General features: G+C 37.0%; 2 protein-coding genes across 11 annotated transcripts; one reads left to right on the forward strand and one right to left on the reverse strand.

Moving 5' to 3' along the window:
- Positions 1-17,752: 17,752 nt before the first annotated feature.
- On the reverse strand, positions 17,753-43,694 carry BRD9 (bromodomain containing 9). Of its 8 annotated transcripts, none has more exons than XM_015619487.3 (18): positions 43,577-43,694; positions 42,450-42,670; positions 40,719-40,851; positions 39,017-39,077; positions 37,941-38,085; positions 35,954-36,064; positions 34,998-35,110; positions 32,848-32,976; positions 31,887-32,019; positions 29,756-29,831; positions 28,352-28,447; positions 27,467-27,599; positions 26,595-26,706; positions 24,947-24,985; positions 24,434-24,505; positions 23,064-23,166; positions 21,138-21,305; positions 17,753-20,381 (listed from the first exon to the last, which is right to left on the reverse strand). In XM_015619487.3, the coding sequence occupies exons 1-18, from the start codon at positions 43,647-43,649 to the stop codon at positions 20,281-20,283; spliced, it is 2,019 nt and encodes a 672-aa protein (XP_015474973.1). In that variant the 5' UTR covers positions 43,650-43,694; the 3' UTR covers positions 17,753-20,280. The 8 variants fall into 8 exon arrangements, with proteins under 8 accessions (XP_015474973.1, XP_015474972.1, XP_015474971.1 ...); XM_015619486.3 differs by having other exon boundaries at positions 34,998-35,113; XM_015619485.3 differs by having other exon boundaries at positions 32,848-32,937; positions 34,998-35,173.
- Positions 43,695-43,738: 44 nt separating this feature from the next.
- Positions 43,739-55,797, forward strand: TRIP13 (thyroid hormone receptor interactor 13). 3 transcript variants are annotated; one of them, XM_015620068.2, is made up of 14 exons: positions 43,739-43,868; positions 44,130-44,232; positions 45,772-45,937; positions 46,265-46,394; positions 47,532-47,587; positions 49,022-49,112; positions 50,366-50,438; positions 51,377-51,440; positions 51,691-51,777; positions 52,546-52,652; positions 53,295-53,448; positions 53,631-53,743; positions 54,887-54,956; positions 55,540-55,797. In XM_015620068.2, exons 2-14 carry the CDS (start codon positions 44,141-44,143, stop codon positions 55,633-55,635), a joined length of 1,299 nt encoding a protein of 432 aa, XP_015475554.1. In that variant the 5' UTR covers positions 43,739-43,868; positions 44,130-44,140; the 3' UTR covers positions 55,636-55,797. The 3 variants fall into 3 exon arrangements, with proteins under 3 accessions (XP_015475554.1, XP_018861370.1, XP_015475555.1); XM_019005825.2 differs by having other exon boundaries at positions 43,757-43,784; XM_015620069.3 differs by lacking the exon at positions 43,739-43,868 and adding an exon at positions 43,922-44,024.
- Positions 55,798-72,089: the final 16,292 nt, after the last annotated feature.

Here is a 72,089-nt window from a genome sequence, read left to right on the forward strand (position 1 = left end):
TGAAAAAAATTACTGAATAAAATTTAATTCTAGATGTTGAAAACAAAGACATTAGTAATTTCTAGAAAAGTAATGAAAAGGGAAAGACATTAGAATATGAAGTTACACAGGTTTGTTCTTTTGTTGTCTTTGTTGTTTATTTTTTAAAAAAAGTTCTTTCCAGCATAAACTGTGTCTTTAATCTTAGCAGATCCTGCATGAAGTGCTACAGTTAACCAATCATCACAGGTGCTTACCACAAATACTTGCATATGTAAACAAACATCGACAGGAATTTTCAGTTCAGTGAATATTCCAGCCACTTAGAGCTTGGCAGAAAGCCCTGTCAAAGCAGATACAAAGGCTACAAAAAGCAGGGCAACACAGAAAGTACAATTTTTGCTTATGCTCTTATGGTTGTTACAAGACATTAGTTGTGTAGTAATGGTGTAAAAATATAAATAGATATCAAAATGGTGACAAAATTAATTAAACTCCAGACCCTTATCCAATCAAAATGGCTTGAACTGAGAATACTCAAAGCAGTCTGTAACCTACTGACAAATTCTGTGCACGTTGCAGCACAAAATGTGCAAGTGACTTCTGCACTGTTTGTTCCTCAAAATAGCATTTAACGGGGCCTAATCAGGACTTGCAGATCTTATAGGGTTTGGAAAGCCATAGAACATCAAGGAATTAAATGTAAAGACCCTGCAAAGCAACCTCTTACTACCTTATTATTAGTTTGATACCTCCAGATTTTTCTCACTGAAATATCCACTCGCTCCACCCCGTTCCACTCAGCCAGCAGTTCTTGTCCATGTATGTGGCAAAAGTGACTGATGACAGGTAAAGTGTTGCAAAACCCACTAAAATTTTTAATGCTACAAGGTAATTTCAGTCAACTGTTGGATTTGTCCAAAGGAGGACAACTGTTAAGGAGACTTCCCTGTCTGACCATCCAGGAACCACTCTGGCATCGCCTAAGCTGGAGCCAAGACCGTTCTGCAATTGCATCCCCCAAATTCCCAGTCAGACCAGGTTTCCCTATGGGCTCAAGCCCAGGTTTCCCTTAGCAGAGTCTCTGATTTCTAGATCCTTAAAATAGTTAAATCTTGATGCAGTAACAAATAACAGTTCAAGATGAGTGCCTCCAAGGAGGAACCCTGAACAAAGGAACCCCTAGGCTTTTATGCCCTCCAACTCTAAGCATGGGAAAGTCAGGAGTCATCCTGAAGTGTCTCTGAGTGTCCAGTCACCTGGCTGGGCCACAGATCTCTGGGCAGGTCATGGCCTCTTGCCTGGATCTTAGGCTTCCACAAAGCTCTAAATGCACTCCTCACTGCTATGAGCACACATGAGCACTAAATGTACTCCTGACTGATAACAACTCCCCATATTTTAGGCATACTCAACAAAGCAAACTCTGCTACCCATTTGGTGGTGTTTTGGCTGCAGAGAGCAGCCTTTAATGTGAGACACAGATGTACAAATCCATTCCTTCATTCCCATAGCAGTTACTTCCCAAGTTAAAGATCCTGGAACAAATCCCACATGGGTCCCCATTAAGAACAAGCAAACACAAATATCTACTTCTGGTCCCACCAATTTTTCATCATGGAAAGAGCATCACTTATTAAGGCAACAAAGCTTATATGGCTATGTGATTATCCCCTCTGTTTTACATGAGGTTTTAATAAGACTCAGGAGAGGCTGAAATATCTCTTCTGGTACTTGAAGTCAAGCAGAGAAACCCAGTATGTATCTTCATAACACAGAAAATTGTTCTCCTTAATTCAATCACCATAAATAGGACCAGTTGCTCCCTGGACATCCTTTCTACTATTCAAGCTGTCAATTAATGAAGTGCTCTAATTTAAAAGTGCATTTGTACCTGCTCAAAGCTCTTACTTATTAGTAATATCAATCATCAAAGCGCACTTTCATTTCAGTGTGGGCTAAAACACGCTTAGTTTAGGTAAGTGTGCACAAACACGCCCACAGTGTATCCCAACACCCTCCAGGCAAAACTGGAGACAGCCAAGACAATTCTTATCTTTTACAGCAACCCAGGTTATAAGAAACAAGTTTGGCCACTTCTTTACACAAACATTTCTGATCTCTTGGGGGAACAATGCCCCACTCCCCACAAGCCACATGGAACTTATATGTGAACAAAACAACACTGAACCAGATTGCAGACTACAAAAGGAACTTTTCCCTCTGAGAATTCTGTTTTCACTACAGAAAAATACCTATGAAAGGACTTGCTGCAACTTCGAAGTTAAAATAGCATGGTTTAGATTGAAAGGACATTTACAAAACTTTATGTGTGGGGTCTCCAGAATGAAGACCATTTCCTGCATTAAGATTTTAATCTTGAACCAAAGATCTGGAAAGAAGAAAGTTTACTTGCTGCTTTGTAGGAAGAATATGCAGAACCTGTTATAGTTGCACTTTAAATATGTATTTTTAAATACTATCAGGAAAGCAGAGAGCTCAGGTACTCATATGCCAGTGTTTTGATACTCTTTACACAAAAAAACTTCTTTGTGGCTGTTTACTTCTCATTTTAAGGCAATTGTTTAATTCTGTATGTCTTGGACTAGGCAAAGCAGGAAAAAATTGATATAAGATACAACTTCTCTATCTGAAAAAAAGTAAAAATTGTGAAACATTCCTTCGATTTAACAAAGGAAATGTCAAACATTTGCCAATAACCAGGAGCAAAATAAAGAACTAACAAATAAAGATGGTCTTCTGAGATTAGAAAGATTTTGTTTTGTTGGAATGCCTTTGTCATGAAACAGTCACAATAGATCTAAGAACAGTGTTTTGGAAAATACTCCTGTAGTTAAATTGCTTGCCAAAGCTTATCAATGCCTTTAATTTTCTGTGGTATAACATGATTTCTTTAGTCTGAGAGGCCCACTGAAATCTCTTGCATAGGCTAAAAAGTGTTTCCAGCCTGTGCTGTACTCAAGGATTGTCTAAATCTTTTCTGCAACACCACAAAATACACCTGTTACTTTCCCTGCAGTGCTGCTACTGTTCTTTCTAGCAAGAATAACACGAAACTGAATCTAAATTTTGAACACACTTTCTGAATTTTATTCCCATCCTCTTTTACCAGGGTGCAAGAATGCTTTCACATTTTGCCCTCTTCCTCCTGCACTGCAGTTACTGGGACAAGCATCTTTCTAAGCACTGCCATCCACAAGGCCAGTGTTTGGCTTCAAGGCAGCCAAGAACAAGATTTACTCCTGTGTCAAATCATCTTGGTACTGTAGGTACAAAGGGAAAAAACAGACTTAAGCCACTTAATTTTGTGACTGATATATTTAGCTTCAAGTTCTTTGAAGATGGATTTAATCCCCTTCTAACACTTCTCTTGATACCCAGGTGATTTTCCATGCTTCTCTTACCCTTTACAGAGGGTATTTAATTGGAGATATGAGTATAATTCATAAAAACTAGTGTATAAAAAACCCAGTTTTTTAACACAGAAAATGACTAGACATTCTGTCTGCAGGTTTCCTTTTTAGCTGTACACTTCTAGAAATTATTTCTCAGACAACACCTAACCTTATGAAAAGTAAATCTGTTCTTTTCACCAAAATATGGGCATGTCTCTCATAAAAATAAAGTAATTCTCAGTTTGCCAGAGAACCAGTAACATAAAAACTGCCTATCCATGATGTCAATTCTATTACTGCATCCTCATTAAATTGCCTCCAAACTGGCTTGAAGTTTCTTAATGGCCCAGGCAAAGCTGAAGGCAGTTGTTCTAAGGATGAGCAGAATGGGTCTAAATTGCTCCCACAAACAGCAAAAGGAGATGGTGTAATATGAGGCAAACATGTGGCTAAGACATGGGGTGCTTGGTTTAGTTTTCCTGCTGCTGTTTGGGGGACAAGGATATGAGGACAGGAGGCAACAATTTGCTTTTTCCTTACCCTTTCCTTGCCATGTTGTATTCCTGTGCCACTCATCTCCGCTGTTCTCTCAGCAGCAGGCAAAAGGACAAAGATCAGGAGAGACAAGGAATGCAAAAAAGGTCAGTAATGTACATTACAAAAAGATATTCAGAGACTGCATTTTTCTTTAAGTTATTGAAGAGGAGTGTAATTGTCTCATGCCTTTTTAACATACAGGAAAAACGGTTGCCCACTAAATCTCTTGCAAAATTAGAAGTTTCAATGGAAGATCTGGACACTTTCCCTCCAAAATACACTTACCTGGTCTCTCCTCACTAGACAAGAAGCTGCAGCATTCTAGGACTAGAACTAGGAAAGTTAATTTACTAAGACATGTATGCTGAGTGATAACAATCCAGGACATCATGTCCAGTCTGTAGGAGGCTTTTGTTCTGATTTTTGGATTGCTTCCATGGCAGGAAGTTGCTTCAGTTGTTGCATTGGAGTTTTGTCAGAATCACTATAGCAACAGAAATAAAATCTTAAAGCAATTAAGGTTTCTGGTTTTATTAAAAATTTTCATTGCATTATTGTTTTGTGCAATGATCACAAAGTTATAATGGGGTCATGCACATATTTCCTACTTGTTTCATTTCAAAATGCTGCATCAGTTTAAGGAAAGAAAATACAGATTGGTTATTTCTCTATGCTACGTACGGTTTTCCTGTAGCACATAGTTGAGAGCAAAAGATAAAGCTAAGCTTCATAACTTTTGTCATAACTTTCATAACTTTTTGTGTTGAAAATAGTTATTTTCTTCTTCAAGCCTAATGTAAACCATATTTACAAAAACAGAATGCTAGACTCTCGAAATTAAAAAAAATTACAACTTTCAAAAAAATTCTACCATCCCTATCAGGAAAAGAAGTATTTTACCCACTCTGCCTTCAGGTTTTAACAAAGTTAAACCTTTGGAAAACTGGAATTTGAAAGGGATGTAAGGGAGTAGATTTAAGAGTGAAATTTCATTAATTCTGTTTAATGGAAAATGGAGTACCAGGTCAATTCATAGAATTGGAATTTTGATCTATATTTACATTTCTATTTAAATATCAACATCAAACCTTGATGTTGTTTATATTAAATAACATAGCAACTTAAACTTACAGTTAATTGAAGATCTTGCTTTTCCCTTTCTTCATAAAAAATAAAAACTAACAAAATAAAATAAAAATAAAAACTCCCTAAACCCCATTCTTTTTCAGTTTGAAATTTCAAAATTTCTCCTTCTTCTAATTAATAAAGATTAATGAAATACTAATAGTTAAAAAGAAAAAAAAATATATTGCCATATATATATAACTTTTCATTAAAATTTTTATTTTAAGACACACATTTATATGCTGTCTTAGACACATATTTGTATGGAATTCTTAGCTTACATCTTGAATTTTCCTATCAAGTTTGAGTGTTGAGTTTTATTGTTTTGCCATATGGCAGCTGAAGATTTTCCTGAAAATTTGTCTTTACCAGCCCCAGATTCAGGTAGCAGGTCAGCAAAGAAGCCTTAAAGAGCCTCTGATGCTGCTGTACTTCAAAATAAACAAAATTAGGATGTGCTGATGATCTCCATCAGCCTTCAAGAGCTCTAAAACTCTGATTTCTAGAAGGAAATGCAAAATGACAGGGTATTTTTAAAATTATTGCTTAATGACAAAAAAAAACCTTGAATTGATGACATGAAAACTTCACAACACAGTAAAAGTCACAACAATTAGGTTTAAAAAGATCATTTAATAGTAATAAGTTAAACTTGGAAAACAAATTCTTATAATTAAAAAAGTAATGCCTTTATGGTTTCATGGTTTATTTTTTTCATGTCCTCAACTGAACATTTTACTGCAAAAAGTTCTTTTTAGTTCTGATTTGGTCTAGAAATGTAAAAAAAAATCTTGCTTTCTGCTGAGTTTTCATGCAGGTGTGTGGGACATATATAAATCTCATGTTAAATAACTTAATTTTTATCTTCTTCTTCTTCCTGTCTTGCCACAGCCTACATCCCACTACCACCCCACTTCCTTTAAAAAATAAGCATTGTCTGAACTGAAACTTCTTTCTTCATGTTCATAGATCAGGAATTGAACAAATACAATTATTTTGATTATGTTTGGTATAAAACAGAAATTGATACCAATTTATGTAATCTAATAGACAGCCAGTGATTCTGTCCATTTGGGGAAAATATTAGCAGTGCTTAGTTTCAAACATCCCCATATCCCATGTCTAAAATACATTTGTTGCATATTTTCATATAGATTATTTTTCCTAATTTTGAGTATACAAGACCGTAAAAATTCAGAGCTCATTAAGACAAATTAGAAGTTCATAAATTAGGATAAAATTTTAAAATAAACTACTGAGGAGAGTAAATTGTTCAGAATCTGGCAAAAGAATCTGGTAGTAAAGCAGCAAAGTGACACAGGAGGTGTGACATTCTGCAGCTGCAGCTTTCAAGATACATATCTGCAGGTTGAAATATTTTACTCCACCTGAATCTTAATGAAAATTAGCTAATCTATCTTCAAGCCCTAACATTTTACTCAGTGCCCAGCTATTCTTCCTTGCTGTTTAGTTTCTCTGATCTTCAACCACTGTAACTGACCCAAACCCTCTGGCAACAGAAGAAAGATCAGAGGAGATGACCAAAAGAATAATTATCTCAGGGAGTATATGAAAAATGTCCACCAATTATTGTAAAAAATAAAAAAGCTTATCTCAACACAAAGGGCACTGAGGGACACTCTTTGTGTGGACACATGAGTGGGTCACTGTGTCGTATGTCTTGAGCTGACTAGTGGAGAGAAAAGCCTTCCGTGGCAGCCAGACCAGCACCAGGGAAGTGAGTACATGGTTCAGTCCAACAGGGAGTATGAAACCTGAGTGAGTGATAAAACATGTCTTAATTTGTGCCCATTTTCTCTGGTCCTGTCAGTAGGGTGAGAAGAATTTGGCTCCCTCTTCTTAACTCCCTCCTGTCAGAGGTTTACACACATTGATGAGACTTCTCCAGGCCAAAAAGCCCCATCTCTCCCAACCTCTGCTTATATGAGAGGTGCTCCTATTCCCTCAGCATCCTTGTCAGCCTGTGCTAGAACTGCTCCTGGAAGCCCATATCTCACTTGTTCTAGGGGAGACCAGAACTGGACATGGTGTTCCAGATGTGTTTCACCAGTGCTGACGAAGATGTTTTATGCAGCCTGGAACACGGATGGCTGCTTTAGACATGAGGATGTATCACTGGCTTGTGGGCAACTTGTAGGCTGCCCAGGATGCCAGTGTCCCTCTCTGCAGAGCAGCTTTCCATCCAGTGGGCTTCCAGCAGGTGCATGGGGTCATTCCTCCCCGGGCTGCAGGACTTCGTTTTTCCCCTTGTTGAGCCTCATTAAGCTCCTCTCTAATCAGTTCTCCTGCCTGCCAAGCTCCCTCTGAACTGCAGCATATCTGTCTAGTACACAACCAGTACAAAACTCCTCAGAGCTTTGCAACACCGCTGAGCTTCTCATTCTGCCCCATCATCCAGACCTCTAATGGAGATATTATACAGGACTGGAGCCAGTATTGATTCCTGGGGTACACCACTAGCAACATGCTTCCAGATGGACTTTGTGCCACTGACCACAAGCCTGTCCAGCCCTTCAGAACCTTGCTGTCCACTTCCTTCCTCCACACCTTGTCAGTTTGTCTACAAGGATATCATGTGATATTAGTTGAAAGAGAAGGTGAGCAAAGGTGAATTATTGCAGAAAACTGGCAATTTTAATTGAAAGCAAAAAATTTACTTGTAGTGCAGGCTTGTTCTTAGCTTAATAAAGCTCGGAGCTGAAGAATGTCAGTTTCATCTCATAAGAAATTTTTAATAAAATACAGCTACTCGGCAAATAAATATTACTTGAGTGAATTTCTTGAGAACTTGGAGAGAAACTGGTAAAGAAAGCAATGACATTTCTGAAGTTTTGGTACAGCTGACACTTGATCTTTAATTTGGAACTGGTTCAATCATTGAACATTAGAAACTTTCAAGAAACATCACATTTCAGCCTCATTTCATACAACGCCCCTAATGGCACATTGGTTTCCCTTAGCTTTCTGCTTAAGGCTATAAGATTGCATTTCTAGATGGAAAATATTTTTACATAGAAAGCACCATAGTAGTATTAGTTTTTAAGTGAGGAGTGGTCCCAGTATAGTAATAAATACACTATTTGCACAGGCAATTCATTTATGGCATGTCACAGCCCAAGAGTGAGTAAACGCCTTTGAAGGACACAACAGCCTTTCTTGATTTTTTAATGATGATCTTAGGGGCTCTGGTCTGCAGGTAGAAGACTGAACATTTATCTGTTTACTTTACTGCAACCACTGTGACCCTGCACTGTAGAGGTCATACTCCTAAGAGACACTAATCAACAAAATTTTTAGGGCCAGAAAACATTAAATATCACAACAAGAGGAAAAAACCCAACTGTTATATTTACCAGAACATTGATAGAGTTCCTAAATTGGAGCTGCAAAACATAAACTGAAATCTAGTTCAGAACCTGCACTAGCCTTGTTAATTTTCAGATACTCAGAGTACCAGCCAAGGGCAGTCACATGAGGCTGCTTGGCAAAGCAAATTTACCATTTGCAAATTGCAATTTGCAAAGCCCAGAGTAGTTGGGCCTCTAGAAATACCTGAAGTAAACAGGCAATAATTACATACTATGAAGTGTAAATAGGTCCAGCACTAGGAAGCTTGTGTTACTATTCCCATCTTTTCCTTTATTTTGTCACTGGATAGAGCAGTCAACTTAATCAGTGCTACGGTCTGACCATAGAAGTTCCAACCCACTTCTGGAGAGGAATAAAGAAAAATGCTTTCCTTCAAGAGCAGTATTAATCAAACTCTACCTCTACCTTTTACTGTTCTGCAAGCACACTGTTGTGCTGGCTTCCTCTGAAAATTATCCTAGGAAATCTTTAGCAGCAAACTACAAACCATCATATTCAGAAAAAAAAGAAGTGTCACAAATTATCCTTCAAAACTGGATATTGCAAATGAAATAAATCCCCAGCTAACCACAATCATGTATTTTTTCACAACTGCTATAATTGTTGTAGGTTTTTCTAGTGCACTAGATATTGCTTGATTGTGTAACAGTGCAAAACTATTTTAAATTAGTGCAGGAGGTGTTTAATTTTTAAGGGAAATTCACAGATAACACTCTATAAAACACAACTCAAGTTTACCAAGATACTGACACCTACCTCCTAGGCATAGGGGGTAAAAAAAATAAATAAATCTTGTGAGCTTTTAATTAGAAAACAGAATGTGTTTCTCTGATTAATCTGTATAAAAGATAAAAAGAAAATATGCTTATATTTTTCCATCAACTAAAAAAGCATTAGTGGGATACACTCCTCTCATGAGACACCATCTTGTGCACTACATCCAGCTCCAGTGTCCCCAGCACAGGAAGGCCGTGGAGCTGTTGGGGTGAATCCAGAGGAGACCACCAAGATGACTAGAAGGATGGAGCACCTCTCCTGTGAGGAAAGGCTGAGTTGGGATTGTCTGAGAGAGAAGGCTCCAGGGACACCTAATTCAGCCTTTCCAGCACCTAAAGGGAGCCTGCAAGAAAGATGGAGAGGAACTTTTTGCAAGGCCAGGTAGTTATGAGAAAGGGGGAATGGCTTCAAAGTGGAAGAAAGTAGGACTGGATTCTTTGCTGTGAGGGAGGTGAAGCATAGATTGCTCAGAGAAACTGTGGATGCCACATCCCTGGCAGTGTTCAAGGCCAGGATGGATGGAGCTCTGAGCAACCTGGTCTAGAGGAAGGTATCTCTGCCCCTGGCAGGGGGTTTGGAACTGGATTATTTTTAAACTCTCTTCCAACCCAAGTCTTTCTAGCAATCAATGATTCTATGAAATTATAGACATATCTAGTTTCTTTTAAAAAAAACAACAAAAAAAACCACAACCAAACAAAACCCCCAATACACAAAACACAAGATCAGCAAAAGAAGCACTTTAAAATGGAGAATCATTTGCATCATTCTTTGCCTGAAGTACCCACATGTACTTACATATACTGACATAAGACACACATGTACATTGCAGGGTTTCATTTAAAGCATGAAGAGCCACTAACTCAGACTGCCAGAAAATTATGTCTGCAGCTTTATGGTTTAGTGCAAAGATCAATGAGCCTTTCTGTGCTCATCACACCCACAGTGTTGTAACTTCATCAATTAGTTTTATTCTTAAGTTACAAGGATATCTGAATCATGACAGGAATACTACTGCACAGCACCACAAGTCACTGCAAGCCAGTTTGTCTAGTAGTAAACTTCAAAAATGTTGTAGTCCCAGTGCACTATTGGCTGCAAGATGATTTTTTCAGAAGCCTTTCATAGCATTTCTGGCAGCAGAATAGCATGGTAAGAACAGAATGCTAGAGATAACCTCCTCTGTTATCTCAGTTGCTAAGCTATTGCTTGAGTCAGTTAACAATTCATAGGCCAGTATAAATATTTATATTTTATTAACATTGGCCAAGCCCTTAGACAAAGGAAGCACCTTAAAACAGAGGACCTAGAGATGCAAATAGTTTGAAACAGAAGCTCCACATTACTGCTTAAGAAAGCTCGTGCACACGTGAACTGTTCATTCATTCATTGTCATCACCCAGAGGATTTTGACTTTGTTTTAAAGGCAGAAGGGAAATGTTAGCCCCCCAAAAGTTATTCAGTAATTTCATCCATCAAGAATGGTGTTACAAGTTTGCTGTATGTCTTATGTCAGAAGCAGTTTAACCCATATTGTGTGAGCTCAGTGGGACAGGTTTCACACTGTAGTTTAATGACCAGGAGATAAGAGAACAAAACCCTCAGAACTTCGGCTCTGAGGCAGCAGTAGAAGAACAAGAAAATGGAAAACAACCCAAAAACCTTCAAAATATTAAAATCTTCATATTGATTGTTCTCAAACCACAAAAGAACCTTTTTTAGGGCTTCATTTAGTATATAATGGTATGGAAAAGTATTTGGAAGATCTACCACTACTTTGAAAATGTAGAACTTCTTTGTGCCTGATAAACAGAGTGGTTTTTGTTCAGAGATTTCAAAATGTAACTGTACATATTCCCATTTGCACCCAATTAAGGGTGCAAATGTTTAACTTTGGGGCTATTTTCCTGGATAAACCAAAGTGACAAACAGGTGACCTGGAACCAGCTTTCTCTACCTTCCGTGGTGCCCACTCAGCTGGGCTAAATGTATATATGCAGCCAAAGGCACACACCCAAAGGGTAGAGGCCCAAACATGTCCAAGGAAGTATACAAATCCACATGCTCTCAAACAAATTTGAAGAGTTATCATTTGACTTCCAGGTGTCACAATGCAAATTCCAATAAAATAAATTTGGCCCTGCCTTTGCAAGGCATGGCAGAAAAGAGTGATTGTTCACTGTTATTTTACCAAAATACTTACTTTTTTTTTCTCTTCTCTCTCCCTCCCTCCTACATTTTTTTATAAGAGCATGAATTGCTTTCCACAGTTTTACTCTTTAATTTTTCAAACATAGATCCTTTAAATAATGGCCAACCTATAGATTTTTAGTATTTTGGCAACTGCTGCTCTACTTAGATGGAGGATGGGCAGCAAGAGAGAAACACCATCTGGTTGTTCACAAGAAAAATGACTCAGACTCTTCTGAAGAGAAGACCAAGCCATATCCTGCCCTGATTTCCATATTGGAGGTTCCTAGTACAGCATCTTTTCCCCCTCTCTCTTGTAAATATTTTCAAATTCTTCTGACCAGTGCCTTCATACTTTTCATAGTTTGGTGATAGGTAGAACAGAAAAGAGCATTCTAGATACCTGCAGCAAATTTTGCCTCCACTTAAGTCAAATCATCTTCACTGTGATCAAGATTTTGGCCACCATGTTGTTACAGAAAAAAGATCAAACAAAGTACAGAATACATAAGATACCATTTTCAACTGTTTTGCTGTTCAAACAAATCTTGCCTGTGGACATTTAACAGAATATTATATTTTTTCTGTATTAGATTAGCATCCTTCAGTTGAGTGGAAAAAAAGACAAACATGGCTCTTCAAAAAATATTGGCATAAGATATGTAACAGATATTTCAATCAAATTAATATTTTAAAGAATGAGTCCTGTAAGCAGAATTTTTTAGATCCAAAAATCATCCATACTATCAGTGTGGAATACAGAAAATTTTCCGGTTTTCTCTATATAAACCAAATAAATGCATGGATTTACAGGCAGTCAGTTTTAGCTTTGTTGCACTACATCCATTCAAAACTCAACAAACCTAACCTTAGAAGTTCAAATGATTCTTCTGCAACTGTGCTAAAGGCAGGATTGAAAGGCATGTAAAAAATTATACTTGAAGATGGCTCAAGGAGTGCTATTGTTACTACTATTATTATTTTAAAAATACTTCCATATGTGTTGAAGAAAATGAGACAGAACAAATACTGTATAGTGCAAGAAAAATGCTGAGAGGGTGATGGAGGTACATCCCAACACGTGCCTAGTCAGTGCATTTCATACCATTGTGATTAAATCACACTGTTCAGAGCTGGGCTGGGGTGACTGTCACCTCCTGGAGCACAAACCCAGGGGCTTGTGCTAGTCCATGTGTTTTCACAAGGTACTGAGCTCTCCTGAGCAGGGTAAGTGTCAACCCATGCTAGATAGAAATACAAAGCCTAATCCTACTTGCAGGACTAGGAGGACCAGGGAAAAGACAAGGTTTTGAATTAAATATTTACCTAAGAGAACCAATTCCATCAGATCACTTTTCTTGTGCTTTCAAGCCAGTTCTGTAGTCCCTGCTTTTCAGAACAATTAACTCCAAATCCTAGTGATGAGTTAACATTATTCTAAAACAAATCAAAGCTATTGGTACCTAACTTAAAGATATTTATAGAGACTAGAAACAAACTGGAATCACAGTAAGAGCTGGAAATTCCTGAAGTTTATGAAGAAGGGAAGCAAAAATTTCAAAGCTGATTTCTTTATAAACTGCTGAAAAAAGCCGCTTGTGAATTTGGCCCTAGTTTAACAAGAATGATAAAAACATGACTAAATTTGAGTCAGTTTCAAGGCAGCTACTGATACTGCAATGGCCTAATTCTACACATAAGAGAGTGAGACAGACTTCTAAAAAAAAAATTGTAAAGCTCCATAAAATAGATAGAAGCAGCACTTTAATCAATTTTGTATCTTGAAACAACAACATTATTTTTAGAAAAAAAACTTCTAACCATTTAAGAGCAGAATATTTTCTCTCTGCTTGTGAGTATACAAGTTGTAGTAAAAGGTTGCTTTAATAAAAGGTATGGGATTTTATGTATATAATGACAGTACATGTATGAACAATTAGAATGATTTATAAAGTTTCATTAATATGGCCAAAAAAAAATAAAATAATAAAAATCAGAATATCCCTAAAATCTGGAACTTGTTTCCTTAATCTAAAAATTTATACAACATCTTTGCAGAGATAAGTGTTGATTCTTCATAATATGTTCATGTTTATTTCTGTCAAAGCCTGGAGCAGAATCATTCAAGTTTTTCTTAGCACATCTTTCCCTGCTTGGTCAATTGTAGCAGCAACAGGGTAAGAAAATAAGGTGATGACTATATGTTTTAATATGTTAAAACAAGTTAAGAAGGCATCAAGTGTATTAATGACAAAATTGCTCAATAAAGAACAAACTAATCAAGTATGTGCCCCTTCTAAAAGTTTTGTATCAAATGACTTAAAATGTCTTTTTTATTGGTAAGAGCTTCAGTATAGTAAGAGAAAATTAAAAAAATTATCCAGCATAGCCTATCTTCCTCTTGTGCAAGTTAGACCTATGTTCAATTTGCACCTTTCCCTCTCACTGCAACAACAGATTTTCAATATTAAGAACTGAGAATATATTTTTTCAGATTTTCTTATGCATACTGATTGAAAGATAAATATCACCCTACACCCTTTCTCAAATTTCAGGTAGCCTGTGACATGCCACAGAACCACATGGGATGAAAATCAAATTATTAGGATCAGGAATTAATTAATCCTCCATTACAACCATCTTTCTTCCACATTTTTGAACCCTCCTCCCTGGAATCAAACCCAAATACGGCAAGGTCAGCACGCATTCTTCAAAGAGAAAGAAAATCTACACTCTAAAAACAACCTCAAGCTCCATTTTCTTCCCCAACTCAGTAGAATTACATCCTAAGACAATAATTTACTATTAAATGCTCCCAAATATTCAGAAGTAGATTAAATGCCTTCCTCAGGGTTGGACATTTCTGGTGCTCTTTACAATTCTTACAAGTCATTAGCTGGTGCAAAGAAGGAAGAGAAAAAGAAGAAAATATGCATGAAACACATTACATTTTTGCAATAAATTGTTATTGCAAAAGCCCAAAACAAAAGCCGTGCACTCTTGGTTCATAATTCACCTCCATTCCTCCAAAAGTGTTTCCTCCCCTCCAGTTTATCTCACCCTCTTTCCCATTGTTTTCTTGGCTGTTTTGCTACAGCCATCTGAGGAACCTTTTCTCCCTAGAAGTTGCAACATGACCACAGCTTCCTGTGAAGCTCCTGTGGCCATTTTTGCTTGGTTTGTCTTGTGCTTAAGAACACAGGGGCTGGTACTGCCAGAGCCACAAGAATTCTAGTGCCAACCCCATCTGAGCTGCAGAGGTGTTCACCAGTACTGTAAATAGCTGCCAGGAATAAGCTGATCACTTTGCAATGGTTGTCCTGTAATTCCTTCCTACCTCTAAGCCCTCTGCCCATCTGCCTGAAAAAACTCGACATAGCAAAACAAAACAAAAAACTACAAACCCCCACATACACCTGCACCATTGTTCAGAAAAAAATTATCCATGCCAGGCTTAAACTAGAGGACACCTCTTGTCCTGGTTAAAAACTGAAGTGTTTCACAGCCAGGAGAGATAACACGTGCAAAGCTGAAAATAGTTGCCACACCATGTTTTTGTTTTGTTACCATGACAGCTATTACCAATATTTTGAAGAGAATGACTGCTCACTGACACAACACAAGGACAATGGGAAGGTGTGTTTTCTTCACCAGTCCAGGAAGTCTCATTGTGTGCCCAAATGCAATTATTTCCTATGATGTCTAGGCAAAGTTATTCATCAGAAACAGAACTGCAGATAAGCTGGAGGAAAAAAAAAAATCTGATTCAGAAAGGACCAGTGCAGAGATATAGAAGTTTTAGGATTTTGCCTCTTCAAATATTTCTTACAAGAGGCAGAAATGTAAAGGAAGAAAAGCCTTGGTATTTCTCGTATTTAAATTCTCTGTCAGCTAGAACATAGAAACACTTTGGCAAATAGGTGAGAAATGCCTGTTTTTGCTGCCTTTTATACCTTTGTCAGAATCAAAACCTCTTACTACACTCTACATAAGGTATAGACCAATTATATTTTTTTAAAAAAGCACCAAAATGAAGCTCCACAGCAGTTGGTAGAATTCTTCATATCTTCCTAGCTTAGACCTATCTCCTACTCCAGAAGTAGGAAGACCTACTTCCCTTTCAGGGAAGACCTCTGAATGGGATAACCTCATTTGTCATCTCTTCCAAGAACTGCCAAGCAAGAAATGCAGCATGCTGCTGGATTTAGAGGTCTCTGTCTTCCTTTCCTGGATGTCTCCAGCACTGTAAATGGTTATGGGACACAACACAGCTGACACAGCTCCTCAGCTGATAATACAGAGAATGCAAATGACAGAAAACACACAACTGCAGGCACATCAGAGTTTCAGCAAGGCTGTTACTCATCTATAAAGGCATGATAATCATCAGCAACCTCGTTTTTCCAGGGTATGCTCAAAAGAAGCAAAAGCAGGGACACAATTAAGATTGTTTTCTTAAACACATTGCAAAAGACCTTAGGCATTAGAGCTACAGCTGTGCTGACTGCTCAACCTCTGTTTCAACAAGAATTACAGTGCTGTCATAAGAGTGCTCCATTGACACTGCACCATTTCCTAGCAACAATCTATGTTTTGTACATAAAAAGTGAATGAACTACTGCCTATCAGTGTTTTCTTTCTCATTATGCTGTTAAACCTTTCTCCCTCTCCCATGTTAAATGAAAAGAGTTTTATTTGGACATTATGCAGAACTGTGCTCTGCAATGTAATGAACTGCCAAAGAAGAAAACCTAACATAAAACAAGGTATTTACTGTTATCCAAGTTGACCCCTCTGAAAATAAAGTTAGTGCTAGTTCATAATTCCATGACAGATTCACAAAGTTTTAATTCTGCAACGATGGACTGAATGCCCCATAAGCAAATGGAGAGCTGTGCTCTCACAGGGCTGTTTCTGAGGGGTCTTTCCTTGCAGAAACCACATCCATCTTACTTTCTGAGATTTATAGTAATTTCTGATCAGTCTGGGAAAAATCATTCAGCTGCAAAGCATTGCCCCCTGGCTTTCAAACATTCGTGGCTCTTCTCACTCTCCCATCCCCTGCCCCTTTACTTGCAGCCACCATTTAAAGGATCTTTAAACACATAATTGACACTTCCAGTTACATACACACGTACCCTCCTGCAACACAAACCCGACTCACCCACATAAATTGAGTTCTGCAATAGGCAAGTGAGAGTTTAAACACACTAGCAATAAATGCCACCCCTTGGAGACACCCTAGCCTTCCTTGTGAGGTGGATTGGCTTCTTATCCCCTCCCCATATCAGCACACAGATCAGCATTTATAATAACACGTATTCCAAGAAGGATGGTAGAAGGGTAGGAATAAACCAACCCAGAAAAAGGAGCATGCTTCCATCCATACGGATGTAATGGTGTGCAGACTCCAAATCCTACTGTGGCCAGGTAGATAAACAACAGCAAAGCAACAAAGACAAAAATGAGTGGCATGGTAAGAGCCAGCCCTTCACTCTGGAATGTAGGGGTGGAGAAATCTGGTTATTACTGATGGTCAGCTGTTCAGGTCTCATCTGCATAAATCTCTCATCAGAGCAATGCATCTGCCAGAAAGCAAAAGAACTACATGGCTTAAAAAATGTCTTTGTGCTTTTTCCTTTTTCTTTTAATAAAGAGCAAGGGAGGAACATCAGAAAGCTTTTTTATTTTTCACCTAATATTTTCAGGTAAATTCTGCCCCCGTACTTGAGTATCTCAGAATGTGGACTAAAATTGCTCCAGTCTGAATCCTTGTTTACAAAGATGCTTGCTCTGTGTACAATACATTCTCAACATTCCCTTTGCTGCCACTGAAGATGACTGTGCTAAAACATGAGACTGATGACAGGCATACAAAAGAGAAAAGAATAACCACAGTTATTTAGACCATTTTACATTTTCATTGATGTATTTCTACCCTGTGGAAGAACAGATCTAGGATTTCTCTTAACATTGCTTACATCCTTAGTGCAATACACTTTTTGATACAGCAGTTATTAGAGGAAAAAATAGAAAAAAAATGCATTTTATTTTCTCAATTGTTTATAGAAACCCTGGGTTGATTTTACAAAACATCCCTATTTCAGTGATAGCATTTTCCAACTGATGGGAACTCACATAAAGTTTATTGACATATGGTGCCACCTAGCTAGAAGATGTTACATGTTACACACAGATTTGAACGGGGTGCCATGGATGCAGAGCTGTCTCCCAAATAAGCTGAACAGGAAACGTCTACCAAACACAACAAAGGAAAGGTGCTCATCTCAGATTAAATAAATAATGATATATGTTAAATGAACTCACAGAACTAAATCAAGTTTTTCAAATTCTTAGTATTTAAATAAGACCATAAGATTAGAGGCCTTTACTGGTTAGTTCAAAGCTTTCCTGTGTATATGAACCTAACACCTGCAGAGACAAGAGCAAATAAGGTTTGGCTTAGGGAATTTTTACCCTTCAAATAAGTAAGGAAAGGACCAGCAAATTTCTTCTTAAGGCTTTTTTTCAAATAAACCAGAATAATTTGGAAAATGCAACAGTCTGCATACATCTGGTACAAGCATAGGCACATACACCAACAAGGAAGAGGAGCAAGAGATTCTCTTTCAGCTCGAGAATCAGTAAAAATACATTGTGACAAACAATTGACTGAAAGACATTACTTCAACCACTTACTTTAAAATTTTAGCATTTTTTTACCAGAGGCTGCAAACTCAAGAGTCCAATCTTTCCATGAAATTTAGGAGAATGAGATTTCTCAAACAAAAATGAAAGCTTTTCTTGTGGCATTTAAAAAGCCAAATCACATGTCTCAGTACATTCAGCACACAGGTTACAAGTCAATGTCTGCCACTTATGAAAAGGCACCACAGCAAAAACATTTGTATTTGCTTCTGAGAAGAAGTTTTGCCCTAGAAACATTTTTTTCCCCTGGGAAATGCAGGCAGTATGCCTAGTGAAGGGATTGTCTCCAGCACCCATAGAACAGCAGTCAGAGATTGCTGTGCATAACTGACATTGCTTAGGGGCTAGAGAGGCTGAATAAATAAGCAAACCTTCCTTAGGCACAAAGTGCTCTCTGGTACACTAATGATGCAAACAACATCCAGCCTTTTATACAACCCAGCTCACAGAGCCCATAAAGACTGATGTGCAGAATTTCACAGAGTTTGAATGCATTCTGCCTGAAATCCAAGGTGAAGGTATCAAATAAGATACTGCATATTATTTCAGTTTTCAGTAGTAAACACTGCTTAGTTCAAACAAAAAAACAAAACAAACCAGCACATTCCTCTAGAGGGGTATTTTAAACATTCTCCTGTGGAATTTTATTCAAGAGCTAAGGCAGGTAATTCAACAGCAAGTGTTCCAATAAAGATTTCCTCACCAACTGCAATTATAATTTAGAGTCTATTACACCAATCAATTTATATCTACTGTATGAGAAATCATACTTTACTAGAGATCAAAAGCACATTAGTTTTAAAGACACTTTTCAAATGAAATTGTTTTGGGAAGCTGCAGGCCGACACAAGGCTGTGGGTCCATGCCAACAATTCTGTCACAGTGCAGCAGATCATCCACGTCACTTCCAAAAAGTCACAGTCATCGTAAGTCAGAATGCAGGAGCAGCAGTGGAGCCCAAGCACACTGCTACACACATTTCTAACAACTCCCAGACAGAAAAACCTCACCATGTGCTTTCTTCAGGACTCCTGCTTGAAATGAAACAATCTTCCTACTTCCACTTTATCAAGACTTTACTAGCGGTTATCTGACTTCCTTGATGGCTCCTAAAAACGGACAGATGTTTTTCTTTATAGCTTCATGTGGCATGATGAAATTCATCTTTTGAAGCAGCACATGAATTCAACCCAAAAGTATTTCAGGCTTAGTATAAGGAAGCAAACTTTTCTCTAGCAAGAACAACAGATTTGCTATACATCAAAACTGCTTTTCTACTTTTATTAATATTTACAAAATAATGTAAATTCATAACAATTGTCTGTTTGCACATAGCAATAGTACAAAACCCCTCTGTTTCAGTACTGATGTATTATAAAAGTTTTATTTTGGAATTATTGAAAAGCACACCTTATCCAGGTTTTCCATCCTATGAGATATACACATCATATTAAAAAATACAAGTATTATCTTTGCTTTGTGTTTCAAGGTACAAGGGATCACAAAAACATTCATCTTTTTTAAATCCAGGGTAGAAGTTCTGTAAATGAGCACTTTACTGGAACCACCAAGCACTGTTATTCTCAAATTAGGTGCTCTCTACAGTGATTAAAAAAAGATTTAAGAATATGTGGAAATGTTTAAAAACAATTTCTATAGATTATTAGCATTAGGAGATGGAAAATACAATTATGATCCAAATTCATGCAGTTCTTTTTTCCTCTTTGGAGATATTCTTGTGTTAACCTGAACAGTAGATAACAGAACAATTATCTACACAACTAGTTGATAATTGTACTGCAAGCATTTAATGAGTGCTGCCATGATTCTGGGAAAATTATCACTTTTCAGTGTCTATAAAATACAGATTTTTCTAACACATTTGCAGTTTTTCAGTCAAGATTCACACACCAGTTGATAACACTCTCCCTTAACAAACAAAATGAAAGCAGCTCTTGATACATTGCTAATGACATTACGCACTAATTAGTTTGGGGTTTGGGTTTTTTTATATGTTTGCTTGTTTAATCCTGTGTACATGATATTATACAGCAATCCTCATAGAAAAGAGGACAAAAATGCAGTTTCTGTCATAAGACAAAAACTTTATAAAAACATAATACAATTAAAATACAAAATAAATATAGTACATGTCAGATTAGTTACTAGTAGCATTTGAGGTTTCTGGAGACTGAAGAAATTCATAGGGATCATGAACCATGTCTTGCTGTTCTCCTACACTCAGATGAGAGGGGCTTCCTGTAGAACATTGGAAAAAAAAATCAAAACTTTAGAAGTACAGAATAAAAATTAACAATATTTATACATATAAACAGCACGGTTATTTCACATGTTCCTTTTAGACTTTTAAAGTAAGACATCCAAATGATATTTAAACAGGAGATTATGAAAAAGAAATCACAAGACTCTTAGTAATTTATATAATTTTTGGAAAAGTAATTATTATGCTGTTACTCTGAGTTGAATAATTATACAAAATGCAACTAAGTATCATCCATCCAACATCTTCTACCTTCTCAGAAATGGCACCAAGTTCTTAAGCAGTATGTTATACTATCATCCCATCTTACCACTGAATTTTAAGTTGACAATGAAAAGCTCTAGTAGAATCCCACTTGTTACTTGCTGCACACAACTGTACTGAAGTCAAATAATCATTATATACTCCTTAATGTAACTAAGGGCATCAAATGCAAGTGCTTATGGGAATTTTACAGTGAGTTATCAATTTACTCCTCCAATACTTCAATTACTTCAATCACATCTAATCAAAAAATAGGAAATTACAACTAGTGGTCTTAGTTCTGGAGGTCAAAAGTATGTCTTGTTAGTTACCTCCGCCAGGAGGCACATTTAAAAATTAAAATATGATCAGTCAGCACACTGCTTTATCAGAGTAGTTTCCCCAAAGATTTATGTAAATTACAATGTAAGTTTAAACCAATTTCAAATAGAGCACAAGTACTGCAACTTCTGTGACACAGCTAACTTTACCAAGATGATGTTGGTCTCTTTCAGAGGTATTGGAAAGGGAGCTCAAATTGGATGATGGCCGGGATCCCACTCTGTCAGCCTGAGCTTCATGAAGGTCCTGAAGCAGTTTAGTTGTTTCATCCAGATGTAGATGGTTATCATCATGATCAAGCTCCTTCTTCACTTTTCCTAAGAGCCAACAACCAAAACCCATAATTAGCACATGTACATTGACCCATGAATTACCAAGTCACTATAAAAAAAGTTCTAAACTTAGTTACCACAAGCATTGTCTATACACAAATTACCTCAATCTTGCATTTTCCCTTGCACTTCTGAAAAGCAACAGCTGCAGACCTGGGCAGTATTGGAAGATGAAGGAAATGCCACATGGAAATGGCTGAAACTGAACCGACTCCCAGTATTTGAACAGCTGTAAGAGCTTAATTTGTCTCCCCTAGCTGTTAAATGCCAGACATGGACAGACTGGCCTAGGTTGGAAGGGACCTTAAAGGCCATCTCGTTGCAACTCCCCTGCCATGGGCAGATATACCTTTCACCAGTCCAGGTAGCTCAAAGCCCAATCCAACCTGATCTTGAGCACTTCCAGGGATGGGGAACCCACAACTTCCCTGGGCAACCTGTGCCAGTGCCTCACCACCCTCCCGGTAAATAACACATTTAGTTTGTGGTAAAAGAGAGCCAGCAAGATCACTTAGATATCTAACTCAAAATACAATTAAAACAGAACATTAAATCTATGGAGGCAAAGATATCCCCATCACAGAAAGTTCCAAGAACAGTATCTTCTCCAGCTACACTGATTTTGCAGTAAGCCAAATTAAACTGTGAAATTGGAAAGAACTGGACATATGTGACGTTGGACACATATGCCAAAATATGGTACTATTTCATACAAAGACCTTAAAAAAAATTCCCTCAACTTTAAACAAGAAGATAAACTCCTTCCCTTCTCTTTCTGAGATGCTAATTTTGCAAGAATTATGAAAAGAAGTAATGTCATAAGCTCTCTCTTGAAGCCAACTAATCTAGCAGTATGATTATTTACAGAAAGGCCAAAGAAGAAAATGTAAGTAGCTTTCATTGGGGCATGAAATTCAAAGTAAGACTGATATGTCTAAACATTATCTATAAAATGGATATTTATTCATTTTTTATTGAATTGCAATGAAATTAGAGTGAGACAACATAAACTGCACCCATATGAGAAATTTGTAGAAATCTTTTTCCTTTAAGCCTTTGATTAGTTTGGTTGTGTTTTATAATTGATATAATTGATAGCTTGACCTCTTTCACATTCAGAATTAAAAGTACTTTAAAACATAAGCAAGTTGTTTGCTTGGATAACATTTCTGAAGACATTTGTCCAGCTCAGCTTCCTGCAGAAATGGCAGCAGTAATTCTTGTGGTATTAAAAGGATAACTATCAAAGGCATGTATTTGAAACAGCATCCAAATTCTTTTACACAACTGAAAATATCAGCACCGAAAGTTCCTTCCAATTTCTGCTCTGGGATATTTCAAGTGGCACAATGATCAGGATTCACATACTTAGGTACCTAACTCCCAAATTATTTTAAAAGACATCATATGAAGCAATATAATTTCTGAGTGAAAGCTTCACACTGATTCTTAAAATCTATGTTACTGTGAACACAATAAATACAAGCAAAGCTATCAAAATAGTGAGGTGCAAATACTTTGTTTTCTTCAGTTGTACAGGAAAAGTTAGCTTGGATAACATATGCATATCTCGAAGGAAAACCAGCAAGGTTTCATTTATAAGCCCTAGACTTTTACCTCTATCAGATGTACACTTACTACTAGTTTTGAAACACTTTTTTTATTCTTAGAAAATCCAGCTGTTGTTCAGTCTAAATGGTACAACTAAGGCATAACTGATGTCTTGTATATTTAGTTACTTACCTAATGAACTTAACATAGAAATATCAAGAGATACATCTGAATATGGCTTCATGGAGAGGAAGTCCAAGTCAGAAGTGTTACTGTCTCCAGCAGATTCTCCAACCTATTAAAATACAACAAACAGAAAGATTAGCAAGAGTAACAAGCTGTCATGTTAACTTTACAATGTTTAAGGCACAGATCCATTCTCTCAGAAGCCTTAATTTAACACCTGAAACTAGAGCATCCCTGACCTCTTGGCTAACCTAAAATTGAGAGACAGCTCAAAATGGTTCCTGGACAGACCAGTCACATGAATGGCCAAGGCTTTTATCTCACAATCCAGGACTACTGAAACTCAATTACACATTCAACTCATCCGTGTCTCATGGCAGAACCCCAGCAGCTGGAAGTATTACCAGCATACCTCATCTTCTCCATATGTGAACATTGGATTTACTCAAATTTTTTGTACAGTTGGCCACCTTCTCCACAGTATCAGCTGGAACTGGCCTTTCTAGTATTTTTCCTGTACATTTGGAAAATGAAATACAGCCTGCAGTCTCCAATTCTCTTCTTTCCACACCCATTGAAATATTGCTAGTGTAATAGCAGAAAGGAAGAAATCAGAGTCACTAAGCTTCAAAACCCATTCTAAGGGAAATCTCTGAGGATGCCTGATCCAGCAGGAGAAATGAGACACTCAGGTAAACACACAACCAGATATTATCTTTTAGAAATATGAAAATGAAACCTAGCACTTAAATGAAATAACTTAACCAGTCACATTCTACAGAAATCTACACCTTTCCACAAAACATAAGGAATATTTCTAAAACTATGATTTATCTTTTTTTCAGTTGCTATAATGTGATCCATATAATTTTTATGTGAATTGCCATGGAATGCAGTGTACATCTTCTGTTATCACAAATAACTTGCAAGATAAAACCAGTACCACTTAAAAGAAAGATTTGATTTGTAGCTGTAAAAGCATAAGATATGCATTATTTACCCATACTACGTAATAGACATTTTCAATGGATGTGGTAAAACTGATTAATATTAATGAGGTTTTTCCAATTTTACAGCAGGCCAAACCTCAAATATCAATCTTCAGATCAAGTATCTTTTTCAGATTCCTATGGGATCTTTCTGCCACTGAGACTTAGCTATACATGCTGAAATAAACTGAAGAACAATAAAGCCACAAACAAAAACAGACTGAATATCAGAGTATTCATCTTCAGTGCTGCAACCTTATTCTAGAAAATGTAATTTTCATATTCTACCTCAGATTGTGGACTGAAACAAAGTAATGTCTCAATACTATGTTTTTGTTTATGTTATTTTTCCTGTTGTTTTCCTCCCCTATCCCCCAACCATCTTACCATAATCTGTTTGGAAGAATCCAGACAAGTATTACGCAACTTGTGTTCTTCTTTTATAAGAACTGGCAGAACCTAAAGAACAAAGAAATACTTTAGATCTTAGCATTTCATAAAATATACTCAGTAAGAATGTTCCCTGAGAATGTTTGTGCAATTTAGTGGTTTTCCACGGTGAGGTCCTGGGCCATCACAGAAACCTGCCACATTCTGTGATGTCTGAGTAGAACCTTCTCAAAAAGATGCTCTTCTCTAGGGCAATCATGGACAGTTATGCCAACAATTTGGAACTAACCATGACAGCCTCTCTAGGAATAACCTAAAGCTTCTCCTTTCTCATATACTCCACTTATCAATCTTTTCTGTATTACCATACAGAACAGAGGGACATTAAATAAAATAAAAAAAATTGAATGTTGCGAGCTCAGAGAACCCAACTTTCTCTACTTTAAATGCCAAAACACTTTCCCCATTAAAAATCCCCAAACAAACAGACTGAATATTAGCATAACTTACTTTAACTTCATCCAGTGGTTTTACTGAGATGTTTCGCCTCTGGAAAGAAAGAATACCAGTAACTGCTTACATTCAACACATGAGAAAGATGTCTTTCTTACACCATTTCAAGTATATTCAAACAACACACAAAAGGAGGCAAAAGACAGCTAACTTTTTCACATATCTGTAATACAAATAGAATGCAATAGTTGTTGTTAAATATTTTAATATTATGCATTTTAACTAATCTTTGAGTCCCCTTACACTATTTCCTCTGCTCACAAACTTTATATTCAAATGAGTATCTTTGTCATTACTTCAGTAACTTCTGCTCACAAATCATTCAAGGTTGTACTTTCAGAGATATTAATTCTTACTCAAATGCAGCAGTACAAAATGCTCAAGCATAGAACACCATGTATATAATCACTGAAACACACTTAATTGTGTAAAATCAATGTATATCCATGTATGTCACAACTGAACAGCATTTTCAAATAGTAAATAGCCATTGACCATTTGAGAGGTCTTCAGAAATTCTCACCTGGAACGACATTCATAGAAAAACGTGGTAAAAGGCAAAGCCACATTTTATTTTAAAGCTAAATTGACTATGTTACATACACACATTTATATATGTGGAAGAGTATCCAAAATATTGGGTTTTTCTTGAACTAATCCTTTACATTTGTTCCTGTTACATGCACCATCTTTTCCCCTAGGCAAAAAACACCCAGAAAATTCTAAAAGACCATTGGTGTTTTCTATTCTATTGTCTCCTTATATCCAACCACCACCCACCCTTATTTCATAAACACCACCTTACGCTTCTAAGTCTGCAAAGATGTAGCATAATCTCATTTCCACCACATCAGGAAGCCTAAGTACTTTCCATCTTCCCACCCTGCCTCCCTTTCTTTATTCTTCATTTTTTCAGTGTCAGCATTTTAAACAACAGACAATTATTGCAAACTAAGAGTGGTTTTCAAAGTGAAGATAACATGAAATTTATCTTCAAAGATTTTGCAATTTTTTTAGCTTATTTTGTCTTGGGAATGCAAGCTTTCTCACTAGAATCATACTCATTTCTGAGAAAACTCTCTTCTCCAATCTTAGTATGAATCTCATCAGGAAAGTGCTTTTGTAATAAGTTAAAACCTTTCTACATGAATGTAGAAGGTAGCACTGGGGGCTAACAGACACGTGGTACAGTGATAATTAATCTGTTTTTAAACTTTACTTCCATGTTCCAAATAATTAATCCTTCCATGAGAAAGACATTTTGTTTTTCAATTAAGAAAAAACTCAAAACCTCAACAAAAGCATTGCAATAAACTCAGAAGTCTGTATGTAAGTCATGACATTGAGTGATGAGGCTGCCCAACCTCCATCCAGTTGGTTGGTCCCTGCTATGCTGCATCTCCTGCCTCCTCCTTTCTTGCAGTCACATAGTGAACCACACTGGAGAACTGACCAAGCCAGAGAAAAGGATTCCTCCTTTGTTGATTAATTCAGTCTCTAATTTGGTTTATAGTTGCTTGAACAGCTAGGCTTGCACTACTTAAACTGACAGTAGAAAACAAAGCATCTCACACAGTATAAAAAAGCCAGTATGTTCATTCTTATTCTGATGAATTTATGACACTTCAGTGCACCCAGGACACACCTGCTTTAGCTGATAAATGGTTTTGGAATGGTCACCACTAGTGATCTGGTCCAGAAGATCATCAACTATTTTCTTGCTGTAACTTCCAGCATCCTTCACAAATTCTTGTAAGCTAGCAGGAATGGAAATAAGCATTACAGAAAACATTTACTTTTGTAAAAACTACTTAAAATATGTTTTCCCAAATACACTGCACTACACCTACATTTTCTTTTTTTCTTTAACTCTTTTATGCTTCTTCAGAAAAGCAATTAAAGCGATCAGGACATAGAGCTTTTTCTTTTATTTTTAATAGTAAAGTAGATTTGCAACTTGTCTTTCACAAGCTTCAACTATCATTGATGGCAATAAAAAGCTTGATATTATTTCTTTCCCTCCAAGATCAACAATTTAATGATAAGTGGTATTTTTCTTTCCAAGTAGCTTTAACTCTTCTGAAACCTCTTGAAAAACATCATTGTTTTAAAGCCACTGAAATATATTACTTGCCTTTTAAAATTATTTACTGCTGGGTTTAAAGCAAAACACCAAATCCGTGGCAATCTATAATATACTGTGGTTGAAGACCCTAATAACAAGATCTATATAACAACCTTGCAATAAAATAGAATAGCTTAAAAGGACAAATGGAAAAGCCCCCCAAAACTTTCACCACTGCCAAAAATCCAAAAGCAAGCAAACAAAAACTAAACAAACAAAACAAAAACAAAAACCAAGTATGAAAGTTAACTTCAAATTTTATAGTAATGTTTTAAAAAAATAAGTCCTAGAAAAAAAATCAGTATTTGGAGGCTCTTAGTTGAGCTCTAGTTTAAATTGCTTTGCAAAAAATTGTTATGAGAAGTTAGCCCTCCTAATAAGGAAGCCCTTACCTTAAGGCACACTGGATCCCAGTTTCATCACCATATGCTGAGTATAGGAGCTCCATCTCATCTGGTTTCAAATCATGAAATATAGAGTTGTTTTGCAAGGAAGGTGCTGTATTGGCACTGGTAAGAAAGGTTACTGCACAGGTAAAAGACACAACAAATGATTAGCACAAGTGTCAAAGATCACTTGGGGGAAAAAAGAGATTGTGTTTTCTGAAACAGACACAGAAAGTGCCATGTATTTTCTCCTCCAACTGGAAGCAAGACCAGTATCTCAAGGACACTTCCCAATTCTAAAATCAGCACAACTATTTTAACATATAAACAAACATACTACTGAAAAACCAAGAACTAAGTTATCCACCCCACGCCAAGAAGAAAAAGGCTCATGGCCACATTCCCTTTTATTATTTTTTTTACATTTTGTGTCCATCTATTTTACTGTTGGTTGCCAGTCAGTTTCTGGACAGCAGATTAGAAACTATTAAAAACTGTCAATAATAGCAGGAAAAAAAATCCAGTCTGCAAAATCTTGGTCATATGTTGCAAAAATGCAAATTACTGGAAGCTGTTTTTCAACTAAGTGCAATGACTATGGCAAAACTATTTCCCCCAGAAGAAATGGACTAGTTATTGGAAATCTTCTAGTGTGGATATAACACCAAGGTAAAATATTAATCCATAAAGTGCTACTTAAATTATGTTTAATAAGAAAAAAATTCAATTTAATAAAAACTGCATTCTGCTACTAACAGAATCATTATATGTTATAAACATAACCAAGCAAACTTTCATATAGAGACAGGTATAAACTGATGTTATTTAATATCAAGTAATTGCCTGAACATTTAATAAACACAAAGTTAAAACATGGTCTTTGGTATTTACCTTTATTTCTTCGCTCATCTTTGAAGCCCAGTGTAGTAAAGCCAGGTAATAACTTGCTTGACAGTGAACTCAGATCCACTGGGTGAGTTTCTTCCTCTAATAATTTGATTTAAAAGAAGGATTAGAAAAGCATTTCATGCTTACAATTTGTGACAAATAATTAGAATTTGCTATTTTATAGCTGTAATTAACATAAAGACTAAATGTCTTTTAAAATATACATTAATGGTAGGTACTGTAATTCAGGTGCTCCATTTAAATTTCAAACACAAGCCATAAATATGCTTCCATGTCATATTCACAAGATCTATGGCTTATTTAAGTTATTTCACTTTTAAAGTATACAGCAGCACCTGTAATTATTTTAGCAGCTGATTCACAAACTTTCAAGATCCAGGTATTACTGAAATGATAAAAGCAGTCTCTTATGTTGACTAAATGGTTGCTTGTTTATAGAAATCCATTACCATCACTCTGTAAATTTTCAGTGGCATAGTTTTAGAGGCATTAAATAATTTCTATTTTTTCTTTTTTCTCAGAAATAGTTAATAGGCATAGTAGCAGCCAAAGTGCTCAATTTCATTTCAGAAAAATTCACTTCCAAATGACAAATAATTTAGCAGGCTTGCATCTCTCAATGTGATTAGTCAAAAGCATTCATATATTCACCAGTGAAACAAGAGGAAAGCTGTGAAAAAATTCTAATCTCAAAATGTGCTAGAGAAGGAAGTGCTAAATCAACATGACACTCAGCACCAAAACATTATGGCATTTCATTCGTTAGAAATTTTCAATACATGTGCATCTTGAGCTTGAAATTAAAGCAAAGGAAAAACATAAAATAGTATAAATAGCATAACAGCAACAGAACAAAAAAACACCAGAAGATTAAGAAACTAAAAAAATGGAGTAAAACCTCATAAATTTAAAAGAGAAATTTAGCTAATGATTTAAATTAGGTAAAAAAGAAGTAAAAGATTATTCTCAATTTGCATCCATGCACGGCACATTTACATAGGATTGCAGGATTTTCATTCACCTTTTTTCATTAGATATTAACACTACAGTGTACATGCAGTAAAAGCTTGTCTTCCAAGCTCATTATAAAGTTGTAGCAATGTTTAAGTGCTTATAAGGACATATTATTTTATCTTCTCACTGCTAGCATCAGCAAAATAAAGCATCTGAAGAGTGAAAAAAAGGAAGGCAAACAGAAACACCTCTGTGGTGTTTGGGGAAATGGTTTGAGAAATCATTAATGAAAATAATAAAAAACGTTTAAAAATTAAAAACAATTTAAAAACTTATCTATACTACACAGGATCTGTATCTACAATTAAGACTTCCAAATGTGTTAGAACATGCAAGACTAGAAATGTTTGCTTGAAAGAGTACGGCTTTTACCTTCTGCTTCTGGATCAGATGAATTTACTACACTAAATAATAAAGTTCCATCTCCATTTTTTTTCAGATAACCAATCTGTGAATAGAACCAGAAAGATACAGGAGGAATCATTCAAAACTGTTCACACTCAAAGAAGGAGTTGCCCATTTACAGGAAACTTTAAAAAGCATTTTTAGCTGTATTGAGATACTGCATTTTGGTATTCCTTTTTTCATACAGACAACCTTGGGTCACAACTATTTAACACCACTTAGCAAGTGTTTCAGAACAGAAGACTTAGAAGCAGAAGTTCATAAATCATATATATATAATGCCTTATTCATCTTTCTAAATCAGATCTAAAGTTCTCACCCAAGACAAACACAATTCCATTATCATTAGCATGAAGCCAGCCTTTCTGACTGCAAAGTCTAGAATACATGTTCCTTTTAAAAGCAGAACTGTGAGTCCTATTCACAAAGTCACTGTTTATTTTCAAATATAGATTGAACTGCTTGTTCTCATGTTGCACCCACAACTTTCTCTACTTAGAAGTACTTTTATGAACACACTGCTGATTTCTTCAAGAGGAAGAAGTGCTGTGACAGACCTATTGAGGCAGAGAAGCACAATGCTAAGGGCAGATGTGAAAGACAACAAAGCACACCAGGATCTGTAGAGTCAGAGCCAGATCTGATGCAACAAGCAAAGCGAATGTGAGACAGAAACTGACTCTGAGGTGCCCCCCACCCAGGGAGGCAAAGCCCATCTTGTTGGAGTCCCATGTCCCACTGGTAACTGCAGCTTCCCTGGACATGATCCTGCAGCCCCAGAAGGCAACAACCGACTATATATCAATTGAGAAAAAAAAACACTGTAACCTCTCAGTATAAAGAGAAAACGAAAACTGTTCTCTTCCTACAAAAATATTAGTAAATACTTCCAAGGAAATCAGTAACAAATCTCTGCTATTTTGTTTTTTTATCCCTCTCCATCTGAAAAAGTTTAAAACTCTCTCCATACAGGAGGCCAAATCTAATATTGGCATACAGTAAAAACAGAGGTCAGAGATGCTTGAAAGAAATACACTGCAGCTTCACCCACTATTCTTCACAGTTTTACTTAATAATTCAGTTGAGCCTAAACTGACACCATGATCAGGACCACTGTCCAAGAAATGAACATTTAGCTTGAAAACATAACACCACGTCTGCTTCTAAGTAAAGTTTCTTTTGCAATAGTTTTTAAAGAGGTGGAAAATTGAGGATGTGGACACATCCTGATTCTTTTCTCAACTGCAGTGGCCACTAGAGTGACAGATGAGAAACGGGAGAAAAGGTGGGAATAATTCTCCATAAAAGGCAAGGGAAAGAAAGTAAATGTGTCTCAGTACAGATGTGGAGTGAATGCCTGGAGCATTCACTCCAATCCTAGCATAAGGAAATGAAAGAATCCATCACCATCATCCCAGACCTAAAAAACCCAGTTAAAAAACTGATCTTTAAGAGAAAACTGCACCAACAGCACCACCAAGCTTGTCCTTCTAACCCTTGGAAGAGCACAAAACCCAAATACATGGAACATCAGAATCACATTCAGGACTGTCAAACTTGCTATCTAAACCTAATCAATAAAAGATCCTTGTATTTGATATTCATGCTACAGCTGACAGCTACTACTTGTAAACACAAAACTACAAGAGTTTGCAGACTCTCCTTATTAAAAATAGTAATTTAACACTACAAATATGTTAATTACTGGGGGGGGGAAGAGAGGGAAATTCTAATCGCCCTTCAACCTATGCCATAGTTTGTTTTTTCTGAGGTTGTAACAGTATTTGTGCGTAATGTTATTTTAATCACTTTCAATGCTAAGGGCTGAAATTCAAGACTGAGTAACATTTAACTGTTTCCTGCAAGTGAATTTCCAAAGATGTTCAACAGAAGCTGAGATCCACTTAGGATCCTCCTACAGTGGCTTTCAGTAGAAACTAAATGATAGACAACAGCAGTTTCTGTGGTATTTGACAAACACACATCCCACATGTTCCAGTCTCAGAAAGCCTAACAGTAAAGCCTGTTTCCTCAGGTGAAACAAAGCATTCAGCAGACAGGCACAAACTGGAACTGCAAACTGCCACGTGCAGTAGACCTTGCTGTTGGGTAGATATCGATTGATCCTATCCCGAGCTTCATCTGCTGCATGTTCCACTAGTGCCAGGACATGTTCTTCAGCAGTGCTGTCTGTCAGGCTGCACGCATTCCCCTCAGGCTCAAAAATGCAGCTAAAAAAGAGAAGAAGAGGAGCTGTAGAAATTTAAAGCTAAAACTAAACAAAGGGCTGAATTCTGGCTTTGCTTAATAGAACAATCAGTCCTACTGTTCTCCCAGTGTCAGTCTACTTCAGCATTTAAGTGGAATTATCATCACATTATGAAGTTTTGCAGCAGAAGCTGCAAACTACCAAACTACTTAACTTCAAAAATTTAATTGTTTCTGTACCTTGATGAAGTATAAAATGAAGTACAAAATAGAGATTGGGAGTAAAACTGGCATTAATACAAGGTGAATGCTAAGGTATGCATCCTTAGCATATTCATGCATGTGGGAGACTATCTTCAAAAATTCCCCAAAAGGAAGATGCAGGAAAAGAATTATGAAATGAGGGATAGAAACTGTTGCTTATCAGAGAAAAAAACCCAACAGGCTGCATTTATGGTGATTAAACCATACAGCTGCTTACAGAAGTAGGATACAAGTCCCAGTCTAACACGGAGACCTTTAATTCCTATGCTTTTTAGTATTGGCAATTAGCATTCCTCATCTGAATCACATAATTGCTTGTAATTGAAATTACAGAATTTAACATTTATCTTTCAGTAGGTCCCTTTTCATTAAAGTTCTAAACCAATAAAATCATAGAAAATAAGCATACCCAAGGATGGAACAGGAACATGGCTATCACATAAAATCAGAAAAAGGTAGTATCATAACAGAAGTGTGAAGATATCATAGAATATGGCAGTCTTCATTATATTTTATATATACAATAAATGTTGTACATCAAAGTATTTCAGGGCATTATATGGACATTAGACACTAGGGCCAAACACCTTAGGTACTGGGTAGAGCATCTCCTCACACCAAATCCATTTCTCTCTCCTGGGTTATCTTCTTCCATTTGCTTAGCTAAGAATTTCTCTCTGTATAGAGTTTCAGATCCGATACACAAGTAAGTTTTGCTATTAAAGACAATAAAAAGATCACAGGATCATACTATTATGAGACAAATGTGTTATACTACTTTGTGTCATTGAAACTTTCAGAAAGGGTGTACACAGCAGGAAACTCCTCAACAACTGGCACTTTTTCTATCACACATGACAGAATAATTAAAGGACAAGAATTTTGAAAGAATGCTCAGAAGATTGCAACATCCTAAACAAAGTTTTCAAAAACTATTTAAACATTAGGATGTCCAAGTGATCAAGTCACTTCTTCCTCCATATAGAGGTCTAAGCTGTTTTAACACTTCACAAACATTCAACTCCTTCTCTGTCTGTAACCATGAAATATGAAGGCAAAAATATCTGCTATTAGGTTTTATTTTCCCCTCTAAAGGTCTTACTGTTCACCAAAAAATACAGTATCAATCCTACAAATGCAAAAATACAAGTATTTAAAATTTCACATTAATTAGAAAAAAAAAATTCATTCCAACTACTAAAGTTATATAAATATTGAGAAGAGCAGAAAAGTAGATTTGTACCACAACTGATTGCTGAGAAACTGGTACTAGGATAAAATTAAAGGTAATTTTTAACTATCTGAACTGTATGATAAGGTAGATATTAAAGACAGAGCCACACTGTATAGTTTGGCAGTCTCAATTTCTTGCTCTGTGACAAAGAACGAAGTTACTCCTGTGGTAGAGTTTATGCAAGAATTAATGCTGGACACCACACAAATTATTGTGTCTTTTAAAAAAATACAACCAAAAACCAAAGCACCTTCTCCTGAAGACTTCTTTACAAAGAGGTGCTTTCAGTTGATTTCTATCCACAATCCATTAAACAAAGAACAAATTATACTTTCTTAATACTCTGATACAGCAACAGATTAGTTTCTATATGTTATCATTAGAATAGCTTCCACCACAGATAATTACTGTTTAAAAATTATTTTTAAAGATACATGTTGCAGCCTTCTATTTCAAAAAACCCTAAGTTAGAATACTACTTCTTCTGTCAGCATTAAGGATTACAAAAATGCTGAAAGTGCAAAAAATGAAAAGTGGCTGATGAGAATTCTAAAGTTCACTTTTTAAAAACATGAAACAAGGTATATTTCACTTTTTTAACTTTGAAGATTTAAAAAAAAACCACACAAACTGCAGAACATATCTACATGATCAGATTATTTACAACATGACTAGTGATGCTCTGTTGCAGTATTTTTTCCAGAAAATTCCACTTGATACAATGCTCTATAATTTAAATTCACAGTCTACCTTTGGATGCCTATGCAAGAACACTGAACAACCTAAGTTGCTTGTGTGTCATGGTTTCTGCTAAAATCTCATAAAATAAATTGACTAAAATCAGACTCAAAAAAAAAATAATTACTAGCATTAGATTTTAGCTATAAAAATATGAATTTGGGACATGGGGACTATTAGCTAGAGGATTACAACTGCACTAGCAATGTAATACCCATGTATTTTACCAAGGAGATTAATAAGATTACACTGGAGAGATGCTATCATATGCTCCAGAAATAATGTCCTGTACCTTCATAACCTGCCAGACACGGTTTAAGTTAAATAAAATCACTCACTGATCTGGGGCCACTTTGACCTCCTGGAAAGAACCTCTTACATTTAGATGAGACAACTTTAGGAAAGGAAAAAAAGGGACAAAATGCAAAAGCTATTTGTAGCTATATCCAATATAAAATAACAATCTAAACCATTATGGGAAGAAACCATTCATTATTTAATACAGACATAAAGAAGAATGAAAATATCTTAATAGATATTAATTTTAATTGTTTGAAAGAATATGCAGTGAGCTTTTGAATTGTTTGCTTCAAGTTAGGAATCACTAGGTTATTAGACAAGTTCTGTAAGTAAAATACAATAAAACTGCCCATTTATCCTATGGACCTCAAAGAAAATGCTGAGTTTTTTTCCTCAGCTTTTTGCTGCTATGTAATACTACAAAAGCTTCAACAAGCCAGTAAGCATGCCCATTAAGACCTTTACCTAATAACTTCTTTATTTTGCTTTTTGGATTTCTTGGTAGTCTCTGCTTGTACAGGAACAACTTCAGGAACAGGTTCTTCAACTGCTGTATCTTCATCACCCAAAAGAGCTGCCTGCTGAGAAAAATCCATGTCCTGCATAAACGACATGCTGCGCTTCAAAGCTAACAGCCGTTCCTAGAATCAGAAAGGACAGAGCGGCAGGGACTTAACCTTTCCCTCATAGCCAAGATGCTATGATAATGGGATGGGATGGGATGGGAATGGCCATGGCCTTATTTTGTTCTTAATGTCTCGTTTCCAATGGCGATGCAACATGATTTGGTCATGGTAGCATGGCATCAGAATTTCTGCAGCCCAACTATCAAGAGAGAAACAAACAAACAAACAAACAAACTGCATATGCAAAAACAACTATTTTACACAAAACTTACCATCATGGTAACACATGCACACACACACACACACACAGAGACACACACAGACACACACAGACACACACAGCAGCTCGCAAATAAACCTTCATTTGACAAGCCAACAACTGTATTTGAGTAAAAATATTTGTGACACCTCTGCAAACTCCTCTACATCCAGCACCTTGAAAAAAGTAGTGCTTTCTGGTTTATGCAGAAATAAAACTTAAATGATGTCTTGTTTTCCAAGTGTCAGCCAGAAGTAAGATTTTACAGTAGAGTTTGATATATGTAGCTCTTAACTGCTTCCACTAAAAGAAGCTCTTACAGACTTCAGTGGTATAGATAAGGTTAAGAAATAAGTAAAAATTACTGGTTTATAACAAGAATGCCATCAAACCCTGAAATATAGCAGCACTAACTGGCACTGCTATAATTCATCACAGATGGATGAAACATTTACCATTGTTACTTTGTTCCTTTTAAGTATGGTAACATAAAAACCCCCAAAGTTTCTGCTTTTTGTTTTTAATAGGTCGCTTACTTTGCTCATCATCTTAAAGCCTGTGTGCAGTATCTTCTTGGCTAGTTTGTAGTAAACAGTATCTGGTCTGTTGTAAGTCATTGCATTATCACACATCAGTTTAAAATCTGCCTGTAAAATATAAAACAAAAGAACTGTAAACATTTCAAGTCCTTTGTTAAATGACTGGAAGACACCACTCCATCTTGGCAGCTCTTTGAAGAACACACTAATGTTCTAGCAGCAGGCTCATGAATGCAAGCCAAAAGCAGAATTGCAAAGGTTTGAGCCTCTTCTCCTCACCTTCCACATTCTGCTCAATTTCTTTTGGAACTGGCTTTTGGTTATAAAAAACACACTCTTTCCTAAATGCCAGAAATAACATCGTCTCCTTAACCAAAAGGACCAAAAATTGGACCAAGCACCAAGGTAACTTTTTACAGCATTTAATACCTCTGCCTCCAATTATCAAGACTTTCACAAAGAAATTAAGAAGATGACATGGAGGAGGCAAACTGGGCAGACAAAGAAGTGCATGTAAACTACACTTCTAGTGATAGTCCTTTAAGCGCTGCAGAAAAAGCCAGTCTTTTGCTTGCCCACTTTGAAGTAGATCCTTCTCTTCTGAAGTGAAATGAATGAGTTTGCTGCAGCAATTGCTCCTCTTCTAAACGCAGGAGAGAGTTCTTGCAGACTCTACTCTTAGATTATTTATTGTCTTGTGACTAGCCTCAGCTAGTTATATCAGACAGGTACCTTTTGAGCAGACCTTGTTTCAGAGGTTAAAAACCTGCAAACTTCATTTCTGTATTAAGTTTATGGCTTTGTAGTTCTGTGTAACCTCATGTATCCAAAAAGGGAATCCAATTCCTTTTTCACTCTAACATGGGCAGACTTTTGGCAAACTTTTATTACTCCTCCGACTACCAGTAGAAACTAAGTCCTTGGAAAAAAAAAATGTCAGTCTAAAAAATACTGCTATTTTCTTTTTTTTTTAGGTTTCTATCCACCAGTTTCAATTCTGCAACCTTGCCTGTAACTTAACTGTCACAGAGCTCCCACCCAAAATTCCCTTTTAAGGTGTTGAGTAACACAATCCAGCATGACAGAATTTGGAGACCAGAAGGCACTCCTGATGGCAAGGCTATCATGAATCCTTTTTCACTATTTCCTATACATCTCTATAGCATATTTAACAAAACAGAATAATAATATTTGTCAAAGCATCTGTAAGAAATGTAAACCATTCTTTGCTCACCTTGTTGGACCTTTCAAAAAAAGAGATTAACCCTGAGAAATAAGCCAATGTTGTCATGCCATGGCTACTGTCATATCAACATCAGTCTAGGAAAAAGCAATTCCAAAGGCTGCTAATAATTCATGACCTTCATGAATCATTTAAGGAAAACTCCTCTCCTTCAGGAGCTAGTAATACCATGAAAACATTTTTTACTGCACTGTCTGTAAAACCATGATGGAGCTAATAAATTATTACAGCAATAAAAATACACATAATACCAAAGTTAAGTTGCAAATAAACTTGCCATTTTAGTTTCTGACAGAAGACAATTTCAAATGAAGTTCTATGAAAAATAGGATAACTAAAGATAAAAAATAAGTAGCTGTTATTGACTCATATACAAAATGCTTCAGTATATCCACAGGTTTCTTGCAGACAGGTCCAAATTACGTTTAAATCAATCTAACAAAGTATAGAATAAAAAAAGAAAAAGGACCAAAAAAAGAGCTCAATGGCTTAAGTCTTTGTGATAGTCTTACTCCTGTTGAAGTTTAGCAAGAACTTTAGATGTTCTTGGTTTCCATAGTAATTTATAGAAGACTCTAGTAGAATCTGACACATTATTTGTAAAACAGTTAATATACAAAAGTGCTCAGTTCTTAAAAAAATGAGCATTAATTAATGTAAGAAAGGCTTCTACAGTTAAAAGTTAAAAACAATCTTCAGTTTCTTACTAGTTGTGAAATATCTAAACCTTTATTAATTCACCTTGAATTCAGTGACTGATTTGTATTCATTGGCTGCAATTTTTTCCTTCATCGTACCAAAATCCATAGGGTGTTTTATTATCATGGAATATCCAGGAGCAATGGCATCCGTGACTGGAAAAGCAAAAAACCCATGAGGATCTTTCCTAAAAATAAAAACAATACATTTAGATTTACAGAAGCAAACAAAATGATCTTTGCTTTTGTATCACGTTAATGACAACAGTACTAATTAAAAAACAAAAAACACTAGAAACATTCTCATAAAACAGATGCATGTTTGAAAAATCTCCTGATAAAGGAGAGCATTTTGATTTCACATAAGTACTTCTATTCAAAAAGCAATTCTTGAAATTTTCCATTAAAAATACCTTTCAATTCAATTCAATTCAATGAGCAAATGATCAATTCAAGCTAGTCCTTGTATTTCTTAATTAATGCTTGTATGTTTCCTATGTCTCTACAGTCCAACTCAGTCTTTTGGCTGCATTGAGGAAAAAAATGCCTCTGTTCATAAGGTCCTCAAAAATAAATACAATGTTTAATTTTTTTTAAATTAGTTCCAAATTTAGCTTATTGCTACAAAATAAAAAATGAATGTTTTTTTATGAACATGAGGTGCAGGCTTAAGAAAACAATAAAATAAAAAGTATCTCCAAATTCAGAGGATTATCAAGTAACCAGGTCTAACTTTGCTTTGTATCCGATAGTGGACACTGAATAAAACAAAATTTAACTAAAACAGTTATATTTTAAAATATTGTAGAGTTATAACTGGCTTTTAATACCTAAACTAAGTCATTAATATTTAATATATTTAGAATAGCAATGTATCCTCCGCCCAAAACACTTATTTCCCTGCCCAATGCTAGAATTGCAAAGATGGTAATAATTTTCCTCAGCTTATCTTTAAAAACTACCAGGTCTGACATTTTTGAAAAAGTTAATAAATAGATTGCAGTCAGTTTGTAAGCACTACTTTCAAACAGAAAACCAGGGTAAGAAGTTGCCAAGTAACAAATATAAATATGCATCAGACATGGCCAACACAGCTGAAGACAGAACAACGTTTACTACCTTTGAAGCTGGCGAAGGAAATGTTCCAGTAATTGCTGGATCGGTGTGCTCTCATTTTCAGCTGCATTTTGAGATGAAAACACAGATAAGTGCAATGAAACAGCATATGTGTGTATTTGTTTATTTAAAAATGTAAGTATCAGAGAGAAAAATCTTACTACAAGTACAGCTTGTACTGATCTGAAGCTGAATGTGACATAGATTTCAAAGCAGAAGCACATCAGATTTCTAACCACACAGTACCTATTTCTTCTTTTTTTATTTCCTGAGCTTTTTTATCTTTTCAAAACCTTGTACCCATTAAGTCAGATGTAGTGCTAAGTTTAGTAGCTCTAAGAATATATATTAATAAGATTAAAATAATTACGTTATGTAGTTTTGCAGAAAAAGTGAAACCTGGTTGCTCAAATACTGCAGTTGGGAAATCCACATTCTTACAACAAGTTTGCTGTGCAATTTTAATGGTTTCCTCATCATAAAACCCATACAATTCTCTAAACCTTTCAATCACAGAGTGACAAACAGATGAAGATTTACTGGCAAGAAAGGGAATAATTACAATTTCACTTCCTGTACAGATCACACAAGAGACACTATGTGTTTATTACCTGTTGCTTCAGAAAGACTGGCTTTAGTGAAGTTTGAAACATTAAAGAAGCATCAAGAATTGAAAATCCAACTCTCCATCACAATAGAGGAAATATATTTCTTTTCTTAACCAGAATGGGTCAGGTAATTTATATGCTTTCCAATGCCACTTTACAACCAGATGAAAAGAGAATAATACAGAAATAGTTTTTATCTTCTCAGTTTTTAAGGCTCCTGACTACCCAGAGGCAAAACTCTGACCTGAAAATTTCAGTTACTTTGACACCTATGGCCATCATTCCTCAACTTAATGTGTGGTCACAATTATAAAATTCCTTGGGATTACTTGACCAGTCAAAAGACAGTATTCCAAAGAGAAGACTCACAAAATTCCTAAAGATACCATCCATTTTCAGGCCGATGTGTAACTGAGATCTTGATGTAATTGAAAGTTCTCTAAAGTAAAGGTTTCCACTGAGTAATGCTGAGTTTTAATTAACAAGCAGTAGCTACATGTAGAAAAAGACTGCCAAAACCTGAAAGGATTAAACATGCAGAAGTTGCCACATACAGCTGATAAATATTTTGCTGATAAGAATTAAAAATTTGTAAATGAAAAACAAGTGGTGTGTGGTGTTTACAGTTGTGATATGCTATCACAACTTCCTTTCCATGAGAACAGAGATACTAAAACTCCATATAGATTAGAAAACAAAGAAAAAGATCAAAACAACACCTAAGAAGTCTCCACAAGAGTTTTTGCCCTTGAACTAAGTGAAACTTAATTTCAGACATTCTGATCACTGTTGTGTAAATACTAAGGAGAGGGAATTAGAGGAGCTTTTATAATGAAGTTTATTCTGCCAAGGAACAGAAGCCAGAGACAGATGGCAACATCAGTCACCTGAAAACAAACCTACTAAAACATGGAAGCACCAAGAGGAATATTGACTTTTCAGATAGCAGAAAGTTCTGAATGTTGGAAAAAGTAAAGTCCTTGCATTTCAGTAAATCTTCATGAAAATTTTACGTTTTGGTACCTTCAAAAAAAAACACCTTTGTTTTGTATGCTTTTAAAAAGAACCAAAATCATTTAAACTTTCACACTGCTCACCTGGCTGAGTTCTGCATGCTCTGATAGGACGATCTGGAGGAGGCTCAACCTCCACCTTTTTCCCAGGATCAAAGTCATCAGTTTCTCCTTCAGTGTCACACTGCTCCTTCTCCCTTTTCCTCTTTTTCTCTTCCTAGGACAGCACAGGGAAGTATTTTAGAGGGACGTACTTGGAATGTGTAATCCCACACAGCAAAATATAAGAAACAGTGATGCTTTTAATTTGGAATATTCATTCAATATCCAAGTCATAATATAGTTTAAAGAATACTGCATATATTTTCACTTTTACTTTTTCAATTTTCTTCTCCAATTAAAACTGAACTGTTCATCATTTGCTACCTTCTATTTAATACAGTATTGTTCTATCGTTCCTGCATGTTTATTGAAAAGACAAATTCTGAAGCTGCTTATATGTAAAACTTCATGATAATGCTACACCAGAGAGCAAAGAAAGTTCATTTACTATTGAGTAATGATCAATCTGTGGCTCCGCTCTCATCAATGTATTTTTGTTGTTTGTCACATTAAACAGAAATGAGCAAAGCACGTGACAACTCAGCCAATAAAAGAATCATAAGAAACAGTGATGGCAATTAATGATCTCTTTCTGGATTTCAAAGCAAACGCACGCCTAAGCCACTCTTGAAATCCTGCAATTATTAATCCACATTTGCACAGAAAAGCATGCTATCATCAGCCTTCCTTAGACTATGGTTTTGTTATTTAGCTATCCGTTTGCTTATTTTGAATGTATTAATAATGAAGTTCTGGGAAAAAACATCCAAACAACCCCCACCCCACAACTCAGTAAAGGCAACTGATACTGAAAAACGTTGTATGAAGGACAGATAGTTTTGCTTTATTTTGAGTCGCAGACTGAAACATCTGTACTAAGAAAACTGAGCACTATCTGTGCTGTATTCAAGAACTTCTGAATGATCCTATGAGATCTGTCACTTCCAGTTAATTTTTTGTTAGGCTTGTATTGCTTGGAATTGATAGCTGTTAGCCAAAAACACAGGCAAAGTAGTGCCAAAAAAACTGTCACATAAGAATAGTAAAACTACATGACAGGAAAGAATTAAAAAAGCAGAAAGGTCAGAGAACCATTACTACACAAAAGAAATACTATTAAAATTAAATTGTATAAGTAACTATGCTGTCAATGTCTTACTGCTGCTTTTGATTAAACTCCCCAGCATTCAACACAACAAGTAAGGTGACTACCTGCTCCTAACAAAGCCACAAAGCCACAAAGCCTAGCACACAGGTTATTCCAAGAGCCAACCAAGTAATGTAACACAGTACTCAACAGTAACAACTTCAGTGTCCAGTAACTTGGCACACCTCAAAAAGATAAACGCAGCCTGAATTTATTTGAAAAGCTGGAAACGCCCTCCGTAAAATGGTAGCAAAACATGTCTGTAACCTGGCTAAAATACAAAACATCCTACTGAAAAACAGAAGCATTCATTCAAGACAAATAAATAAGGAAAATAAAGAGTTATAAGAAGGAAGCTTTTACTATGTTCACAGAATCATCAGTTTTAAGTGACTTTAAATGGCAGTACACCAATTGATGCACAAGGGTTTTCCACACATCTGAAGTGCTATCTCCAAAACAATAAGCTTCTTGCAAATGATTTAAACAAAGTTCTGCACCAGATTTTAGACCTCACAAGCAAGCATGAAGGCTGGTGTGTCTGAATTCTAAATAACCCAGCTTACCTTTCTCTTTCTTCTTTCCTCATCATCTAGATGCTTGTCTTTATCCTTCTCTGACTTTTTCTTCTTTTTTTTCTTCTTTTCTTTATGCCGTTCTCGCTCATGATCTGATCTATCATCATAGTAACTAGAATCATGCCCTGACCCAGAAAGTTCAGTGACTTCACTGCCTCCAACCTTAAGAACCAGCTTTAAGGGTTTTTCCAGAGGCTTGTCCACATAATCTAAATTAAAAGAAAAAATAAAAATAAAAATAAATCCACAGGGAGCTAATAGCACAGAGCAATTACAGAATCAGTCTTAACTAGGTCAGAAAAGACCGCTGAGATCGAGTCCAATCTATGACCAAACACTCCCATGTCAACTAGACAATGGCACTAAGTGCCACATTCAGTCTTTTCCTAAGCACCTCCAGGGACAGTAACTCCACCACCGCCCTGGGCAGCTCATTCTAATACATAATCATCCTTTTTGTAAATAAATTCTTTCCCAATATCCAACCCGAAGTTCCCCTAGCGCAGCTTGAGGCCATGTCCTCTCGTCCTGTCACTGGTGGCCTGGGAGAAGAGCCAGATCCCCACCTGGCTACACCCTCCTTTCAGGCAGCTGCAGAGCAGTAAGTTCTCCCCTGAGCCTCCCTTTCTCCAGGCTAAACAACCCCAGCTACAAAGCTTCTCCTAGAACTATTTATAAGAATTCGCTGCACATCAAAAATATACACAATACGTTCGATAAGAAAAACAATAGCTAAGACTAACAAATCCAAACTAACATACAGTGGTGCTGCACGTCTTACGTTGTGATGTCCCACAAACCTCCCAAAACATAAGAAACCGGCTCTTAGGCCTCCCCTGAAAACATCGCAAAGTCCTTGCAGAGCAAGGTGAAATTAAGCATCACTCAAGCACCGCAGTGACCGGATCCCCTCAGGAGCAGCCGTGGGAAGCAGGGAGACGCTCGGACTCACACCCCACCGCGTTCCTCGGGCCGCCCCCACCGCCGGCAGCTCCGGCGCTCGGAGCAGGGTCTCTGCCCCGGCCCCCAGCCCGCGCAGGGACGCCGGGCCCCGCCGGCAGCCGGGGGAAGGGGCGGACGCATCCCGGCTACAAAAGGGCCCCCCTTGCCCTTACCGCTGTAGGAGGTGGCGGAGGTCGAGCGCCATTCTGCCTTCTCGGCTTTGTGCTTCTTGTGCTTCTTGCCCATGGCGGAGCCGCAGCCGGCCCCGCCGGAAGCGCTGGGGAGGGCGGACCCTCCCTCCCGCCCGCCGCGGAGGAAGATCCGGGTGAGGGGCCGGCCCTGCCTCGCCCAGCGCGCCCTTTACAAACTGCGGCTGCCGCGGTGGGTGCCCGGTGCCTCAGGCTCGGCCGCGCTCGCAATTCCCATCGCTCCGGCGCGTCGCTCCCGAGGCCGTGCCTGCCCGAGGTGATTCCCTGTCCCCAGCGCTGCGGCGGGAGCGGCGCCCGCCCGTCCGTACGCGAGACTGCGCTCGCGGCGTGTCCCGAGGCTGCCGTCGCCATCTCCTGAGGGAGGGAAGTGCCCATCCCGATCCTGGTCCCGATCACGGACCCGGCTTTTGCGGTGGGCGGTGTGCACCTGGACGGGGCACCGGGAAAGGGCTGTCCGTGCCGTGCGTGTGTAGCAGCTGCTGGAAGTCGCTTCTCTTTGGTATCGCTTTTCCCCTAGGAGCGAGAGAGATGGATGACGCCGCTGGAGATTTGAAGCAAGCGCTACCAAACGTGTGTGACAGCGTTCAGATCCACGTGGAAGTTGTCCAGAAGTCGAGCAGGTCTCTGATCAGAGCATTGCTTGTTGCCATTTGCGCCTGTTTTGGCCTCGTTCTGTGTGCCTGCAAGAGCCCGCAGGACCCAGCTCTGCTTTCTCTGTGCTCTCCCGGGAGCTTCCTCACCTATGTCTTCCTAAGATTGAACAAATACACTTCTCTCAGTTTCACCTTGTGACTCATGTCATCCAGTCTCATAATGGAGTTGTTGGCCGCGTTTTGGGTTTGCCCCAGTTTATCCTTTTCTCTTTTGTGTTGGTGCTCACAACTGCCACAGTATTACAGATGTGGTCTTACAAAGTCGGCAGATGGAAACAGCTGCTTTCCCTAACATCTGCAGTCTTGGTAGCACAGCCTCAAGTAAGGCTGTCCTCATTTGTAACAGGGGGCACACTGCTGACCTATTGCCAACTTGTCCACCAGCACCTGTGGGCCCTTTTCTGCAAAACTGTGTGTCATCCAGTTGGCCTCTGATCTGTTCTCTTATCTGGGCAGTGGATGGGGAGCTAAGATTTCATGTTTACCTTTGCTGAATGTTAAAAGCTTCCAGTCAAACCATACTACCAACCTGCAGAGGTCCCTCTGAACAGCAGCCTTGCCCTCCAGGATACTGACAGTTCTCCCTGCTTTGGTGTTGTACATAAAGTTGATGCAGTTATGTTCCGTCTCATTGTCAAGGATGCAAAAACAGTGCTGGTCTCAATGCTAACAGCACCACACTGCCTTTCCCCTCCCAAATTGCTGACAACTCTGCTTAATCTTTGTACTAATCACAGCCCTCTGAGCTGGGCAGTCCAACCCTCCTTGTCCATTTATCCAGTTCTTATCTTACCACTTTGGATATCCAGAGGATATGGGAGAACATGTTTGAGGTGTTAGGAAAATTGAGGTGTAAAATATCCACTATGGTATTTTTGCTAGGCTTAACAGGGAACTGAGAATTTGCACTGGTTAGAGATGATTGAAATTGCAAAATTAAGTTAAATCTTCAAATGCTATTCTTTTTCCCGTAGTTTTTGTCTTTTCTGGAATTCTCCTTATGTCCCCATCCTGACATTTCAGCTGTTCTGAAAGTATAATGAAGCTTCCAAGCTAAGCTTACCAAATTCAGTCTGTAGCTTGGCTCTGAGTCTCTGGGTTTCCTGCTAAACCACAGATTACGTAACTGCTTTCCATTCTTGAAATCTTCTAGTTGTCTCATTCAGTATCCCCTGACAGGATCTCAAACAGAGCCAATTATGATGTCTTTTAATGCACAAATTAAAAGCAACTATCAAGCTTGTTGCTTTTGCAGACAGACTGAATCTGACAGGTTCTTTTTTTCCTGCAGAATGTTGGAGGAGGGTTGAGTGGGTTGGGTTTTTTTGTGTGTTGTTTGTTATTTTAGGATTGGGGTTGTTTTTGCTGGTTGGGTTTTTTGGTGTGTGTGAGATGGAAGCTGTTTTCCATGAAGGCCTCACGTATGAAATAACGCATTCCAACACTTAATTCAGATTTCCTTATGAATGTCAATGCCATAAAGTAATGGTGTTTCTTTCTTGTTAGTGTGGCCAAGAAAGAAGATATTAGGATGAGTGTCTTAAAGCTGTTGAACAGACACAACATTGTGTTTGGTGATTACAAGTGGACAGAGTTTGACGACGCTTTCCTTAACAACAACGTGCAGTCTGTGTCGATTGTGGATACGGAGCTGAAACTGAAGGACAGACAGGTATTCCTGAGGACAGACAGGTATTCCTGTCAAGAATGTGCAGCTCTGTTTATGTTCAGCCCCTGAACTAGCTGTAGGTAGACTGCTGGTACCCTAAGGACATAAGCAAGACAAGGTCTACAGGATGATGTAGTATCTCTTCTTAGGCTGACTAGTATAACTAGGAGAAAGTGGCTAAATTTTTTTTTTTTACTGCTTAGTAAGGTCTGAAACAGAGGTACTAGGCTTCAGAGATAACATGCCAGCTGAGAACTGTAACTTTCTTTTTTTCAACTTGCTTTGAATGAGAAATATGACACATAAGAAATCTTTTCATGTTCATTCTAGCCTATTGACCTGAGCATGAGCAGTCTTTGTCTTCATATTTTTCATCTGAATGAAGAAGGACCAACCTCTGAAAACCTGGAGGAAGAGAATGAGGATATCACTGCAGCTCACCACTGGGTGCTGCCAGCAGGTACCTGCATGACATTTCTGGAAGCTCTAGAGCAATAAAGAAAATACTGCAAAGGCTAAAAGTGTTTATAGTTACCTGTTAAAGGTATTATTTGTATTTATATTTTTTGTCTATAGAAAAAAAACATGTTTGGGCTTTTTCCTTTGTAGTTTTGACTGAACTACTGCAGTTATCAGAAGCATGCAATTTTTTTAACAATGGTGGTTGCATTCCAAGTTTTATTTAACTTGAAGACCCACAAGAAACTCAGCACTTTAAATATTAATTTTCTGGAGCCTACTGCTGGCTTCCAGCCCCCAAGACAGTACTGCTCTTATACATGAAACAGACAAAGTAAAGAGATGTAGTCCTTGTCTTCTGGAGAGGAAAAATAAGGCTTGATATAGCTAGACGTGCCTGTTACTGTCTTGTGCTCGGGGAAGTTGGATTCTCTGCCTAGAAGGAGACCACAGGTGTGAGCTTTAGCTCAGAGAGACAATAATTTTGAAACATTTCCTACTCTTTCCATGTTGTGAAGTGCCTAACTATCCATTACATTAGTTTTCAGGAAGAGTTAAATCTGATACATTGACATTATTGCCGTGATTCTGTGGTCTATAGCTGTTCAGTCTTTTTTGCTTTTCTTTGCTGAAAGTTAGAAGCCAACAGCTAGGAATGACTGATACTCAGATGGCAGCTTTAGTTTTTTACACATTTTTCAGCTACCTGTTTTTTTTGATCCTCTACATCTTGATGTTAAAAAAAAATAGCTAACTTGAATGATAAAATTTGCCTTAGAACCCTCCTCTTACCACAAGTTTTCATCGCTCCCTTGGTGAAATGTAAGTTCATTCTCTACTAAGGATGGAAGGAATGATATTTTTCATTTCATGTTAAGAAATTGACATTAATTTCTCATCACAATTACTGGGGGAAATAGAAGCTGGGAAACTGCTCTACTTGTCTGTTAGAAAGTGGTGTTTGAATTTCGAGAAAAATAACTTTTTTTTCCCCCAGAGATGCTTTGCTTGCTTTCATATATCTATTCTTAATTCTTTGTTTTAGTTGAGCATAATTTGAAAACTGTTTTATGCTGCAATGATGAGTTACAAGTTTCCAGATTGATTTATCTTAAACAGGTATATAATGCTTTTGCAGCTGAATTCCATGGCCTTTGGGAAAGTCTTATCTATGACACTGAAGTAAAATCAAACGTAAGTTGGGAATGGGTAGCAATTAAGATTGCTTGAGGAGAAGTGAGATCTGAAATTAAGCCTGTTTGAAGTTTGCTGCATCCTATGGAGATATGGGTGTAGGCTGGGCAGAAGGGAATGTGAGTCTCACTTTGTTTCTGGCAGCAGCTAAACAGTTAATGTGCTTGGCAGTAATGTCAGCCAACACTGTTACTGTTCATCCAAATAATACTGTAATCTGAAATTTAGTAATTGTGATGCAAATAAAACCCACAAATAGTTCTATTCAGTTTCTAAATGAAGTTCTTGGACACAAATAATTAATTCATTAGGTTATTTATATTACTATAGATACAGTATTCTCACTTAAGTCTTTATAATCAAATACAGAAAAGCAAAGCATTCCAGTGATTGTACTTCTTAATTTAAAAGGTAAATATCAATTAATTAATATCCACATTTATCTAATTTATGGAACAGCTTTCAAAGTCATCTGTGAAATGACAAAAGTATTTAATTAGATTTGCTGGTGTACTAAATAACAGCAAGCTGATCACTGTTGAGTGTAAGTGTATATGGGCAGAAAGACACGGTTGCTTTTAATGGCTAAAACTAGAACTCTTGCTGTAAAATTGTGATAAATCTTCATTCTTTAAACCATGGAAATGCCTGAGCTTGGTTAGGTTCTATGGGCTCTGAAGTGGTTGCTGTGAATTTTCAAAGTAGCACAGTGTTGATAGAATTTTGAAAAATATGTGGATTAAGTTCAGTTGTTTTTGCTGTCATGTGATTACTCCATCTCCAGCATGAGATATGCAGGAGCACCATTGTATTGTCCCATCAGTACATAGGGATCAAAAGCTCATTACAGGTAAGAGCAACAGAAGATAATTTGGTATCAGGTGTTATTATAGGTAAAAGTCATTATAGATTCACACCTGAAGTTCATGAAAGAGTTCTCTACTTCCTAATTCTAGATAATTCTAAAATGAAACTGCAGCATTTTTTAAAGCAAGCATTCCAGAAAGTACAACTTTCCCTTATTTGTAAGACTGAATTAATCTATAAATTCCTTGCAGCAGCTGATATAAATGACAGGACCCAGAGTTTAAGTCTTTGACTCTGTGCTCAGGCAGCTTGTGTTTTATAGATACACAGTATGTGGAACAGTGAAAAATGAAATCAGTTTCCCTTCCTTAAAGTATTTAATTTATTCATTTAAGAGTTCTGGAACTCCATTTGTGCCAACTACATGCTATTCTTATTCTTGAAGGCAGGACAGAAAGTAATTCCCATCTTTTACAGAAATAAAATTGCCTAGACTAGAAGACATGAGCTCTTTTTTGTTGTTATTATTATGAGTACACAATAGAGGCGTCATTAGAGATTGATTCTATTTGTAGTTGTATTTGTTGTTATGTTTCTAATTTCTGTCTATTTGTCCTCTTCATTTAGTTACTCGATTATGTGACGACAACATTATTATTTTCTGACAAAAATGTTGACAGCAACCTGATATCATGGAACAGAGTTGTTTTGCTGCATGGTAAAAATGATCTGTTTTAAACCAAGTAGATTCATTGGCCATCTGTTTATACTTTCCTTCTGTAAAGATTTGTACTGTAGTCCTGTGTAGTGAAATGAGGTGATACAAAAGCAGCGCCTCAACAGTACAAATTTGGATGAATTGTAATGTCAGAGTCAAATCAATGTTCACATGTACTGTGTTTTGCATGGATTTAAATTCTAAAATTTACAGTGCAGAGACAACTATGGATTTCTTAATTTTAACTTTTAAGTGATATTGTTGCATTTTTACATAAATGAACAAAGGTAATGCAGATATTGAAGATATTAGGAAGCATATATTAAACTTCTACTGCAGTACTAAATATTTTATTAGTTATAGCTTTATAAAATCTTCTGGGAAACTGGGAAAACAATCTGTGTTGTGCTGTTGACACTGTGTTCTGTTGCCAACTCTTGCTAGTTTAGTTACTATTAATTCAGTGAAGCTGAAATCTTCAGTCAGTCTTATCTTACTGTGGAGGTTATACCACAAATATTTTATATTGAGATTAGCATCAACTGAATCTGTTTCCTTATAAAACACATATTGTATTGATTTTGTCATCAAGGCTGGTGTTCAAAAATAAATGGTCATAGTGGAAATATTTGTTGATTGTACTTAAGGTACAACAGTCAATTTAGAAGCTTCAGGATGTTTTTGTTTGAAAGACTATTTCAGACTCATACTCTGGTAACTGTGCTTGTACTTGCCTCTTTGGAGTCTTTGTGGCTCTTCCATGGGGTATTAAGCCAGATCCAAGAAGTTTGTCCCAGAGTATAGTTCCCAAGATGATCTGGGTTTCCCCAAGGAAGAAATTTCTGGGAAAGTGGGCAGCTGACCAAACTGATCATGATATGTTTCTGTTTTCTATGTTAGAAGAGTGTATTTCAGGAAGATGTGAAGTGGAGAATGCTGATGAGCATTAGCCCTGCAGGGGTGATACACTTTGCTTCTGTGGCTGTTGAGTGTTTTAACTTTACAGTGTCTACATACAAAATGTTACACTAATTATACTAATAATTGAAAAGCATATAAAATCAAACATTAGCTCCAGGATTGTAGTCAAGTAAGCAATTTCCTCAAAATACTCTGGTGTGCACGATCATTATCTGCTGTGTTTTTACTGTACAATTAGTGCTGTAATGAAATAGAGTAGCTAAAAATCTGTTAGATGTCATTAACAGTCTAATGCAGACTATGTGTAATGTGTACATCTGATTTCAAACCAGGCCCTCCTGGAACTGGGAAAACTTCTCTCTGTAAAGCACTGGCTCAGAAACTGGCAATTCGACTGTCATACAGGTGATATTTTTTTTGAAATTTTTCACTTTAGCTTATTGTAATTAGTTGTTCTTTTTCACTAGCCCACATATATTTCATATTTGATTTTAAGTAACTTGTACCTAGTGCTAATGTATCTTCTTTTTTTGTAGTGCACCAAGCTAGCAATAAAATTGATCTGCTAGACTGATTAGGATATTTTAAGGCCTTGTAAAATGTGTAATTATTTGTGCCCAGGTGGCAGTACAGTGATTTTTGCTCACTTTGTATGTCAGTGAATATTAAAGGACAAAGGATCAAGGAATATTTTGGGGTTTGTATCTTCATGTTTGATAGAGCCTGGTTTTAATAGGTAGTGATTCTTTAAACTGATTTCTTTTGTATTTGGGTTGTCTGAATGCCACAATCTGCAGAGATCAGTTTGTATATCAGACAGGTAATAAGATAAAGCCTAAAAGTTCATATAACTTAAGAAATTTATATAACTTAACAAGTTTATATTAAGAAATGGATGTTACATAAAACACGAGGTTTAGCATAAGTAATGTGTAATTATCGGCATGATCTGACTCTAACCCAAACTGAATGTATGAAAATCACAGGCTGTATAATGTGTGGTTGAGATACTTTGTCAGTTCTTGCTATACTGAAGAAAATTTTACATGAAGAGAGGAATGAAGCAATTATCATGGTAAGAGTTCCTTACCCTTTTCTAATGAAGAAATTCTAATAGCAGTATAATATACAGAATTCTAGTGACATTTTCAGCAACATGAGAAGTTCCAGCAACAAAAGTAACCCATAAAATATATATTCTATTTTGAAAGGTAAGTAATTTAAAGTATTAATTCACAGAATTCCAGGGTCAAAATGTCAGAAATGAAACTTACAGAAGTTAATGATATCACTGATTTTTATTTAGAATGGAGCTGATACTTCTGTTTATATTCTTATTTTAGGTATAGATATGGACAGTTAATTGAGATAAACAGCCATAGCCTTTTCTCTAAATGGTTTTCTGAGGTATGTATTGATATACCTAATAAAATAAACTTCGTATTTTAAAAATTACACTAATTATTCTGTTGAGCTTGTTACTTAAGTATGCTCACCAGAGACTGCTCAGAATAATTAATGGGTTTGAGAAAGCTTAAAGAGAAGTTTTATTAGAAAGTTGTTTTAAAACCCAGGCATTTACATCTCTAAATATGATAAGCCTTAGAAAATTTTGTGGTAAGGAAATAGTTAACATATGCATATGGTGTCTTTCTAGAGTGGCAAGCTTGTAACCAAGATGTTCCAGAAGATCCAAGAGTTAGTTGATGACAGAGATGCTCTTGTATTTGTACTGATTGATGAGGTATGATTCTAATAGCATTGTTGTACATAAAATACAGCAGAAAGGAAATTGATGGGAAGGAGCTGCAATAGTGCTCATTCATAAAGAAGAATAAAAGCACATTTATGCTATTTTGTAAGCTAGATGAGTGAACTTTAGTCTTGACTGATGCAGATTTGAGAAGTTTGGAAGGAATTCACTAAGACTTAGCAGGCAAAATCCAGCTGAAAATGATTTGAAACCTTTCTTGGTGGAATTTCCCTTCCTGCTATATGTTTACAAGTAGAATATTGTTTTGAACTTCAAAGTAGCCCAGATCTGTGTTATTTGCATTAAAGCTCTAAAAACTTTAAAAATGGTTCAGTTCATTGTCATAAGATTTTCTTCAAACTTGCATACAAAAGCAACTTAGTAAGTATGTACCTTATTAGCTTGTCATATTTGAGTTCTTGTAGGGAAGCTCAATCTAAATTCTTCCTATTCATTATTCTGGTGGTGTGTCCCATTCCTCCATCTCCAAAATTTAAAATGAAAATCAGCCTCTCTTCTGCTGTCTAAACAGGAATTTCCCTCACTTCACTTTGCTTCCTTGCCTTTCTTTCTCCCTGGAAATTCCTACCTAAAAAAAATATTTTGGAGAAGTTTTAGGTAGTAGGACAGGAATCTGAAGGTGCATTGCATGGGTTACCTGTTTGCTGCCAGGACTCCAAAAGTGCTATCTTTTTGGGTTTTTTGGTGTTTGGTGATTTTGTTGTTGTTGTTTTGGTTGATTGGTTTGGGTTTTTGTAGGTGGAAAGCCTCACAGCAGCCCGCAGTGCCTTCAAGGCAGGCACAGAGCCTTCAGATGCTATTCGTGTGGTCAATGCTGTACTGACACAAATAGATCAGATTAAAAGGTATTGTTTGCATATTATTGCAACAGCAAAAGGTAATTGACAGTTTCAGTGTATCTATTCCTGCTAAATTTCAATTCCTACTTGGAATACTAAACCAGATTAGTTAGTGAACTATTCTTTGTTAATGATGCTAATTTTGAAAAGAAATAAGAGTAATCCACCAGAATATTACATGTACCTGGGTGGACAATCAAATCTATGGATAGTATGCTTTTCTCTCCCAGGAGAGAAAAAGGACAGATCATCATGATGTCTGCTTGGAGAACAGACATCAAAATTGAAATGGAAAACCTGTTGATTAAAGGTTCAAATTTAAAATTCTTTTCATAATCTTTTTTGGTGTATGTCAGAAGCTATGCCAGTAGGTTCTAGATTATTAATATTTATCACTTCTGAAATAGAACTAGAGGAACTACAGAAACTTGAGAAGCAGATGAAGGAAAGAGACTATGCATTGAAATAGCCTGATGATACCTGGCCAAGAGCTTCAGATCATTTAGTGTAATTCCTGATTGACAAGAACGATGTGACAGATTATTGCATAAAATTTTTTGAATCATAGGAAGGAAGGTCTCAACTTGCCAGTCACAAAAGGAGATACATTTTTTACATGTGACCTAAAAATCTGTTTCTGTCTTGAAGGTATCCCAATGTAGTTATCCTGACTACTTCAAATATTACGGAGAAAATTGACATGGCTTTTGTAGACAGGGCTGACATAAAACAATACATTGGACCTCCATCTATAGCAGCAATATTTAGAATATATCTTTCTTGCCTGGAAGAACTGATGAAGGTAATACTTGAAAGCAAAAGTGTAAAATGTCATATTTTAGTAGATTTTTACATTTTAATCATACTTCCTAAGTAACAAAAATACATACATTTCATTCCTTTTCTGTATTTCCACTCTTACTGTAGAATTTAATTTTGAATGCATTTATTTTTCATACAACAGTGTGTAACTCTCGTTTCTAGTGTCAAATAATATATCCTCGACAGCAGCTTCTGACACTCAGAGAGCTTGAGATGATTGGCTTTGTAGAAAATAATGTGTCAAGGTTAAGCCTTGTACTAAAAGAAATCTCAAGGTAAGATTCTGAAATTCTACTTTTTTCATACATATATACTGAGTTATGGAATGGTGTGTAAAAGTAACCATTTTTTTTCTGGTTGGGGTGGTGCAAAAACCTTCAGGGGACAAAAAGTGTAATCAATTGCAATTTGCTAACATTTCTTAGTCTCAGATCTGGCTTGACCTAGTACTGCTTCTGGTTTGTGCTTCAAATATTTGAAGTCCTCTTGACAAGTTGCTGGCTGGACTAGCCTTAGGTTCCAGTGGATGTTGAGAATTGTAATGCACTTTAGTAGAAATAGCATGAGCCTTAGGTCCTGCTAAGAAAGTGTCTTGAAATGCCTTGTCATCTGCTAGATAAGTATTTAGCATGGAGATATAAGTGGACAGAAACAAGGGGGAAAGGAGTAAAGTGTAAATGGACAGTGTTGAGGTTTGCTGAGTATCCTGGTAGAGCAAATGGTTTTTCACTGCAGCTTAACAGTTCTTGAAACAATAAAAATTATATTCACAATATCAAACAATGTTTTTTTCCAAAGTACTGATCCCTATGGAACAAAACAATATTCATTAAAAAAGAGTGGAAAGTGTGTTTTCTTTCTGTTTCTGAAGTATGCAGTCTTAACCAGTGAGGAGTGAAGTAAAAGCAAGTAAGTCTTTCCAGACACAGAGGTTTGTATTTTACATGCACAAAGTAGCACTTGGAGAAGATGCAAGCATCCACCAACTGGGTGAGGTGAAGGAAACTGTGTAAATGGTGGTTAGAAGGAGACAGGCAGTACCCATAAGGTCCAGAATTCAAACCATTTTTTTTCCTAGTCTTTCCAAAAGTGGTTGTGTCTGTACCACGCTGTACAGTGGTGGTAGACATCCCCCCAAATTCATGAGATCAGCAAAACAATGTGAAGGGCCTGATATAAGCACTGGCAGGCAGCAGCTGTACCTGTGCTGTTGCTGTGTGCTGTGCTGTGTAGCCTCCCATAAGCAGGATTTGTCTGTTCTCTCCCAGCTCCTGCTAAAAGAGCTGCAAGTGGCCTGTTGAATTGTCATCTGAGGTTCTTTTAGAGCAATTTAATGGAGAAACATGGAAAAAGGAGAGGCCTTCTTTTAAGAGTAGATATTTAGCATTTAAGCAGCACTTGTCTCTGTTTTACCACAGAAAAAGTGAAGGTCTTGGTGGCCGGGTCCTGAGAAAGCTTCCTTTCCTAGCACATGCACTTTATATTCAAGTAAGTTTATTATATTCAAGAGAGTTTATTCTGGTCATTATATTTTGGGTTGGTTTTGAGACAGGCAGGAAGATAATCTGAACGCTTCCTGAAGTGAAAGATTGGTCCAAACCTTCCTTTTAATCTAAATTGCACTTGTTTCTGCAGCTTTGTAGACTGAAGCGATTATGTGCTGCTCATAATTTAGAATGGGATTGAAGAAGACAGATGGGATCAACTTGCCCAAGAACACTATACTTTTAATTAAATTAATGAATAATTTAATTAAAATTAAAATAATATTGGTGCTCTTATAATTTCTTGCTGAAAAAACCTCAAATCTCTACCACTTTATAAATAATAATGTGTTAAAAACCTTTTTCTAAGCAAATATGCAGTATTGTGACCGAAGACTTTGCACAGGTTTACTTTGACTTGCTGTGCTAGCTGATTTTAAATAAACTTGCAGTTTGGTTTATAACATTTTGCAATTTTTGTCACATAAAATTCAATTATTTCTCTTTTAAATACTGTGATTTGTATGTAAAATACTATGTCTGCCTGTTTCTGTGGTGTGTCTAACAAAATGTTCTCTTATTTTCAGTCCCCCAGTGTTACAATGTCAACTTTTCTTCAGGCCCTTTCCCTTGCAGTAGACAAACAATTTGAAGAAAAAAAGAATCTTGCAGACTTCGTGTGATAGTCTACTGTTTTGTACTTGACTGTATTGTTACATTTTTTATACAAGTTGTGCTACTTTTATGCATTTGTAAAATAAAATGTCAGCATCTTAAAAAACCTGGAATGCCACATCTGGGTTTTCAAAATATTCATTAATAAACAATTACGGAAGTTCACAGTATATTTTTTGAAACCTTTATTTCAAATGTAAATAAAAGGATTGTAAAATGTTTTAAGTCAGTTTCCATCTTTTGCCATTACTAAAATTGGGCAGGCTTCTGTTCCCTGTTTCTTAATCACTAATTTTCAGGTACACTATCCATGCATCTGAAATAACAGGCATGAAACTGGGAAGAATTCAAACTCCTCAGTGACAGACCAGATCTTTCATGCTGATATCTCTTCATCTTGAAATTTAATATCAATTGTTATGGGTTTTAATTACATCAGATTCAAAAATTTAGAAACAGGAGATTGTGTAATTGTGTTTTGTAAAATTGGGGGGGGGTTAATATTTTTGAAAGGATGTGAACCAGTGTGGATCATGTTTTCTCCATGAAGTATAACTACACTTTTATCTTTAAATGCAAAGTAGGTTTTGTTTTGTAAAAAAGAGGGACAGGGACTTTTTACAGGAGTGTAGGAGTTTATAGGACAAAGGGGAGCAATTGTAAACTGAAAGAGGGTTTAGATGAGGTATTTGAAAGGAATTATTTGCTGTGAGGGTGGTGAGGCACTGGCACAGCTGCCCAGAGAAGCGGTGGGTTCTCAGTCCCTGGAAGTGTTTAAGGCCAGGATGGATGGGGCTCCAAAGAAGCTGTACTAGTGGGAAGGGCCCTGCCCATGGGAGTGGTGGAAGTTGGAACTAGATGAGCTTTAAGGTCCCAACCCATTCTATGTTTCTGAATGTTAAGGGAGTTTCCATCATAATATTTTTGAGAGAAAATGGAAAGATTCAAGTCAATGATATCCAGTTCAGAGATGCCTCCTAGCTGCTGGTGTTGAAATACTTCAGTGCATTTTATTGCTTCTTTATTTGTATATTTTAAATCAATGTTTTATTATATATTCATAAAATGAAATATTTTTACCCTGAGTTACTGTTATTAATGAGCACTACGTACCATGGGTTAAAAAATTGAATGGAACTTGTGAAGTTCTCTGAATTTTTTATTATGGCATCTATTTGTATGTAAGAAGAGCCTCTCCTTTAAGCCTCTCTGTTCATTATACTACTTTTTGGAAATAACTTGTTAAATATTATTCCTTATCCACCCCCCAAAGTAGAAGGGAGGTGGGAAGCAGAAGAGAGTTCTGCTTGGGTTTTCTTATGAATTTCCAGGACTGCTATAAGACACATTGGATATGAGGAGTCCTCTGAGTAACCTCCTCCTCAGCCAGTGCAACTCCATCCCACACTCCAATGCAGTAACCTCAGCTGTTCTTTTCACAGTCTCAGTGGTCACACATTAATCCTGTTTTCTTTCAGTGTTTGTTTCATGGCTCAGTGGAGGGAAGATATAAACAGGTATAAACATTTTTTTCAAATATAATCATCAATTAAAGCTGCCATCTTTTATCACAAACAATAATTTTAAAATTTGTAATTAACAAATTTCTTTTAATTCTGCTCAAAGCCACTAGATGGCAAAAATGAATCCTTGAGATTAGCAAGTCATGTGAGAATGGGAATGCTGGCTGAATGTTTTAGAAGCCCTAATGACCAAGGCTTTGCTGCAGTGAAAATCCCTCTTCAAGATGTAATGTCAACTGTAATGTAATGTAATGTAACTCCATAGAATTTCTCTGCTTGGCCTTACAGAAAAAATCTGCAATTTAAAATGTTTTGCCTAATGAAAGGAAACTTGCAGAATTTGATCCAAAGACAAAAAGCAGTGAGTTCTCTGTGCTACAGCAAAAGTTATTTTGTAGTGTACTTTTACCATCTCATCCACTGGCTGGTTGGTTTAGAAAAATATCTGGGATCTAGATCACTATAAGCATAGATGATGAAATATTGAGCCCGTTGAATGCAAAGACTTTCAGCATAAGTACATTTAAGTATGGAGTTTTAGAAGAGTTAAGTAATCCTGAAATAGAAAAGTAAATTCTTTTTTCATTTTCTTGGAAAAAGCAAATATAGACTGAGCAAATAAGCTGAGCACAGCTTATTTTTATGAGATGTTTCCATGACTAATGTTTTTCCAAGCAGCGAAAATTGTTCATTTCTGATCCAGATCCTATGACATGATTTAAAAAATTGGGGTAGAGGAGGTTGAAGACGAAAGGATTTTATTACCCAATTTATTCACTGGAAAAGATGCAAAGACAGTGATTTTCTACAATTTATTTTAAAGGTTAAATAACTCTCTGAAACTTTGGACCTGCAAAATACTCATTTCTAATGATCCTACTTTCATGGCTCTTTACCATTGCAGTGTTACACCTTTTAATTCTCAGTTCAGAAAAGTTTGAGAGCCCTGGGTAGGAGAGGCAAGGCCAGACACTGAGAACAATATGATCATTTTAAAGCAAACTTTTGGAAATCAACTGAGGTTTAGTATTGCACTCAGCAATATGCAGCAAGCTAGACTGGGGAGATGCTGGTTTCCAGGAAACTTTTCTTTCTCTCAGATTTCTTTTGTTATGGCACAGAAATAAGTTGTAATCATTAGAACCGTATAAATATTTGTAATTTGCTCTGCTGTTCCAGCCCTGGGGAAGAAGTGAAGAGCTGTCATGGAAACATCTTGAAGGAGTTTTGCTGTTAGAGAGAACAATCTTCAAATTAATCCATCTGAAGTAGTAATTAAACATTAAATAGGGCAGTTTCCTTACTCCAATTGATAATTTTCTAGGAATAATTCTAGGCTGGTGCTCAGCCTTCTAAGAAATCCAGATATGAAGCAAAAATCACTCTGCTCCCAGGGAAGCCCCTCATCCTAAAACTACACAGCTGTGCTTCCATTGTAAAGGGAGAATCATGTTCCTGGATGTCACCCTGGCTTAGGATCATCACAGCTGCTTGAGGGACTGTGGGATGGCACTTTCTCATTCTTACAGAGCTTATCATCTTAAACACCTCTGCAAATATGTGGTCCTGGTGTCAAGCCAGGATCTGGGCCCCACAGCCTGGAGAGGACCAAGAGTAGCGCACAGCAAACCACCAGTTGAGGCCACTCTGTTACATGGACTGGTTTTGACCTCCTGCTATCAACAAAACTGCAGAACCCCATTTTTTCAAACATCTTGACGTCACATAGAGAAAGGAATTTTCTATATTGCCGTGTAAAACTGGGCTTATCATTACAGATAGATGCAAATAAACTAATTACAGTAGCTCTGATTTTTATGTATCTTTCAGATTATTAAAGGCTTACTTACAAAAACTATTAATCAATTTCCCTGCATACTTCAAAGATTAGGATACTCTTTTAAAATAGAGCATTGGTGGTGATAAGTGCCAATCAATGTTGTCACTGCTCATGTTGAGGGAGTTGGGCTGGATGACCTTTGCAGGCCCCTTCCAACCCAAACTTGTCTGTGATTCTCCAGTCTGATTGGCAGACTCTGAATATAGCTGTGAGAGTTTGGTCCTTCTTTTGGTTTCATAAAGCTTTGTGGTAGGGGTGGTCCAGGGAAAATATTTATGAGCCAGAGGTTGTTTGAAGCTTCCCTGCACCTGTCCACTTCAGTTTCTCAGTCACAGTAACTTGGAAAGGAGAATACCAGGAAGGAAAGAATATCCATTCAGAGCTCCTTTATGATGAACAGCACTTGGCTTCTCTCAACAGGGCTTCCAAAAGTGGATGTGCTTAGGTGTTACTCAGTTTTGCTGGAAGAGCTCCTGAATAGGTTGTTCATTGCAGCCTCTTGTGCTGGCAGTTTCTAGAGCTGTCCAATAAGAGATTTTGCTTCCAAAACGTTTGAATTTTTTGCTGATTTTTACTTTTTTATTTGCTTGGGAGTTTTTTTGGTTTTTTTTTTTTTCCTCCAGAGTAAAGACTAACCCTGGAAGAATAGCATTTCTTTAGAGGACTGGGAAGTCATCAAAATACTATGTTAAACATTTTAATTAAACTTATTCTAATACATACTAACTGCACAAATACAATTGCTGGGACCTGTCATAAATAGAAGTGCACCAAAAGGGAACAATGTCCCAGCTGATATTTCTCATTAGAAAAAAAGTGTCTGGGGGACCAAGTTTGTCTTTGCTGTAAGATTATCCTGAATGAAATGTAGAACAGACTTTGAAACTAACTCAAATACTTAGCTGTTTAGTAAGATGTGTTACTGCTTAACTTTTTTGGAACTGTTTCCTGTTCTAGAAACTATTTTCATAAATATATTTTATTGGTATAAAGCTGAGGGGTTGGTTGGGGTTTTGGGGGGTAGTGGTGGTAAAATAGTACTGCCTTTAAACTCTGTCTAGTCTGTACCTAACCTGCACTAGTAAAGATACTAGACACATACCTAGTGTACTGGTTTATCTTTCAGCTGAAGGACTTAGATAGAATCTGAATTCTATTCAGATAGAGCCTGTGGACTCATTTTCCTCAGATTGCAAGCTGTCTATAGGGTGCTGTTAGAGGCAACCAAGTCTGGTGAAAAATTATCTATGGATTAGAGACTTTTGGTAAATAGCTTCAAAGTAATAAAAGGTTGGTGATGGAAACACCCCAAAAACTTTGACAGGTTCCAGTTCTGAAAAGCATTTACTTCAGTATTTTGCCTAAGCCCCTCAGGGATGCAGGAGACTATTTCTCTGCTCAATATTAGGTGCCAAAGTTAGGGTTTTTAAAGGACATTGGTCCAAAGACTGCAGCTGTCTAAAAGAGTTTTCTTGCAGCAAATTTTGTTTAAGCAGCTATTTCATCTATTTAACACATCTCCTGCAAAGCATCTCATCTGAGCTGCTCTGCATGCTTCTCTTGCACTTTAGTTTGAAAGATGAGTTTCTAGATTTGAGTTTCTAATGGAACCTAACTAAATGACAAGAAAATTGTCATGCATGCACAGAGAAGCTAAGGTTCCTTTCCAGTTATTAACTTATTTGTGTTGCTTTTGTTGCTTTGTGTTTCTTCAATCACTTCAGTGTATCTCCTGACAATGACATACAACAAATAAGTTGTATGGGCTTATTTCAGTATTTAAAGATCTGTGGTACCACCACTTGGGTGTCAAATTAAAAATTAATTTATGTGAATATCAAGGACTGCAGTATTGAAAACATATTTACAAATAAAATATGATAACATTTCCTCTTTCCAAAGGCATAAACATGGCTGAATTGAAATCTCAAAAAAAAAAAAAAATTTCAAAAAAATTCTTGAGCATTCTAGGAAGGTTCTTGTTGAGCCCAAGGAATTATGGAAAGCACAGTCAGCTAAGTGGATAAGAAAAATGATATGGCAGTACATCAGAAGTTGTACAACATCATTGGAAAGTGCAGAGGAAAATATCTGCACAAGTGAATAATTCTTTGAAGCAATAAATACTGAGATCATTTTTATGAATAATTACTGAGATTGCTGATACAAACCAGTAATTTTCCCATGAAGGTGATAATTAGGCAAAAAATGCATTTACACAAGTATATAAATATATATGAGAGACTTTCTCATTGTAGTAATCATACCATACAAATTAAATTAATGACTCTACAAGGTTTTCCAAAGAGAATTTGCAGCTTAACTATTTTAGTAAAAACTCACCAACTTCAACTTTGCATAATTATAATTATTATCCTTTCTCAATAAAAGAATTTGGAAACTTGACAGAAAAAGCAATTTGACAGCAAGGCTGGAGCCTTAGGGGGAATTATAATATTACTTTGAGAATTTTGTGTGGGAGGTTTAACATTTGTTCTGCTTTCCTCTTTCTCTCAGGAGTATAAAACAAATATTGGGAATGGTGCCATGGGAACTAAAACAGCATTTACTTTTCTGAAAGCCCTCTTTTTTGTATTAAACTGCTGCCAATTATTACTCTAATTTTCAATTATTTGTAGATTGAATATTAAATACAATAAAGACTGACACTTCTAAAATGTAAGTTATGTCAAGTTTTCATATAACTAAATCACTGAACCTTTGAGGAGTGTAAACTAGCTCTCAATGGAACAGACAGTTCATGTTGACTAATGCTCCTTTGACGAGGAAACCAAGAGTCAGATGCAGTTATTCTAAAGTTTTTATACCCTAAATCTGAATTTTATTATCTACATCAGGGCTTAGTCCTTTCTTAAGACACTAACTATGAACAGGTTTCTCATAGGAAAAAAAAAAAAAAAAAAGAATAATTAGAAACAGAATTGGTGAATTTTTCTTGAAGCATTAACTTTTTGCTAATGCTTTGATCAAAGAAACAAGAAGACAAGGGCAACAATCTTTGGCTTGGGAGAGAAAAAAACAACACACAGAAAACAAAACAAAACCAGAAAAAAACCAACAAACAAAAAACCCACCATGAACGCAGACATCAATTTGCCTTTTATTTTTCTGGGGAGTACACTAGAAGGTAGACAAATCTTTGCTCTCCTTTTGGGGGAAATCCTGCTGTCCCAACCTGCCAGATGCAAACCTCCCACAGCTGCACATCCCCACATCCAGCCAGCAGCAAGACTGAACCCCCAACCTGGACAGGGGTGAGGCCCCACATCTGGGGGCTCTGTGCCATTAAGGTGACCCTGGAGCACTCAGAGCCCTGACTCCTGCCTGGTGGCATCACCCCCTTACAGCTAAATGGGGTAAATGCCATCTCAGATGTCCTTGATAGTGTGGTGTCTGCATTTTGAAAAAATTAGATCTCCAATGAACAAAGGTTTGCCTGCAAACCTGCTCTATAGCTGTTGCAACAGTTTAAATACTTGGACCCTCGTCTGATGCAGAATCTTCTCCACATCCTTGGCTGGGTTTGGAACCTTCTGAAGGCAATTAGTCAGATTTATAAACGGGATGTGATCCAGATTTCATCTCTGAAGGTGCCTGTGGGGTTTAGCCTGTCAAATAAATACAACTTTTTTTTCTTCCCTTTGTTGGCTTTGTCCTCCTTCTACCACTTCAGTCACTGTTCTTCAGTTTGCATTCAGTACTTGTAATAGCATAGTATGATGTGTATAGATTGTCTTTTACTGTTCCTTTTTTTAATCATCCACATCTGTTAACTGGGAAGCTGGAGTGCTCAGCAAGCATTTATTGAAGAGATTAACTAAGTTGCATTTTATAGTATTTGAAATATTTTTATTGATTTACTAAAATAAAACTCTATGTTTACTGTGAATATTTGCACATGGCTTATTATTTTACAGTGTTACATTATTGTTCTTCCAGCTTTATTGAACAGAATACTATGTATTTTTATAAAAAGAAAATCAGAAAATGTGATCGATAATGCTTGAGTCGGATCATTCCAAGTTTTATAATTGCTGATGCCTGGCCTTGTTACTGGCTGTTAAACAGTTTTGAGCAATTTATTTAATCTTTGTCTAAAGAGTGCTGCAGCAGCATTCATGTGAGTGCCCCTTCTCACATCTGCTGATGCCTGTTACAGTACAGCCTTGGTTTCTGTGTGATAATCTCATTCCAAACATGCAAAGTATACTTCCCAGAAAAGACCCATTTCTCTGTGGCTGTGGGATGGGCTTTGCAAGGACAGTTTCTTGGTCCAAATGCCATCTTCTGAAGGACATGTAAAAGGCAGACTTGGTGTTGGTCTCCTGTTGAGATGTGTTCTCTGCTCATGGACTTTAGGACTGCATGTTTGCAATGTGGTGAACAGGTCCTTACAGTCTTCTACACCTCCAAAAACCCCAGTGGAATCACTGACCCTTCCAAGAACCCATACTGTATAAGATTTCTGGATGTCAACTGGCCCAATCCCTTGCCCAAGGTAGGACCAATATTTCTTATGGAGTATCTCCAAAGGAAGAATTTTTGAAGCAATTAGCCCCAGTACCTGCTGCATTTGCTCACTCACACATACAGAAGAGCAATCCTGGACAAGGTTCTTGTTTTATTCTGAAATACACAGATCCTTCCCAAGCTGAGACTGCTGAGATTTCACACAGTCAACACACAGGAATGGAATCTGAGGCTTCACCACCTTCAGACTTTGTACCCATGAAGGAGGTAAGTTGTATACTATTTTCACCTCCCTGAAGGAAAAAGGGAGCTTTATTATTATATTAATATGATACAATAATATTATATTATTATATGTTATATTATAATAATATAATATTCTATATTATAGACCATGTTGTATCTGTTCTACCTGAGCTGCAAACTGCTAGGCACAATCTGACTACTGTGTCCTTTTCTGACTGCACTTCCTCTTGAAAAGTCCTTATCTCATATATATGTTCTGAATGTACACTCTCGTGATTTTATAGAACTTCATTTTCTTATTCAAGGAAAGATAACACTTTTTCTCCTGGGTAAGCCTGGACAGAAGAAGAAGAAGGAACATGTAATGTCTTCTAATGCTCTTTAAAATGCCATCTCTGTCCCTGTGCAAAGAAAACCCATAATGGACTACTACTTATTTCAAGATGAAATCCAGCTCTTACCATTTAGTTTGGTTTTTGTTTTTTTCTTATATTAAATCTTTGTCTTTGTCTTAAATAATTAAAAATTAATTCATATTAAATTATATTAAATCTGACTGGAGTGTGACAACAGAAAGGTACAGGGACATTTTTAACGGTTTAATCAACATATTTATTGATAATAATGAGTATATTCAACAACATCAATCTCTTTGAAAGATTTTTTCAATTATTACAAAAAATTACAAGATTTGTATTCATATATAAAGAATACAAAGATTGCTACTGAACTAAGAAACATTTTTTTTCTTTTCCTGTTGAGGTTTGTTCTGGAAATTCAGAAAGTCTAGATCCTGAAAGTATATCAAGCCACTGAGAAGGGACAGAATAAATGGATGTTGTGATAACTACAGCTATAGGATATTGCTTCTGTAGATGCCCAGGAAGACCTAGTCTGTAAGAATCACCTTTTTTTTTATCTCAAGCACATACACTACACAACTATTGTAATAAATTATGCATGGAGTTGTACATAGGGGTAGTGACTGTGTATTTTATACATGGCTAACACATTGTATTGAGCAAACATATAAAACTGCTCTATTCTGTGCACTGCTGACATATTTAGTACAGCTGCACATGTGGTGTTTATTCAGATGAGCCAGTAAATTCTTGTATCCTTATATTCATATCAAGAAAATGTGAGGCATTAGCTGTAGTGAAAGAAACCTTCTGTTTATCTGCAGGCAAGCAACTCTCACGCACTGCTTTGCTCTTGTGCCTCAAAGTGAGCGTGGGGAGAACAGATTGTAATAGTAGTGTGTCCATCTGCTGTAACCTGTTTGATTTTTCAGAGATCTTTCCTTTTTCTGTCATAGACTGCACACTGCCACAGAGACCTGGCAAGGTGGGGCCATCACACTTTTAAAAAAAAAAATTTCCAACTATTTACAGATTTACTGGATATTAAGAAAATATTCACAGTTCTTTACACATTTTACTGTGCTTATTCAATTTGTAAATATGCAGTGCAAGATGAAGTACTAGCTTGGAAGAATCTCCTTAAATTGGAAAAAAAATTTGTGTTGTTCTCCTCATTTTGTCTTGTATGTGGGCAGAGTTTTGGGCACGATGGGCTTCTTCTGATGTTCAAAACTGGCCAGAATAAAGAAAGCAAACAGTCTTTCTCTCCTCCTCCTGCTGCCCTTGTCTGTACATCCATGCAAATTCTTCTTCCTGACCCTGGTTCTTAACTTTCATGCTGTAAGTCAAATGTTCTTGCCCAGCAGAAATGAAAAGAATAACTCTGCCAGTTTAGTAAGCTCGCAGAAGAGTCCTATGCATGAGAATTGATAAAAGACCATGGACTCATTTGTACTGACGGAAAACTTCATTTCTAGACTTTGTCTTTCATGTAGACTTTGACTTCAGAGCAATTGAAAACCAAACTTAGGGCTGTTTGTCACAGTCTCTCCTATCTACTACAGCTGTGAGTTACTGTCCTTACCTTCCACATGCCTTTTCAGCTGAAGACTCTGAGTCTTCAGTTGCCTAAGTCTTTGAGAAACTACACACATTGGAATTTTCCTGTTGGCCTGTTCCTAAATTTCAGTGGGGCAACTAATAAATGGAGTGGTAGTGGAAAGGATATTTTCGGAGACAATAGGCAGAAACTGTGTGCCAGCTTGGTTTTTCCCAGGATACTGGCCCTGTGTGTGCTCATTCAACTCTATGAAAATCTTTGCTATTACTTTCCTTAATCAAAAATAAAAAAGTTAGCTAAAAGCCCACAACCACTTCTTTTTCCCATGGAAAGAACATGAATCCCCTGCAAGTGATTCTTCTGCCAGCACAGAATTTATTTAGAAGGCTTTGTAAAGTTAATTTAACTTCTCCCCTTATTTTAATGAAATAAGCAGCTACCAGGGTTCTGAATTCCTCCTTCTGAGGCATGAACCAGATGTCTTGTACATGTCTGTGTACTATTTCTGTGAACAGGTGAAGAAACAGGGTGTCACTGAGCCATGGTCTCTTCCACAGCCACCCTGTGCACAAGAGAAGCCACTGGGGCTGCCTGGACCTCTCACTGATGAGGGTCAGCAGGGGCCCTAGTCCTGACCCCAGCATCATCCTTTTGCTTTCATGGTGCTCTCACATGGAGAGATCATAACAAGTCAACTCTGTGTCAAGATCTTACTTTATCTAGAAAATTTTTGCTCACTGTTTTTAATCAATGTAAATGGGTGTTGGTGATTTGAATCAAAATTTTCAGTGATGAGATGGGAGTCATAGCCAAAGGGTATCAGATTGAGGAATAAGCAATGTTAAGTTTATTTTTGGTACAGTTAGAGCTGCCACAAAATTCTGTATTGTAAATATATTTTGGGGAATACTCTTCTGCTGACAGAAAATTAGACTGAAGACTACTCCTACTTTGATTGATTCTTTAGGCATCAGATACAAGTGTAAAATAAACCCCAAACTGACCTGGATTTATCACTTTGGAACTCCCCCCAGGTAAGAAAGAATATAGATTTTCATTCCAGCAATTAATTACTGGTACATTTTCTATGTTATGATTAAAGTGACTAATTTGTTTGCAGGTTTAGTTTTTGGAATGTGCCAGGGGATTTTGGGTAGAGCAGATTCTCTAAGTTTTTTGTATCACCCTTTGCTTTTCAGATCCGAAAAGGTAAATTTTCAAGATTAGACAAGAACGGGTTTCTAGTTGTTGCAGCACAGCAGTTTCATGAGAGGTAAGGAATTGTTTAGAAATCTGAATTCTTCTTAGTAGCAAAAACAAAACTATAAAACTACCCAACCCTCCCCCTCCAAAAAAGCCCAAACCAAACCAGAAACAAAAGAAAAAAACCAACAACCCAACCAACCAACCAACCAAAACCACACACACACACACCCACACCCACACACCCAAAAAAAGTACTGAAGTACTGATTTCTATATCATGGAGAGCATCATCCATCCCTCTCAGGAAGTCCCCTTAGTGTTGAGGGCCAAAGAATGTAGGAACATATAAATATTGGAGTGACAAATGAGTCTTACTCTAGACAAGCATTCTCATTAGTTCCACACAAGAGGTTTGTTAAAATTAGTTTTCCTATAATGCTAAACATCTTTATGTAGGCGCTCCTAGACCTGTTTAAGTCTGGTTTATATTTGACAGTGTAATGAGCTTGCCACTGAGACAGCCACAGCCACACTTTTAAAACATTTTAGTTTGAGTGACTGCAGGCACTGCTTATGCTACATTCAAACTACGTGTCAGTGCAAGAATCCTGGACCAGACATCGTCTACAAAGGAAGCTGCATTTCTGGCACAGCCATGTAATGCCACCACCAGCCTCCATCTCATACTTCTAGCCTTTGGCTCCTGTCAACCATTCCTTATGAAATGTGCTTTAGGCTGGAGTGGAGGAAGTCACTGCCCAGCAGTGGGACTCATTATTTGGATTGATAAAGGGAAGAACTAAAAGTGGAGGTAGGTGGGGCAGTCACAACACTTTGGGGAGGAACAATCATGGAAAAATAGCTGCATAAGGGATTAAAAAAGGGACTGGTCATTTGTTAATAGATGTCTGGTCCATCTGTTTTCCTGGCCATGTATTTCTCCTGGTTAGTGGAGTCAATCTGTGTGGATGAGAGTGTCTGGAGGTTTAGGTGGCAGGAAATGGACTGGAGACTGTTAAGTCTGAGCTGGATGCTGGAGAGACCAGAGGGTGTGTGAGTTGGCTCCTGGAGTGAGCAGAAGGTGGGGCTGGGGATTGGCTGTTGGCAGGGCCACAGGGCTGGACCAGCTGTTGGAGAGAATTGTTTGCATGTGTGTGTCCCTATGTGAGAGGCAGCTGAAAGACCAGAGGATGAAGGGGACAGCAGCTGGACTGGCTGCATGTTAGGGTGGGCTTCCATCCTAATCAGTCACAGGAAGGAACAGGATGGTGCTCTTTGGGAGTGCTTTGTGCTCTGTCTGTGTTGGTCTGTGTGGCCAGCCAGGTGTACTCTGACACCTTGTATGTTTGTCTGCCTCTGGGGAGCACTTGCTCAGCCTCACCACAGGCAGGACCTGGGGAAAAGGCTCTTCTGCCTCTCTTGGACTACTTGATTTGGCAACCCCTGACAGACATTCATTGTATTAAACCCCCAGAACGGTCACACTGTGAAGGGATATTTTTCTCAGTCACTTTTAAAGGAATAGATAGGAGTGTGGGATGCAGGACTCCACTTAGTATTTTCAAGAAAAAAAAAAAAAAAGGTAATATAAGGATTGCTTTATGTAAAATGCTTTCCTTTTAGAGTTTCATAAAATCAGGGCTTGGTTAAACTATTTTTAGCATAAGGAGAATTAGTAGTTCCTAACTGTGTTTTTCTCCAACTGAATTTCCCCAAAGCAGGCATTTCCTTAAAATATCCTAACATACACATTTTTTAAATTCTTTGACACTTTTTCAGCTAGTGCTAATGGAGATAGAATTGTGATAAAATAGCACAGGTTTTTTGGAGTCAAGGTAGAAACAGGGACAGGAGCACAGACAGCTACATCTGCAAGACAGCCAAGAGACTGAAACCCCCTGATCTTTGATAGAGCTCCTGGTACAGTGAGAACAAACGTCCCTAATGAGGCTCTTAGAACAATTAATTCCTATTGGTTCACTCAAGGCTTTGACCATCTGTAACGTTTTTGCATCATAGCAAAGGGAAAGTTTTCAATTAAAAGGACAACTTGAATGCTAAAGAACTTGGCCATACTGCCTTCTCCATAATCATATTATCATAAGCTACGTACTCATTCTGTGAGTAAAAATAATATATTTGAGAACCTAATGCTTTAGACAATTGAAAAAAAATCTGAGAAAGCACATTTATATACATTTGTTGTTAAGTGAAAACCTTGTCCATGTCATTTGGTTTATTTCTATTGCTCCATCTCTCTAATTTTCTTATGCAATTATTTGGTTTATTTTTATTTAATAAATGACTCATTACCACTACCATGTCCACTATCAGAAATGATAAAACAAAAACAGAGATTATTGTTTGTACATAAATCACTTAAATATTGCATTTACTTTTACATAATGTTACTATTTTCTTGTAGTTCTTTCATGTGTTTAGCTTGATTTGTCACCGTTTTGGGTTTTCACTGTCACATGAAAGGAATGAGCAATTCAAGGGCAGACTAACAAAGGGACAATAAATCCCTGAGAAAATGTTACTGAGGAGAGGAAGTTCATCTAACACAGCTGCCAAGAATGAAGCAAATGAACATCTGCATTGGATTATACTGCTTCAGGAAAGCTAAAACGAGTCTGTGCTAAAAGAACCTTCTGTTAATCTTACTTGTTTTTTCCATTTCTCCTTTGTTTATGCTTTCTTGGAGCCAAGGAAACACAAGTTTCTATATCATCGCAAACAAGTGCTTGTAAAATCCCTTTTTATTATATGGTAGCATCATGACCAGTTACAAAAATGAAACAATGCAAATCTTCAGGTGTTTTTTGACAAGTCACCTCTGTAAACACAAACTTTGCTTGAAAGATCCCTGTGCTCTCCAGCAGCCGCTGCTCTAGCCAGGAATCAACTGACTCAGTGCTCTCTCTCTTGCTGTTTGTAGCACTTCTAAAGGAAAGAAAGAAAATTCCTCAGCAACAGAGCAGAAGCTCTGTAACCAAAACAAAGCCTTGATCAGAGTAAGGACTTCATAAACCTGCATAGACTATCAATTTCATATTGGTCACACCTTACTAAATGCACTCAGTTTTAAATTAGAAATTTAGCTTTTCCTGCTACGTGCAGGTTCACCTACGTGCCAAAAATCCAATCAAGATTTTTTTCTTTACTGGTTTATTACCAGCCATCAAAATTTTCTCAAAGTAAATTCTTAACTACTCTTGTCAGTTCCCACTTCTAGTCTGGCCATTTCCCACACTGTTATCATTGCCTTTGCAGGTGTAGCTGGTTGGTACATACTGCTCCATTTTTTGGGGCCATACTCAAGAAAACATAGAAGTTGGGCATGGAGGACAGAAGAATGCAAGTCTGGAAAACTAGTAGTTTGTGGTTGTTAAGTAAGTCTTCTGCTTTTGTTGTTTGTCTTGTTTTGTTCTCTTCCAAGAAGCAGAATTACAAATAAATGTCATGCTTCATTTTTGGAAAATAAAAAATCTAAGAGCCTCTTCTCCCTGTTTCTCTTACAACTATTATTCAGAAAATTATCTTCAGCTCTTTTAAAAAAAATATATATCTTCTTGGTTTTGTTTGATCAATTGTTACATATGTCACTTTAAACTGTTCTTTATTTTTAAAAAGGTTGAAATTACCTTCAGTCTTGGAAGAGAAAAAAGAAATATCTCTTCTCTCTCTATTGCTGCATAGTACAGCATCTCATGCATGATCCTGAGTGATGTAAAAGTAATGTGTGCAAAAATATTTTTTCCCTCTTTAACTTCCTCTTTGCAAAGCACACAATCAAAAGGATTTTCCTTTCCTTACTTGGTGTTTTTGTGCAACCAGCACACCAAAGAAGTGAGTTTTACATAGTCATTGAGGAAGATGGGGGATTTGTGGCTGCTCCAGCTGGGCAAAGCAGTTAAAAGAAAACCCTGAAACCCACATAGAAGGTCTGTACATACCCTTCAGGGATGGTAAAGATAGAAGTGTTACCAGCTGTTTTGACTAGGCAACAATATGAACAGGTTAGATTATCCTTATAGGCAAGGAACTAATGCTTGACTTCTTGAGGAGTGACTGACACCACTGATACATAAACACCCAATTTACACCAGAGCAGGAGGTATCACAGCGTGGCAGCAGGACCACATTGCCAGGTGTACCTCAGGTGTACCTCAGGTGTACCTCAGGTGTACCTCAGGTGTACCTCAGGCCTGTTTCAGGTGTTCTGTTAATTTTGCCCACATAAACACAAGCAAAAACTTGAAACATGTTAACTTAAAACTGATGAGAAGAAAACAGTGAAAGGGAATAATAATGATAATGATGATTCCCCACCATTTGAGAGCTGACTGGACTTCTAGAAGGGCTTGAGGGATGTGCTGTGTGTGTGCTGCAGAGAAGTGCATGTTGGTGCATTCAGCATTCACAATACTGACTCATGTCCTTAAATTACTTATATTTGTTCAGCTCTGTTTAATTAGCTACTACTATTTCCTACCCAGGTTGTCCTCCCTATGTTCTGTTATACAGAAAGCTAAAATAATTCCACAAGGTCTGATAAGAAAAGGGGTTGTAAGGAATGAATTGGGATAGAAACTGGGCTTACAGCTTATGAGAACATGGAAAGACAGGCAGGGACTGGGAGCTGAAAGAAAAACATGCTTATAATTAGGTGATACAGTGATGGAGTGGGAAAGGCAGGTGAGACTCAGGACTGTGGAGATTAGTACATGCCTGTCTTCACTGCTCAGCTGCTTTCTGAAGCAATGAGGTGCGAACACAGGCGATTCAGAATGGAGTTACTGTTCACGTAATTCGTGTTCAGGTATTACAAGAGTCTCTGTTAGCTAGGGATAAAATACAGGGTGAGTGAGTTAGCACATCCTAATTTGTGTGTTAATCAAGGAAAAAAGTAATGATAAAGTATTTTGTAGATAACAGCCATCATCAATAGAACCAAACAGCCAGAGAATATTGGCACATCACTAATTAATTTACTATTGCTAAGCAATTTTTTAGAGTTTATTATTTAGGAAGCAAACAATGCATCTGGCATAAAGAATTTGTATCATCCAAATGCAAATTAAGCTTTTAGAGTTGTTTGTTTTTAACCCATGAATGAAGTGAAGCTCATTGCATCTCATCAACAAAGGGAGAAAAAAGAAAATTAACTTCTAAGCTGATTCACTAACAACAACCACAGCAATTTGCAGAAGTAGGAATCTTGATGCACA

The sequence above is a fragment of the Parus major genome, chromosome 2, assembly GCF_001522545.3.
Source record: "Parus major isolate Abel chromosome 2, Parus_major1.1, whole genome shotgun sequence".
NCBI classification, from domain to species: Eukaryota; Metazoa; Chordata; class Aves; order Passeriformes; family Paridae; genus Parus; species Parus major.

Bases quoted from the DNA above. Each gene is read 5' to 3' on its own strand.
- BRD9 (XM_015619484.3), bottom strand. From the start codon at position 43,649: ATGGGCAAGAAGCACAAGAAGCACAAAGCCGAGAAGGCAGAATGGCGC. The intron at 35,174-35,953 runs GTAAGCGACCTA...TTCTGATTCTAG, and splicing joins GCTTTAAGATGATGAGCAAA to GAACGGCTGTTAGCTTTGAA. The intron at 21,306-23,063 runs GTAAGTAACTAA...GTTGGCTCTTAG, and splicing joins TTCTATGTTAAGTTCATTAG to GAAAAGTGAAGAAGGAGCTT.
- TRIP13 (XM_015620068.2), top strand. From the start codon at position 44,141: ATGGATGACGCCGCTGGAGATTTGAAGCAAGCGCTACCAAACGTGTGT. The intron at 45,938-46,264 runs GTATTCCTGAGG...TGTTCATTCTAG, and splicing joins TGAAACTGAAGGACAGACAG to CCTATTGACCTGAGCATGAG. The intron at 47,588-49,021 runs GTAAGTTGGGAA...CTCTTCATTTAG, and splicing joins ACACTGAAGTAAAATCAAAC to TTACTCGATTATGTGACGAC.